This window comes from Vitis vinifera, chromosome 10 (assembly GCF_030704535.1).
Source record: "Vitis vinifera cultivar Pinot Noir 40024 chromosome 10, ASM3070453v1".
NCBI lineage: Eukaryota > Viridiplantae > Streptophyta > Magnoliopsida > Vitales > Vitaceae > Vitis > Vitis vinifera.
The window spans coordinates 17724723-17796619 of record NC_081814.1 but is presented as its reverse complement, the minus strand read 5'-3'; the positions used below and the strand labels follow the sequence as shown (position 1 = coordinate 17796619).

The window sequence follows — 71897 nt, the reverse complement described above, 5'->3', positions numbered from 1 at the left end:
CCAGGTGTGTAAGTAGAGACTGGTGTCGAGAAAAATATGTATAGAATATCGGTTCGGAACAGGTGGAGTCGTTATTATAGGTTTGGAACAAACTAACGGAGAATTTGGCGTTATATTCTAATATAAAGAAAGGTACGCATGCAATAACTGGTTTGAGTCTCCTCACTTAAGGTCCCCTATTTCTTTTTGCTAAAAATTCATAGGCCTTAAGGTATAATTCATTGTCAGGTTTATGCAATCGGTCCATTAGTAAAACGAAATCGTCGCGTGTTACAACATCTCGGATCTTTACTTTGTCAGCAAGGCGTTGTGCCACGTCCAACCAGGTGTACTCATCCCGAAGAACAACGTAACCAGACCAAGCTTGTAAGAGAGCAACTACCTTTAAGCGTATCGTGTCTACCGAATCATTAGGATGTACCTGTGGATAGTCTGCTTCATATATATAATGAGGTATTTTATCCTGTGTCTGGGGCTAACTGTGGTGGCCACACTTAAGAAATCTGGAAACATCTTTAAATAATTTAGAAAAATGGATATTTTTCTTTTTATTTTGTCTAACTGTACGATCCATGGTTGTGATGCCCTCCAGACGGGGGGAGAGACCTCTTCAATTTCTTGCTGACCCCGATCCGGTGCCGAATAAGACGTTTCCGCCTCCGTAGGAAAGACCTCTTCGATCTCTTGTTGTCGCTGACCCTGATCCAGTGCTGAAGAAGATGCTTCCGTGCCGTAAGGCCCAATCATAAGAGCGGGCGCCCAATCTAGATCGAGAGCTCGAAGAAAACACTCGAGGGCCAATGCCGCCCACTTGTTTGAACAACATGAACCAAAAAGAGAGGCCTTCGTTATTAAAAGAGATATGAAGACCTCGCAAAAAAGATCTCTAAAATGGAAAATTCCAAACATCGAAATCAGATAGCACACGAAAAACAAGATTCCCACGACCACATACGGAATCATATTCCTTATGGTTCCGTCAAAGATCCCGAAAGCGGATAGAATCAAAACCAAAAGGAGCCATCCTTCACAGCCTAAGCCCCTACTCAACAGGACTCGACTCCCAAGAGAGCACCCTATTTTAGAAAGAAAGGACTGAAAGAAATCCATTGAGCCGAGTTTCATACAAATAAGATACAAAAGACTGGACATTGTTGCTACAAAGAGTAAAGGCATCGCTTTATTAAAAAGAAGAGTACCACCACGTGTGCCCAATAAGAAGACTTTCTGACTCAATCTTCGGAGTACCCGGTAATACTTGATCATACGAGAATCCGCCATAAATCTCTGCCACTTTTTAGGGGCTACAGTTATTAACGCTTTCAACAAGTGGTGCATGGTTTAGCAATCAATTCCAAGCTTCCAGGTGTACTCTCGGTCTATTGACCATAATGAGCTGCAATAGTAGGCTCAAAGATGGGAACAACCTTGGATGGGGGTATGGATAGACCTACCCACCCAGACGACTCCCGATCATGTGACCTAATTCATTATAATGGCCCCACGCTGGCCTTCCGCGTCAACCAGTGCACCCCAATGCACCAACGTGCATCAAGGTGTCATAACTAGGTAGTCTATAAGGACTCGCCTAAGTTTACCATAGAAAACTCAAAGTTCCGGATGTTATCGTTTCACTTCGAGCTCCGAAGGTTCGCACGTGGGTTCCATAGATGCCAGATTCGTTTCTGATATGCGCTTCCGTTCCATCCGACTACACTGGACTCATCCTAACGCAAGGGGCCACCCACCCTTTCCCCTTACCCCTCTCACTCCCTAAGGAATGAGAGGGCCCCACCTAACTCTGAATCCGCTAAAAGTCCAATGGATCAGAATACGGATGAGATCAGAAAGGACATCATTGGGGCAAACGATGCAATAGCTTCGGTTAGAGCAAAGCCCAAAATGGCATAACCAAATGATTGTTTAGCCAATGATGGATTTCGTGCCATGGAATGGATCAAAGAACTGAACACGTTTCCAATATCGATTGCAGCTCCCGCTGAAGCAATTGTAGCAGCTCCGGCACCCATTGATTTTGCACCTTCTAACATCTCGAGTTGAGAATTCTCGTCACGCTATCTTTTTTCTTCACGATTTTTTGTTATGGATTCGCCCTCTCGGATAAAATGATTTACAATCAGCCTGCTTAAGATCGTAGACCAACCTCGTTCCTTTTATCTTGGGCATCTCACTTGGAATCCAATGCATTCTTTTCGATCTTGTACCCTACAAAAAATAGGCTTGCTTCGCATAGGCTACACAAGCTTCGGTGCGCTACACTGAACACCAACAAAGCCGCAAAGCCATTTGATTCAATTGGCTTTCAGGGTGGTCGTAGATCAGGCTGATCGAAGATCAGAAGTGGTCGTAGATCAGTGCTACTGCTTTTTTCCTAAAATAGAGTATGCAAAGCTGGCTCCACCCATCTATGTACTGACCATACTCAACAATGTAGCTCATATGGTATTAGGCGCACTAGAGCTAGCATGATCGCTTCCATATCTTCCATCTCCTAGACTACTACTACTACTATACTAAAGGGGGCAAGCAAAGCCCTTCTTAGAAAGCTATTAACTCTTAGCAATACTTCACCATCACCCCTAGTAAATGATGTAGCGAGTGCAGAATCAACAAGTTCCAAACCTTACCCTTGATAAAAAGATATTTAAGCTGCTTAGCCCAAACACTTTTATTATACTGTAAAAGTATATAAATGCAGTCCCAGTAATGAATCGGGAGAGTTCTAGCTCCAACAAAGAAAGATATCATCCCAATGGATTTTAGACGATATGGGAAAGGAAGTCTCCACTCCATTTTTCCCTTGGAGCGAACTATATTGCTGTAAGCTCAGCCTAGAAATATCCATCAACATTTTGGGTTAGGAAAGACTAACTCCTAACTAGGGTCGACTTTACAGGAGAAAGAACCCCATCGAAACTAAGAAACTAGATCATCTCCTTCATTCTAACCCTGTTCAGAAAGAGCTCTTTCATTTCATAAAGGCAATATGGATGGACTAGACTCAATATCTACGCGGGTCAAGGTTTTTTTTCCTTAAGAAAAGGCTTCATCCAAAACTCTCAATGCGCGAGCGAAATCAATCCCTTCACTCTCAATACATACCCAAAGGGCACTGTCGGCAAATACTTGAATCCATTGACAGGCAGGAGGAACCTTATGACAAACTAAAGCCTTGCAGAGGAACCTAAACGGCCTTATATATATTGTTATATATATATATATATATAGTAAGCTCCTCTAAAAATTCCTTTTAATAGGGGCAAATGCGATATCAAGCTCACTATATCGAGTTGGGTCCCCCCGTTTAGTCTATGGGCATTCGCTATGCCAACTCTGATGTGGAACCTAGGATATTTCATCATAGCTTCGGATTCTACGACCAGCACAGAACTTACCGAAGATGTTGCAAAAACACAAGTGACGTCAGGTTTTTTCGGGTTGAAAACAAACTATCCGAAGCGGTCTAACAACTTCGTCTGATAAGGTGCCCAAATCTCACTTACGAGCCTTACTAGTAAAGGGGCTCTACCATCACCAAAAATACATCAACATCTTTCAAACAAAGGCTTACTAATAATGGAAATGCCAGATATCCAATCTTTTAGGTTCAAAGAATAGGCTCCTAGTGGTTTTCTTTTTCATATAATAAATGCAAAGGGAAAGATTCCTGATTCCTAGCCTCTCTGTCCTCTCGGATAAAAACCTTCATACTAGCATCAGCCTTATGATCTACGAGCAACCTCTCATTTGTTCGAGTTTGAGGGGGAGTGTAATATCATGTATTATTAACAAGTTTTATTACGTCTCTTTCTTTCCTTTGCTTTCTTCTTGATTTGTATATGCCTGTTAAGTTAGATTTGATTTCATTGCCTTTAGTTTCACTTATAGAGCTTAAGCCCCTCTTTTCCAGTTAATGAAAATGCTTATTCTCCCAAAACCTTTCTCTTCAAGCTATAGCTATCAGAGACGACATAGGATGGAGTGATGATGATGGCGCATGAATCAGATCGGCGTGAATTTGACACTTCATGCATCCCCTGACGAATTTCTTATAATTTGGATCTGTCATATCCTTTTTCGAATGATCTTTTGCGCGAGCATCTGGCTGTTGACATGTCCTCCGCATACGCAGGAGCGCCCTGTAGCTTTCTTCGCTTCCTTTGATCAAAGATATTTTGAGTCTAGGTCGACCGATAAGCCCTTCATTATTATTAGTAAGATGAGGCGGAGAAGTATAGAGGTGCGAAACTTCTACCTGATGGATTCGAAGACTCGAGCTATCCCTCTCCTCTCAAAATCTCCATAACCACTTGCCTAAAAGTGCTTGATTCATGAGCTTTACAGGCCGGAGACCCAAACCTCCCTCCTCTTTTCTCGGATGGGGCCTCCTGTCCCTCCCTCGTCGCAGAAGGAGTGTCTAAAGACAGAAGTTCTATTCGATCCAGCCAGATTTTGCAGAACGTTTTCAAGCCCCACTCCCTCCTATGTTGTAAAAAGGAATAAAGAAGAAATCCCTCCTAAACGCCCTTTACTGATACAGATGATTGTTCGGGCATCTATCTCCTCTCCAATCTCTACTAATTATTAGAAAGGCGTTGAGTCAGAAGGCTTCTATCCCTCGAGGTAGGAACGTGGGATGGAGGCGGTAGAGAGAGAATACTGAACCTACCTCCTTTCCACTAATAAGCTTGATTCTCGATCGCTCCTTCCACTAATAATCCGAGGCAGTCTCTAGTCCAGTCTTCTATCCCCTCTAGGGAGGAGGAGTAAATACGATAAACAACTATAGTCAAAATAAAATGATGGCTTTCAAGCTTTACTAATAGGGGCATAGTTGGAGTCAAAGGTATTTCACTCTTATTCCGGCATTTGAAAAAATCCGCTATTACTTACTGCTTTTAAGGGCTTTTTGCAAGGAATGGTTAGGACAGAGCATAGCCCCTTGGAAGGAGAACTCTCTAGAGGAGTCGAGTTCAAGGCATCAATAGTCGTCCTCTCCCTCACCCAACTCATCGGATACTAAAACAGCTATTAGGGCCGGGACGAGAATAATCAATCCGCCTCGCCTATCGATTATCGGAGAAGGCCTTGACCCCCGAGCCTTCCCAAAGGCTATGTGAAACTCTATAGTTAGGAGGGCAACCAATGTTGTTCCTAAACCCCCTCTTTACTGAGCCAAGTAGGTATATCCACCCCGAGGGCAGAGTTTCCAGATGAGCAGGAAGGGCTGGAGGACGTATTACCGGAGGAGAGGACATATTGAATGGAAAGAACGAAAGCGACGTACATATTGGATTGACCAGCGTGTGCCAACTACTCTACTTCCCTATTTATTGCTTTTTCACCTCTTGGTGCACTCTTTCCCCCAATTCACCGATAGAGAAGAAAGAGATAAGCAATGACCGGACTAGACCAATGAAAGCGGACCAAGGTTTTTATTCGTTAGCCAAGCGCCTCTATTACAGAAGCGAAAGCGATGTGCCCTATTGACCAGCCGAAGAGCATCCTTCAAAAAAAAAGAATGAATGGGAAGCAGGCCCGGTCTATATTGCTAGAGTTATCTTTACTTCACCCCCCACGTACTCCTCTATTCAACTATTTGAATTCCGTCTCTAAGCTTCCCCTTTAGTGCCTGCTGAGACTTATTTCCTCTCGACTATAGTTGAATGGAAGTTTCATTTCCTAAGTCTCAAATAATGTCTTTTATTGAGGCCCCATAGTGCATTCCCCTACATAGTCTGTAGAGTAATTTCTCACTAAGAAGGATTGCAATATAAAAAAGAGAATTCCAGATTGAATCTTTCTTGACCCATATACGATCCAGTTCTACATCTTATCTTAGCGCTGAACTAATGAATAGAGATTGAGCTTCACTTCACGAGTCGGGAATGGCATCATTTATTAATAAGTGCTAGCGTTGACAAGAGATGAGCTAAAGAGGTGGCCGGGCAGTTGACCAGGCCCTACCACATACAGACAGCAAGCAAGAGCTGTGCCGGCTTATCCGGAAAATGAAATTATTGCCACCCCAAATGCTACTACCTCTTTGCTAAGCACAGGAATGCTTGATCGACAAAAGCAATATAATAAGCAGGAGGGTGGTCTACGATCAGGCTGATCTTTGATCAGAAGTGCTCGTAGATCAGGCTGATTGTAAATCAGGGTGCTCTACTACGATCTTAGGCAGGCTGATTGAAGATCAGAAGTGCTCGTAGATCAACTTTGTTGAGGGCTGATCGCAGATCTTAGTGGGTGTAGAGAGGGGAATTGGTTATATCTAAAATAATAACATCCCCTTCATATGATCCCCTATAGATATCTACATACATATAGAAAAATTTACTTTCCATTTCAGACATCCGACGATCCTGATCTATTTGAAAATGGCTATAATTCATTTACACATATATCATGTTTCTGCATATATAAGAGCTCTTTTTATGTTTTGAGGAGTTACATCATCTTGCTTGGCGAAGACTGTGCTGGTCATCAGTCGTAGCTCATTCCGTAGTGAAGTAGCGTAGCGATCTGCTTGCTGTGTGTTGTAGTTCATGCCTTTGCTTGTCGAGTCTTGTTGAAGCGGGATCAACACCTCAGCTTGGCTTGAGTGATTGATGTCACATGCTATCTTCGGTCGCTTCGCGAAGTGCCTCTGAGGCGAGTTAGGCTTCATGATTGAGTGAGGCTAGCTTGTTTCCTAGCTGTAGCGCACGCAGCTACGTAGCGATCTTGCTTGCAGCAGCCATATCTTTGAAAGGGATTGAATAGCTTGTTAATATAGGTTTTATCCAATTGGGATGCTTGCTCGGCGGGTAAGGAGATAATAAGAAATGCCTGCCTGCTCAACCAATAGGGAGAGACGGTGCCGGCTTATATTGGGTGGACTGGACAACCAGCCATGCTAATATAAATGCTTTTTTTTCATTCCAAAATTTGGATTTGCGATCTCATATACCATACTAACGGGATCGGGTCTCTAAAAAAGAGGTCCACTCCCGAGGAGCTGTCAAACCTCGACTGAAAGGGGAGAGAAGCTTTCGGCTTGACCACAGAGAATAATATGGAGAAGGGCCAGGCAGAGGCGACATGCTTTCTTTCTTGTGATGGAGGACCCCTTCCATATCATTATGGATGAAAAGCCCCAAGGCCAATTATCCGGAACTATCCTCTTCCATAGACCCTGCATTCGAATAGAACCGGCGCTATGGCTTAGCCGATCTCTGCTACAGTTGTCTTATGCGCTTAGAAAAGACGGACTGGCAAGAGGAGTTAAATGGTGAATCGGGAAGCTAAGCCTTACACGCAGGAGGCGTTCGCGAGTACTCTCTTTTCTTTTGAGATTAAGTCGGGCCCTTGTATCCCCAAATGGATCTCCACTCCTAGTCTTTCACATCTAGCATGATTAGTTACTGCTTGGCTTACTCTTTCTTACTCTTTTTTTTTATCCTTCTTCTCTATCAGGGCCATTACACTTCGATTCTATATAATGGGTCTGGGAACAGGATATGGTACAGAAGGTCGGTCTCCTTTTCTAATGCCTAGCATGCTGGCCGACCCTACTCTACTCAGAGCAAGACAGCAGACAAAGCCCCCTTTAGAAACTGGGAACCAGGTAGGCTAGGTGGGTGTCTAATCCGCGTAGAAGCTCCTGGTCGAGTGTCTTAGATTAGAACTGCTTCTGCGATTTGTCTTGTTTGTGGCTCGATCTCCTGTCGTCTTTTATTTAGATTTCAAGACTCTCTTTAGGCCCACTCCAAGGCAAAAAAGGGCATACTCCTACATCTGTGTATTCGAAGCCTGATTGAACCGCGGGTAGCTTGTATGATGCCAACCAAAGTGAAGAAGCATCAGGCTTGACTGTTAGCGCTTCTCCCTACTTATAAGTAAGTGAAATCCCCATAAATGAAATGAAAGCACACCATTCCAAAAAGAGGCCTTGTTGTGTCCTAAACAGGCGAAGCGAGGGCTATCCTTTTAAGGATAGGCTTTAAGGCCCGATCAAACTTAGTTAGGCAGAATTCCATGCTTTACGCCCTAGCCCTAATAGAGGTCTGGTCTGCAACGAGCCCTTGCGTTAAGTTGAGTCGAGCTTTACCCTTTTTCGTGCAACTATCAAAGTTAGAGCGCATGCCCCGGGCACCCTAATTTAATCAACTGGTTTCTCTCTTGTCATCAGCTCTGATCTGCTCAAAGGGAAAGAAGACAAAACAAACTATTTTGATATGTCAATGCCTCTGTCTGTCCCTGTTAGGTTGAAAATCATAAACTGCTGCATAGGGCTTTCCATTTCTGTAGAGCTAAGTAGAAAAGCTGAAATCTCTATACTCTCCATATTCTATATTCTCTAAACGACCTTTCCTGTCACATATTTTGGCTTTGCCAAACCCACTTGGTTATAGTAGAATGAATTGCCCTATCAGAGTGAAAGTCGACTCGCCCTATATAACTCATTTTGTGAAACAAAAGAATTACTGAGTCAGAGAACCATCGTTCCGAACTTTATAACAGATAGCCCATTTATTCTTGACTTCGTCCAGTTACAGATCGATAGCTTGTTGACCAGACTAATGACCTTGAACCAGTGTCTTTTCCAGTTTCAGTTTCACCCGTTGACTGACTCCACCAGTTAACTAGTCCCCTATAAGGATTTCGTTCCCATTCCTTCATCTTCTCGCATTCGTTTTAGATCTTTATCGAGATAGATCTCCAGATTCATCCATTGCCCCGCAACGAAGGGAGCAGATCCAACTACAGATCGAGATTGAGTCCTCAGCTTTTGAGCCTCTTGAGTCATAACCAGGAGCATAAAATATATATAATCTAAATCTCAATCAATATAGCTTATTCCCAACAACACTTCCCCTGACGTCGATTTATCCCCAACTCAATGGCTTAAAAGAGAAATCAATGCCAGCTATTATAAGCCCAAGGTGGGGATGGCGATGCGTCTTGATAAATCGCCCTATCAATGGGCGTCTTGAGAAAGAAATTCACTATTATTCCCAGCCCAAACCCGGGGGGCAAGGGCAATGTGCCGATTCTCTTCCTTTCCTTAAATTGTTCACCTCTAAAAGCAAGGTTCATTGCCGGAGACAGGGGACGGGGATAGATAGGGTGAGATTTCTGACCAACACGGAGTTGGATCTCTACTAGGACCTAGGCATACAGATAGCCCTTATACCTCCTATCTTTCAGTGTCTCTTTCTTGCGTATCTTTTCCGCGATCGTTAATCCGTATTATATAAGATGATTTGATATAACGCCCTTGAATTTCTTTCTCAATTAAACATTGATAAGGCCATAACTGAAATATTGATCGAGCAGGAAAATCTTAGATTAGGTGGGATTCTTCCATCAGCGGGATAGCTGGCATCGAACCCCTGGAGAAGGAGGACAAGCAGTAGTCTCCGAATGAGGAGAGGGTGGAACGTATTGAGAAACCATATACCTTTTTTCGGATAGGAGCTGGGATCGATGCAACCACCATCTATATTGCCGGGAGAGGGACTTTAGTGACTCGCCCTTTTGGGCGAGAAAAGTTAGATTTTTTCGCCGGATGGATGATAGGGATTCGGGAATATAGGCGGACTCAACTGCAGCAGGAGGATCTAATGCTGGGGACTCAAACGCTCACCCACGACTTCTCTTTGCCGAGGGCCGGTTCGATCATCTAGTATGGTTCATCAGTTTTCGGTACTGCTTGCTGAGATCGGCATAAAAGATAGGGATCGGATGGAGGGATTTCTCAACCTTTATTTCTTTCACTTGCTTTTCTTCCTTCTCTTCTGGCCAACCCCTCTTATCAGATAGGAGATCCAATCCCACCATATCTAGTGAGGGAAGCCGGTCAAGGGAAGGCTGGCTCTCCATCCCACCCGAAGCCATAGCGGAACATCAACCGAAATCAGACTTTTTATCTATAGTCGACCACAACCGATCAATCGACGTGCTCCTCGAGTCACCAAAACTTATATCGCTCGCTTGACCAAGCCTGCCAGTAGCAAGGTAGGGAAAAGAAGGTAGGGTCAAATGAGCATCAGGTGGGGCAGCAGGTCGAATAGATCTGTATTGAAGAGCATCGCCGAGGGCATCGAATCCCATAAATGACAGTCGATCGAAAGGTAGGGTTGGAAACGGAACACTTCCTCTCGGTCAGGCGGGAGAGAGAAGGAAAGATCGGCCTATCCAACCACAGCAACAGGAGATGGAGAGGAACCTGTCGAGTACGACGATGTTATGAAATCTGCCGAGGGAAGGCGATCGATCTATTCGAATACTGCATCGGTGAGGGATGAAGGGGTTGAACGTTGACCAGGCATTCCAAAAGTAGCAATTGAAGCAGGGGCAGGTGAGGGGATAGACTCATTTCATCATCCGGTCGATATCCATCTACAGAATGGTAAGTTTAGATCGATTCAAAGGTCGATGCTTTTCATTTCTTTCTTTCAATTGACTTGCCACCCGACTGAACCCACCACAATCGGATTCAAGAGCCATTAATATTGAGATTCCCGGCGAGTGATTGATGCGCGGGCAGGTCGAATATCTTTGTATCTCGTGTCGAGGATAGGGGTTACTCGACTGATAATTCTGGCAATCCATCTATTATAGAATTCCTCATGCTGGCCAACTCGACTGAAGCGGGTAGGTGCGACGGCGATGGATGAAGAAGAGATGCCAGCCGAAGGCCTCGTTCAATCTTGCTCCCCGGCTATACAGGATGGGTGGTGGTCGTATCCCTTCTGCAAAGGCAGGTGATATGAGATTGATTGGATCAGAGGATGGATCGTTCGGTTACTCGACTTCTTCAACGAGATGGGTCGGTGGTGGTCCAAGCCCTTATGCCTTCGGGCAGAGAGAAAATCATCCGTTCTTTCCTTTCTTTCGGGTGGAAGGCTCGATGAACCAACCGATAGCTGATCACTCTTTCTGCTATTCGGCCCACTATCTCGCTCTCCCGAATCAGCGGCAGGGTCGGGTTGGCAGTTGAGCGACTAAAGCGAGGGTGGGGTATTGAATCGACTATTGGATCAGATAGGGCCCGGACAAGAGAACGAGGGAAAGAACCAGGCAGAGGTAAAGGAAGTGAGGAAGGCATTCATGACCCGTATTTGCTTCATTCCTTTCAAAGCCGGAGAGGGACATTTCAGCAGTTCCCGTGCTGGGTGGGATAGAGGTTTCGATCCGCTACTATAGAGCTAGGGATAGCTAGTCATCGGTGAACTAGGGCTATTCTGAACGAATGAGAATCTGTCTAATGCTGAAAAGTGGACCACTGACACTTTCAATAATGGATTCCCCGCCCACAACAGAATCACGAGGCTGAGGCAGGTCGGGGGAACGATCTCCTATTTATTCTGCTACTGCTGGGGAACACTCGACTGCTTCTTCACGGCTTCCTTTCCGGCTGATCGATCTTAATGGCAATCGAATGAATCCATCACTATATCCTTTGTCGACGTAAGGCATCAGTCTCCTATCTCTGGATTAAGCACTTCACCAACTACTTCTATTAGTGTTTTCTTCTTCTGGTTGAGGAGTTTGGGTCCAGGGGGGGAGAGGAGGAAGCCTCATGTTGATCTTCATGTTAATGATGTTTACTTAGATGTGGTGGACCAAATTGTTTGGGATCCAAGGGAGCAAAAATGAGCCCTTACTTATAGAGGCGCAACTTAGTGACTTTGTCAGTAAGAAGGGCGTTTAGGTTGCTCGTCCTCAAGCAATCAAAGATAGAGAAACATTATATGCAATATCATGGTGGGATTTATATGGAGTTACAGTTGTTGAACTTTACAGTTTGGCAGTGAAAGTGTTATCACTTTTTGTAAACACCTCATGTGCAGAGAGAGCATGGAGTACCTATGCGTACATTCATAGTGTAAAGAGAAAGAAGATGAATGTAGATCGTGCAGAATCTTTGGTATATGTTAACTATAATCATCGAATGTTGTCGCAATACAGGGAAGATTATGAGGGGCTACATCAGAAATGGGATGCTTTTGCTGATGATGATAATTTTGAGAACGACACAGAAGCCATCGAGAATAGAGAGTCTTGCTTACTTCATGATGACCATGTTTCACACATTACTGCACGGCCTTCATTTGCGACATCAAGCTTGCCTCCCCGAGACCTGAGTCAAGGAATCGTCCACTTCAACTCGAGAACAAAGGCGTCAGGAGGTTGCACGTGGCAAAAGGCCACGTGTGGAGTGATTGGTTTTTTAGAAAGATGTGTTTTATTTACCTTTTTGCTAATTTTGAACAATTGGAATACAAGATGTGTTTAGGAATGTTTCTTTTTTTTTTAGCTTAAACCTTGAAATTGCAATCTTTTATATTTTTGTGAGTTTGTAAGTTTGAGCTATTCAAAATGAAATTGACATACTATGTTTGAGTGATTCTAGCGACTCCTTTTATTGAAAAATCTGCCAATTCCTCTCTTTCCAAATTACCCAACAAAAAGCAAGAAGTTTCCACATAGTGTCCAGAAAGCCATGACCTCCGGCAGGGGTCTGTTCTGTGTTTTTCACACTGGTTTCATAGATCTGTTTCGATGGGTTTACTGATGGCTTAGGATGGCCGTGCTCTGTTTTAGTTAGATGTATCCTGTTCTTCAAATATCTTCTGCTCTGGTGTGTTTATTCTTGTTTAACCATGGCTGTATCTATTGTGATTGAGGCCAAAACCTTCGAGATGGAGCATGTTCGGAAAGGGAGGACTGTATGGCTGTTGCTAATCGAGGTGGGTATATTATTTCAGCAAAAAATGTATCTTCCAATGGAGGCTGGAGCTTGGTTGGCAGAGAGCCTTTTTCTGGCGGTAGAACACAATGTGGAGAATCCATTTTGGAGGAAATCTGTAGTAGCAGGCAGGACTAGAATTATAGATCTCAAGAAGAATGTTAAAGGCTTGTATCTTGTAATGACTGAATATTTATTCTCCGTATAGTCAAAATATGGTTTTAGTAATCCCTAGGGGCTTTAACGGAGCCGGCTGGCTAGCTCTGGCTAGGGCTCTGCACAGTGTCATTGGAAATGGGGAAGTATCTGGTTCGGCCTCTTCCTTGTTGCCTGACCCTTTAAGGGACCCCACCATCCCTTCTAAAGCCCCCACCTCTAAAGACCTGACACACTCCACTTCTGTTTGTAGGGCGGAGACCCTTGGAGTTAATGTTCTTGCTCCGACAGAGCTATTCACCGCTGTGGGAGGTGAAATCGATGAGAAGCTTGGGTCAAACTCCATCAAAACTTTCTACGGTGGCTCCCATATAGGAGCGCTTGGGGTCTGGTCCTCTACGATCTGGTGTAAGTCGGAGGGCAGCTCGGTGCCACTCTGTGGGAATCGGCTAAAGGCTTGCTGGAGAAAGAGGGTGTAAACCAATCTGGTAATTGGATCCCGGTGGGACATAACAGTGGAGTGCTCGTTGGGCTTCATTCTAGAGCTGGTGAAAAACTTTGTTCTCTGGCCTGTGTGTCTTTAGGGGACGTGAAACTGAGTTTCCGGAAGTGGTCGTCGGAGGTAAACGCTCTTCCGGTCGGCTGGCCGAGACCAGGAGAGAACGCCACAAACCGGATGAGGGGCGGGCTCCTCTCCTCCATGCTCATTTTCTCTATGCTTCAAAACGAGATCCCGAATCTGGAAAGACCTAAAAGGGGATGCTCCACCAATCAATCCCCGGAGGTTGGTATACGAAATACAAAGAAAGGCGGTTCTGTTTATTGAATAAAGTCTTTCCTATAAGAAAGAGGGGGCATTCCGTATTAATTAGATAGAATGAGGGAAGCCTACTTTGATCTTGTTCTAAAGTGCGCCCATTAGTACTACTAGAAGAGCCAGGCCAAACAACAGGCTTCTTATATAAATAGAAAGCCCTTTCCCTATCTGCCTTATCCGCACCTATCTACTCTTTTCTTTGGAATGGAAGGTTCGGCTATTCAAATCGTAAGCATTGATTTGGAAATAGATAAGTGGAAGGGTTATTTTGTTTTATAAACCTCGTAGAAGCGGGAGAGCGATCAACCAATTGTTGGGTTCCTGTGCCCTAGTATATTCATGTGGTTGGGTTAGGCGTATCCGAAACGTAGGTATTACTCTCTTTCTTAACCAGGCCTTACCTTTCGGAAATGTAGACGGGTAAAGCGGATGGAAAGTCTCTCATAGCTACATAGAGATCGAGCTTGGAGGCCAGTCTAGCAGGTGATTTGATTGGGCGCCCACGGAGGCTGCGAAGGGGAATCGGTTCTACTTGAAACGGGGACGATCATCCCAATGTTCACTCATATGGTACTATATGTAGGAGATATTCTGAAAGATCTCATAAGGAGAAGGGAACGACCCCCTTCGATCCTGCCTGCTAAATTGGGGAAGATAGATAAAGGGGAGCTGGCTTGACCAATAGGTACTTCTTCGCTCTAATCTAAATGGAGATAGGGACAGAGAGATGGAAACTTCCAAGCAAATTTATGGCAATTTGCAAAGATCGACTCCTACTGTGCCCAACAGCGCTTAAAAACAAGCAAACATTTAACATCTTTTTCAGAGAGGGTTACCGGTTTAATCCCTTCATCGGTAATATATATATGAGTTCTCCGATTAGCGGACTCTGAAGAATGAGAAGGGTGGTCGTAGATCAGCTGCTTCTTTAAATTAAAAAAGTTTTGGATCATCAATATCGTTCTTTATGCTAAAATCTCCCTCTATGGCTGTCGAGGGGCTTTACGGCTTCTTCATTCCTAGCCGAACGTTTAGTATAGTATTTGACCCAGCCTAGTTCTGGAATCGGAATGTTTTATAGATATGGTTTCAAAAAAGCAAGGAGTTCGCAAGACCGGATAAAGGGGCGATTAAAAAGCGGCTCGAGACCTCATGGACATAGAGCCTTCCTCTCCCGTTGCTGTTCGGGCTCGACCGTTAAAGGACGTACCCAAATAGAGCCGTTTAGGCGATGGAATCCTTTCTCATGTGTCATAAACTGCACCGGATAAGCTAGTACAAAAAGAATGTATATAAAGAATGTATATAAATAAGGAAGGGGATAGGCCCAATATATTAGAAAGTCATTGCCCAAAAAAAAGATAAAGACCGTTTCGACATCAAAAAGAAATTACTGTAATAGTGGATTCGGTATTGTAACTTCCCCATTGTTCTATCTCCGATTCATAACTAGAGCATGCAGCCGATAATGGAGACAGAGATATAAAAAGTGTGCAGTGAGGGTGCTCGTAGATCTTAGTGGTCTACGATCAGTAGGTAGCCAGTCTTTACTTAACTCGGCCCAAGCGCCCAAGCAATGCCCAAAGACTCCCATGCCTTTCTTGGTCGGACCAACCCAACCGGCTATTTCCGACAAGTCTCTCTTTTTTTGGGGGGGAGCAGAGCAGTCAAAGAATGAACCAAACCAAATGATTGTTCTAGAATGGCTATTCCTCACAATTGCTCCTTGTGATGCAGCGGAACCATGGCAATTAGGATCTCAAGACGCAGCAACACCTATAATGCAAGGAGTAATGGACTTACATCACGATATCTTTTTCTTCCTCATTCTCATTTTGGTTTTCGTATCACGGATCTTGGTTCGCGCTTTATGGCATTTCCACTATAAAAAAAATCCAATCCCGCAAAGAATTGTTCATGGAACTACTATCGAGATTCTTCGGACCATATTTCCTAGTATCATCCCGATGTTCATTGCTATACCATCATTTGTTCTCTTATACTCAATGGACGAGGTAGTAGTAGATCCTGCCATTACTATCAAAGCTATTGGACATCAATGGTAATGGAGTGCGCCTCTTCACGAGGGTGATTTAAGTGCAACGAAATGCCTTAAAGTGGAATATGGTTCGCGAAGCATCTGGCTTACCGGTAATCTCCCATTCCCGTCATCGAGAGACTTTAATAACTATAGCATGCCAGAAATGGGGAGTTGAGGTGGTTAGACCTATACCCCGAAATGCTCCCAGCATAGGAGCCTATGGTTCCATTCTTGTTGTTGCTGGAGGTACACATCCCTCTTCTCGGTGTGGAGCGATATACGAGAAATAGATGCTCAGCCTGCAATGTCCGATAACGGCGCTGAAGTAGTGAATCTATCGGCACCATAGCAGTGGCATACAACTTTGGACCTAACGGTCGGCCTAGTAACCTTTCGGAATGGGGGATCCCCGTTGGCAACAACCACGGTAGTAGTTGCGGAACTACTGGGCCGGGAGAGGACAACCTATTGTTCCTGCTCCTCTTTCTTCGCTTCGGGGACGGAGGTCCTACGGTAGGTAACAACAGTTAAGTAACTTGACCGAAGGGGACCAGCGCTTCTACTCCTCCACCGAGGAGCCGTTCGCAGCGAGAAGCAAGGGATGTCGTGAACGGTGGGAGGTCACAGAGAATCGACCTATTCATAAAGTGATCCTATGATCGATACAGGATATAGACTATATCTTTCTTTATTCTATTCTTTTTCTGAAAAAAGAAAGATGAGCCGGTTGCTTAACGCCCTTATTATTAGAGAAAGGGGAAAGGGCTTTTTCAGTTTGCTCCTTTCAGGAATGGAATGAATAGGGCTGACTAACTATGTCGTATGTCTCCTTTCCAGTCAGGGGCGAGGGAGTAGTATGAGAAGCGATCGGAATGCCCTAATGCGAGTGACCGAAAGGCTTTCGAGTGGAAGCTCGCACCTCCCCGCCCCGCTCAATCCATCGCGGTATCACCTGGCTCCGGGCTCCGACGATCTGGACCATACTAAAACAAAACCGAAAGCACTTCTGATAGACTTGTACTATAAATTAGCGGTGAACAACGGAGCGCTTCGCCCCGTCCCTCCGACCCGAACCTTGCCTCCTAAAGAAAGGGGAATGGAAACTGGGATCAAGTGGAGATAGAACCAGAATCACCCACCGGCCGGTTAGTTGATTTTCACATGCATTCTGGTGATAAAAAATAAAAGTACGTGAAACTGGGAAAGCGTCCCATCCGCTGGAATGAGCAGTAGTAGGATCTTATTGTTGGAAGCTCAGTTCACGCCCGAACATGTCTGGAGCGCCTCGTAACTTACTTGCTGTAACGAAAAAAAAAAAAAGAAGGGTGACTCAACTTCTCAGCTAGAGTTGGGGGTGGGACCTGTTGGCATAATGCACGCTGGAACGTGGGAATTCGAGGTCTCATGAACTACTACTAAAAACCTACTTTGTTTTTTTTTTGTTTTGTTCATGGACAAACGATATCCGGTCAGGCCTATGGATGGATCCTTTTAGATCTACGGGCCGGCCGGCCCCGACCGTTCACATGAGCATAGGGAATCTATACTCGAGCGTTCAACTGGGCCCCTGACAGGATAGGTGAGGAATCACTCTGAATCTGATCTATTGGGGCCTACAACTTCGCCGAGCCGGCTAGCATCCCTTTCCACTGCGCATTTATCGAACAAAGAAGATAACTATAGGATAGGATCTAATTTGCTTTCCGTGGTGAACTGGTCGCCCCATACCTTCTGCGTGTCTCATGTGTGTGGAACCAGGTCTTTTTCGGTTCCAGCCTCCCCCTCGAATACATAGGGTAGGGTAGGTAGGGCTGGGTGAAAAAGGGTCCCCTGTAGCCAATAAACTTTCCCCGGCCTTCGATTCCCCTTACTCATAAAGGGTCTTACGGTCGGGAGAACTACCCTAACTAAAGAAAAAAGAGTGCTCTTTCTAAGAGTAGGCGTAGAGAGCTTTTTGCGGGGAAACTTGCAAGTACAGTTTGGGGGGAGGCGGGCGTCGACCCAACCTTATGAGTATTCGGACTATAACAGTTCCGATGAAGAGTCACTCACTTTTGACAGTTATACGATTCCAGAAGATGATCCAGAATTGGGTCAATCACGTTTATTAGAAGTGGACAATAGAGTGGTTGTACCAGCCAAAACTAATCTACGTATTATTGTAACACCTGCTGATGTACCTCATAGTTGGGCTGTACCTTCCTCAGGTGTCAAATGTGATGTTGTACCTGGTCGTTCAAATCAGACCTCTATTTCGGTACAACGAGAAGGAGTTTACTATGGTCAGTGCAGTGAGATTCATGGAACTAATCATGCCTCTACGCGTGCGCCCGGAAACATAGGCCGACTGCTGAGCCCACTCTGGCTCAGCCGCACCACCCGGGGTGCAAGCCACCCGAGAAGCAAGCTATTACAGCGAGCGGCTGGAGCTGTAGGGAGCCGAGGAGCAAGGCAGTAGATAAGATAGAAGAAGGGGCCAGGCTCCCGGTGGAGCAGAGGAGACGGTTAGGATAACGAACTTGAAACGCGGAGCCCGAGCGGTCGGCGAGCGAGTGGTTAGTGGCCAATAGCGCCCTAGTTGATGACATTCCTCTCTGCGGCTGGCACTCGAGGAACCACAGGGCACTCCATAAAGAGCAAGCAAGTCTTAGGGATGAGACGCCCGCGCAAGGACCTCAATTCTCATTAGGAGGTCGAACCAAGGACCTATGGAAGTCGGGGCTACCCCGTCCCCATGGGCAACGCAACAGTGTCCTGAGGGAGGAGTTTAGAGGCCTTATAGTAGCACGGACTTCTTTTTCTTTCTAGGTCATGCGAAGAGGGCCAGTCCAAGATCGTACTGTTTCTCTACAAAGACAACAGACGCTCTCAACGGCTAGGCGCCACTCTCTTTCTGAGTTATTCCAGCTTCTTCATTCTTTTGTGCCGCGGTGAACAAACAAAACAAAAAAGAAAAAGGGTCGTCTCAGCGGAAGGAGAAGGACCTGCAACGGCAAAGACTACTGACCCTCTTTTTGTTCCTAGCCGTCTGTTACGAGTCCGGGAAGCCTGGAATCCTCAATATGAGGGATCCCTCAAAATAGAGAAGGGCGGGCAGGGTGTTCGTAGATCAGGGAAAGGCTCAGGAAAGGAGCAGAGAAGGGGTTGTGCGCCCTCCGCCCCATCTTACTAATAATAATGAAGGGCTTTGATGCCAGCAAGCAAGCACCCTTGTAGTTGTTGGGGAGTAGGGCGTTAAGCACCTTGTTTTTTAGTATAAAAATTAGAATAATAAAAAGAAGAAGCTCCCCTTTGAATAATAATAAGGTAAGCTTTCAAGCCAAGCCTTCCGCTGGTTTTGGCTTGCCCCTTGTATAGGTTGGAGCTATGCTTAACGCCCTTATTATTAGAGAAAGGGGAAAGGGTGGTCGTAGATCAGGCTGATCGAAGATCAGAAGTGCTCGTAGATCAGGCTGATTGTAAATCAGGGTGCTCTACTACGATCTTAGGCAGGCTGATTGAAGATCAGAAGTGCTCGTAGATTAGGGTGGTCGTAGATCAGGCTGATCTTTGATCAGAAGTGGTCGGAACGATCAGGGTGCTCCCCTACAATCTTAGGCAGGCTGATTGTAAATCAGGTTGCTCATAGATCTTCAGAGGGCTGCTCGCTTTCTCGCTTCCGAAAGGCGAAGGGAGCCTGACTTACGGTTTCCAAGCCTGGCGCGAAGTGAAGGGATTGGATTTCACCTATGATCAGATCAGTGGGCAACCATAGTTTACTTTTTTCGTGGTGTTGTTGACGTTGTTGAAAGCTAATTTTAAAGTAGGCCTCGCTTTTCGGAGCTGCTCCCAGCTCACACTATGGTGGAGGAGGTGCCGTGAAGATCTAGGAGTGTGAGCAGTACGAGCTGAAAGGCTCCCATACTATTTGGAGGGCAGGGGGCATAGATGCCAAACAAACCTGACCCCTATCTATCGTCGTAGAAGCTGTTCCTAGGAAAGATTATGGTTCTCGGGTATCCAATCAATTAATCCCCCAAACCAACCAAACCGGGGAAGCTTAAGCGGAAATGAAAGAGTAGGGTGAGGGAAAAGGGGGGAAGCCACTAAATTGAAGGCTTCGCTCGCTCGCTCTAACGCTTGTTTAGTAGACAGCGAGTGGAGTGCATAAGCCCCTTTAGAGAGAGGGGCGAGTACTACACGAGCTCGTAAGTCAAGTACGGAACGAGCCTTGTCTACGAAGCAGAGCGACCTCGTCTTGCTTGCTTATGGCGAAGCTTCTAGCACTAGATAATAGGCATTCTGGTATGGTAGGAATACTAGTCTTTAGGCCGACCACAATACAAGTCATGAGCGATAGCGAAGCCAAGCCGTATAAAGGCGAGCAACCCTTATAGCAATAGCAAACGGCCTACTTATAGCCCCATTTTTCCCCTTTTTTCGGGGACTTCAACGGGCCTGTAAAGCTCATAAAATGCTGAATACAGATCTTTCTTTCTTTCTCCCCTACATGGATAGAAGTAGATAAAGGGGAATTCATTCTAACTCTCGCAGGATGAAAAAAAGTAAAAGATCTTGAGAAGAAAAAAATCCTATTTGACCACTATACATTGCTAACATCAGAAAATGTAATAATGGGAATCCCGAGTAACTGGCCGAGCCGCTAAAGTAGCTAAAGTGGTGATCAATCCTGTCAGTAAAATAGGTCCTAGAGAGAGTCCATCTATTCCCAATTATGAATTTGATTTGCGGGTAAGTTGCCAATGCTTCTCCAGTGAGTGAGAATGGAAAGAACCTAAATTTGAAGTAGTCATTTCAAGCCAGAGAATGAATGACTTTCTCGGAAAAGCTTTCCCACACTCAGTTTCTCCACCTAATAACTAACCACATGAAAACCATGCAATGCAGCTCTAAGGGAGAATCTTTCTTATATAAGAAAAGATCAAACCACCTTGTATCTGAAAAGGTGGAATTTCAACATGTGTTGTGCGCGCATTCCAGAATGGATTGGCTTCAAGATAGGTAGCCCCAAGGTTCTAACACCATCAGATTGGAGCATGAGCAAGAGAAAGATTGAGCTAAAATAGTAAAGACTCTTGCCATTTTCTTTAGGGCTAGGGAAGATTCTTTGAGGTGGAGGAAAAACTTTAAGTTCGATTATTTCCATTCCGGCTGTGATTCTTGTTTCAGTCGTAGAGCTCTTTCCTTTTTCTCTTTGTTAGAGAATGGTATGACTAGCCCTTGCCTCTTTGTCAGCTGGCTTTCGTGATTGAATACGGGATAGGAGGAATGGTAAAAAGAGCATTCAAATCTTAGCTCCGGCTAGCGGGAAAGAGACTCATTCATAAAAGAATAACCCAAGATAGCTTACTTCCCGGAAACAGAGTTAGATATAAAAGGGTTACTACAAGATGGCATCTTTCTCGGCCTAGTGGTCCTAGCTGGTGTAATTCATTTGATTTTTCCTAGGTTTCACTCGAACGAAGGGGGGACCACTCAAGTCAAACTATCGATCCTTTCGCTCGGGACAACGGACTTCATCCACAAGCTTTCTTCGGCACCTTTGGTATCAGGCAGCAGAAGGGGTTTGATCCGATCCATCGATAGGGGTCTCATGTCTGTCAATCACAGTAGCGCTGTGGTTCAAGGTGAAGGGAGAGTGCTGAACCGCGTAATGCAAAAAAAGAAAGATGAGATTGACACTTACCCCCTACCCACGCCTACTTCTTGACTAAACCCGCTTCCCCTTTCCTTAGCCTAGGATTCAGAGTCAACTACGGAGGTCGGTCTCTCTCTGTAAGCGCTTCGCTTTTTCCTGATTTATTGAACAGGTGCCCTGTGGAACATGTTTTATGGAATGAAACTCTTTATTCCATATTTTTTTTCTTACTGATTGAATTCAGGTAGAGAGAGGAATATTCGATCAAAACCCTTAGTCCGATAGGGAGATAGTATACATTCCATCCGGATAAGACACAGAGATGAAAGACGAATCAAGCAAGAAAGACAGAAAAAGGGGCCGGTTTCTCGAGTGATAGTGATTTCTTTTTTTGGGTTAGTCTGACTGTCCTCATTCTAGTTGGTAGGCGTGCGAGTAAGAGGGTAGTAGGCGAAGTTATATGAATTGAATGGGACTTCAGCTTCGACAATCGTATCCTCCCTCCAGCAAATAAGGTGGAGTGGGCAAGGCAGAGAAGACAGGAAAACACAAGCTAAAACTTCAGCATTTCCATTACCAGCTCCAATAAAGGAAGCATTTCCAGTGAATAAGAACTTGAATTGGAATTGGGTCGGGCTAATCAATGGGGGCAAGTCTCCGAGGAAGGGTCTATGTCCCCTGTTTACAAAAAAAAGCATGTCTCTCTTTCTATACGCAATTCAATCAAACTTTCTACATCTCTGTGAAGAAAGAAAAGTAGGCGCTTTTAAGGCCAGTGTGGAGTAGCTAGAACGGATGGGAGGTAATTCGTCCTACATTGGGTGGCTTGCTAAAGCCTTGTGTTCGTTTCAGTGACCTGGAGTCTTCGTTTGGGAAGTCTCCCTCTATGAACGTGAACTACGGAGGAGGAAGGATTTGATGTAGGAGCAGAGTTGAATCTGGAGCAGGGTATCAGGTTCAGACGACCTCAAACTGGATAGAGCAGGATTGGTGGAACCTGTGGTCGTCTCAAAATAGAAAGAGGTGCAGACGTCCCAACATGAGGTGTTCCAAAAGGAACATAAGAGGAAAGAATAGGACTGGAAAAAGGTCCGCTCTTATAGAAGAGCTACAGAGGCGGATGCGGATTCAGTCCGAGCTAAGTTCATAGGTATTGCCTCAAAAAAGATATTTTCTAGAAAAATAGAGCACTGACCTAAACTAGACCTCTTCTAGGGCAGAAAGAAGGTCAACCTCACCTCAGGTAATCACACCTTTATTCCTCGACGATCAAAGAGTCAAAACTCGCTTTCGAGCTAACCAACCATGGAGCTACCAGCCAACAAGCAAAACGAGTTCTCATTCACGGATAACTAAGCTTTGACAAGGGAGAAGGGGACCCTTCTCATACCCGCCCTTATAGGAGCCTAACGGAGAAAAGGCTATGCCCAATAGGGGAAGGCTGCGGTAAAAGGATGTCCGTCTGTTGATGGCTAGCTCGTACAAGCAAATATTGGACCTAGGTTTGTTGATGGATCAGGTCTTGTCGAACAGGTCCGGATTCGAGGTTAGAACACGAAAGCCCACCAGCCGAGCTGAACTGGTTAGTGATGGAAGCAATTCCCACGAACTGAGAACAAAAGGATGTACTTGCCCCCTTCCCCAGCCATTACCGCTCATCCACCTTTTATTAAGAAATCCTGTCTTTGTCTTTCCAGGCTGTCTTTTGCGTGCTATTCCTTACGCCCTGAGAAAGAACCTCCACTTGGATTCATTTCAAGTCTCGAGTTCTTGTTTAGAATTCTCGTAGATGAAGTTCGAACGAGAGCTTTGATGCAATTAAAATTGACAAGCAGTAGTGACAGCATAATAAATGTCCTCCGGACAGAACAAAATCTTTAATTCCCGGGTTTCCTTTGCCAATAGACCAATCAATGGTGCTGTATCGGAAACAAGATTCAGTCGCTACAAGCGAAGGATAATAAGAAACCGACCGTAAAACGGGTAGATTAACTAAAAGAAAATACACTTGGCCCACTAAGCACTAGGAGAGTTGCTTAGATAATATGCCTCGACCGGAAGACTCAGGGATTCTTCAGGTCTAGACGTAGCCTTCTTTAAATGTCATGCCAGTTAAGGTAAGCTCTCAGTGGCTGCCATTACTTGACTCAATCTATCCGGGTGATCGAAGGCGTATCGCGATCGACGCTTATTATACGTTGCTTCGACTGCTGTGTACATCCCCAGCCAATAAGAGGAGTGGGTACCATACTCGCTAAGAGGAGATAACAGTGGCTCCGCGTCCCCTAACTACTGAAGACCTTAAAGAGGTGGTTGACGTTCGTAAGGCATAGATCGCGGATTCTCTTAATTTAATTCTTTGAAACTACGCGCTAGACTAGACTAAGAATCCCTCTATTTTAATATATAGATTTTTTCTCTTTTATTGGCTATTGGCACTTCTATAGAATAGAAAGAAGGAGTTGTCACCCCTCGTCAAAGTACGCCCAAAGACTTATCTGAAATTCCTTTAAGCAGAGACCCTTTTTCTGTGAGGGGTCGTAGGCCAGTCTTTCAGTAATTTCCGAGGAGTGTAAGCAATTCTAAAAGTTCTTTATAGGTTCACGAACACGACCCGGCAATCGTAGACCCTTCCTCTAGTTAGTGACTTGGCTCCCTTCCTTCTAGTCACTGCTAGTAGGATAACATCTATTAATCCCTTCTCTTCCTTCTCCTTTTGCTTTCTTTCTGTCCTCTGGTTTAAGGTTCATAAGGGGAGTGCTCGCTACTATAAGACAGCTCTGCATTCCTTCGAGGCAATCGTAGCCAAGCTCTGAGACTATTCAAGCTAGCGTGGTAACGATACTGAGGAGGATACCTAGCTAGTCTTGAACCAGAGCAGGGAAGTGAAGCCCTCGATTAGCAAATAGCTCCCCGTTCTATCCAATAGACTCTTTGCTAAAGTTCAAAGGCCAGTTTGAAGAAGGTCCAATGTCCGTGAGAAGTAAGTGAAACTGCCGTTCCAAAGCTTTTTAAGGTATGACGCGGGCTGGGCAATCAACCGGAGAACCAAGGAATAGAACTGAACTGAAAGCATAGGCTTCAGCCGAAGCTGCAACCAAAGATGAGTGGTTGTTGCCCGGACACCGAACTATTGGCTTTAGCGACCCAATGTCTGTAGATGAAAGACGAGTTCGGAAGTACTGGATAGGTGCCTCCCCCACGAAATGTAGCTTATGCGGAACCTATTACTCCTCAACCACCAACTAGCAGTTCTTGATAGAGAAGCTCTGTAAGGGTAATTTTAGGGCAGGCCCCACTCAATGCGGTTTTTGTCTTTTCTTGATGAAATCCAATCCTCTCTTATTGAATTTCTTCTTTGTGCTGATAGGGAAGCCCTTTCTTTGGACGACATAAACCAAAAAACATCCTCTTACTAGGCAGGTAGTAGCGTTAGCGTACTAAGAGCCCTCTGGTTGCATTGAAAAAAGATGAGCTTTTTCCCCCTAACTACGGTGGTTCAGAAGATGCCACATTTGCCTCAAGACCCACAGCTTATTCAACAGCTTACGCCCCGCGATTTGTTGCTTCCAAGGTTTTCGATTGGTCTTATTTCTACCCGGGTTTCAAGCCATCGTCTCAGTCGGTGGCCTAAGATAAGCCAACTTACAAGATCGGATTAGCAAATCATGAAACCTGCCAAAGAAGAGCTTCCAATCGCATATTGCGCCCATACTAGTACCTTTTGTTGTACCTACTTAGGCCACATCTCCTTCCTTTTCCTTCCCAGCATGTTTGTCGTCTTCTTTCAAAGAGGCCATTCTTGGTCTTTCAACTAACCCGAAAAGGGCTACTTACCAATCAAAAGATAAAAAAGAACGAATGAGATAGCTGAAGCCAAAGCCACATTTGAGGAGATTGAATCCGCCATGAACAAGATCCCCTTCTAGTCGGAGGAAAAAGCCGATGTTAGCAAGATGCTAGTGCTCATGCCAAGAGAGGCTACCAATAGCCACTATCCCAGATTCCATGCAAGTGCTAGAATCTGATCTGACTCCTCACGCTGGCAAGGAAAGAAATGACATAAAGGGAGGTCCTAACTGAATGAATTGAGGTTGAGTAAAAGCCATTCGCTTGAGAACAATTCTGCGATTGGAACTCGATCTGGGATTGGGATCTTAGGGCACTGAGAACCTATTGTATAGTACATTCAAGAGTACTCCTCATAAAAAATGTACAGAAAAAAAAGGCACACCCTATTCAAGGCCCTGATGGTCACTCTCCCCGCGCTCTACTATAGGAAAGCTAGCCTGGTTGATCCACTACACGCTAAGAAGCAAGTCCCGACTAACTAAGTAAATCCGGGTTAGACTGAAAGTGACCAGAAATTGCAATCTTCTTTCACAGACTACAGACTAGCGATAGTTAAAAAGAGCGAAGCGTAGCCGTGTTTAAGCCGAAGGCGATAGTGATTCCCGTGTTTACTGAGCTATATCTCTATCTATTAGTTAGCCGGCTTAAAGAGTTTAGACTCACGATACCGAGAAAGCAAGCCGATCATAGACGGAGGTTTAAGCTTGAAGTGAAGTGTCCGCCCTAAGGTGAATCAGATGTTCGAACGAGACTGTTCAGGAACATGGATTGTGGGTATACCTGCACAATAGCTTTCTCTACGAGCCTACAAGCTTAGCTTTGGTTTAGCTTCCAACTAAGGCTAAGGGCTTGGCATGTTCCCAAGCTAACTCTTGATAACCTCTGTTCACGCTCACGATGTTACTTGCACGGCTCCGCTTCTTTCCCTGCTAGGTGAACTAAGCACAGGAGAAGCCTACAGGAAAGGAGATCTCGCTGTTTCCTTTCACCGGTCGGGAAGTGCATCCTATCCTATAATAAGCAACTGGATGTTTCCAGCTTGGGAATTAGAGTAAGCGGGAAGCGTACTTGTTAAGAGTAGGGGCGCTATTGCTGAGTGAAGGAACGTGCCAAGGTCGGGTCACTCTCAGAGCGTGGGCGTACTTTTGTGTTAACCCAACCCATCTATCCAGAACTAAGCTACAGCGGAAAGAAAGTCAAGAATATCCTCAATAAGCAGTGCGGCAGTTGCTAAATAAAAAAGAGCAGTGTTGCTCTAACCCGCCTTCCCCCACGAGAACAGAAAAACCAAGAGACCACGAACACCAGCACGCATGAAAATAGCCCTTTTGAAAGCATACCCAAAGAGCGGGCATCCATCCAATCTTCACTTATAGACATCGAATGGCCTTATTTCCATTCGTTAACTACTTCTAACGAGCAAGTTAGTAGCCTACCTCGGCTGCCTCGTTCCTCTATCGACTTCTGCTCACGATGCCAGATCACCACTTGAATGATTGGCACAGGAAGTCCTCCATTGAATTATTATTCTATCGTCGCAATGAAAGCAATACAGGTTGCCATCCTCCCATTTACCATTTACTAGGGTCGGCGTAAAGACTGGCAGCATTCTTTGTGTCCTAGATCGTTGGTGGAATACCTTCGACGATGCTATCATCGCAAGAGTACAGCCATCTCTGGCAAATGGAGCCGTCTCTTTTGTTGCTTATCCTAATTTCGCTGTGTCCATCACTGATCCTTACATCTTCGGTTGCATAAAAAGCGACCACTACTTCCTACTGGTTTGATTGAATTGCTTGCATGGCAGGGTAAGGCAAGCCCTTTGGAGACAAGAAGGAAGATTCCATAAGATTGGGTCGGGCAGGGAACCACTGAATGGGGGCGGTGTAGCGGGAAGGTATGAGATGAACCAATCCTATTCAAGTGGCAGCGCTGATGTTTGATTGAATCGCGGGTGTGCTTTCCCATTCCTATCTAGGCGTGAGAGAAGACTTTCATCAACCTTGGCATTATGGAGAACATTACTCCACAAGGGAATCTAGTAATCTTTGGTCAAGCCTAGGTCCGGTCAGTAAGGCTGGTTTATGGGTTGTCTTTTCTTTGGTTTGAAAAGACGCATCATTGCAGAACCGAATATCTTTCTTTCTCTTGGACGGGCTTAAGGCTCTTAGCCCTTTGTTTACGACCTCCTAACAACATAGCACCGATACGATCTCCCACTGGTTCACAAAGTCCAATCCTTCTACTTGTTCTTAATTTGATTCTCCCATTGCTTTCATCGCTGGTTCTGAGACCCATGATTAGACAACCCCCGTAGCCCTTTCCCACAAACTCCTTTTATTAGGTTAGGTGTAACACCGAAAATCGAAGTCCATTGTGCCCTGATCTCTGTCAAGGCCTCTTGCTTTGAAGCTATAGAATGATGTTAGAGTAGCGTCCGCTGTCGCTGACCTTTCTCATCTACTTGAGATGTTCCTTTTGCCTCATCGGATGATAGTCCAGTCCGGTGTCACGTATGATTCTCTCCTTCATTTACCAGTTGGTGCCACAGGAGGCCCAGAACCGGGCAGTTCTCACTCAGTGAGTCCGGGAACTCAATTCCTAAGAGTCGAGAGAGATTTTAAATTATAACCACTTGACTTAATTTAGATCCGGGTCAATGAAGGAAAAGAAAGTCTCTCTCTTATCTACTAGCTCAAAGCCCGTCGGTACTGTCTTGTTCCATCACTTTGAGTTAGTTGAAAGTCCTTCTCAATCAGGCCGTGTCCTCATCTGGGAATCACTCATCCACTGCTCTTTCTCTCACATCAGGCTGGATGTCATTTTGCTCGATCAAAACCGCATCTGTCGATGAAGCAGACAAAAGCCTCTCCAGGGCTTGAGCCAAAGAGTCGGCTTGCCCTTTTGTTTCCACTAAGCAGGCTCCCGTCTTATACTGTAACTGGATCCCAATATATAGGTAAACTACACTGGAACTACACTGGACGTGCTTACCGTATCCCCCAGAAGGGTTAGCAGGGAAAGCAGCCTTGTTGATTAAAGTAAAGGACCAGGGGTCTAGCGCTTTTGTAAATGGAAATGGGAAAGAAGTTCCTTCCCTTGAGAAGTTGGTTGGGCTACACTCTTACAGAATTAGCGGATTTGTCTCAAAGAGGCTTTCGACGGCCTTGGCCTTCTTCTCTAAGACCGGATTTTTTTAAGGAGCAGGGAAATGGATTGACCATTCATTCTGTAACGCTGCTATAATAGCAGGAAAGAAGAGTTCAGCCTTTAAGTCCTACACTATCTTACTCCTATTCTATCTCCCTGCTTTTCCTATTGTGATATCTTTTATAGTTAATGGATTTCCTATGCCGGTAGGAATACAGGTAGTAAGAGTGGCTTAGTCTGCTATTTCACCCTTTTTTCTTATCTCTTGCCTGCCGGCTTATCTTTCGTCTAGTACGAGTCCAGTTTCTGTTAATGAGGAAGGAGCCTGTCCATAGTCGTTAGAGTAGTACTAATTTTGTTCTAACTGAGCGCTTGGCTACTTTACCTTGACTATGATATCCCCAGATTATAAAGTTCCCTGCGACCTGGTTCAATCGTTGCCAGAAGCCTTTTTACTTCAAGCAGATAGAAAAGATCAGGATTTTCTTTTAAAAAAATCTCCTCAACTTGTGACATTCTTCTCCCCTTCTCGAAAGAGTCAAAAGAAATTGATCTTACCGCTACGCCCCTTAGGCTATTCTGGAATACCAGACTGAATCGAAAATTAGGCTATTAAGGATCGCCTTTTGCCGGGTGTTCTGACAGAATCCTAGATGCGGAGCTTGCCGGGTATTTCCGATATGGCTAATTCATATTAAAATATGCCAACATAAGCATAAGAAAGAAAAGAAGATACGATATCCCCGAATCGGATTCATGCACCAGTAGCAGGCACGTATGGATATGGATGGCAGGTATCAGTATCAGTACAGGAAGCATCGAATGCAAAAGACGATATGCGGCATCAAAAGGATCCATTTTTTCTATAAGCCTTCTCTTTTGTCTCTTCAAAGCATCTCCTAAAGGAAGTGGAAGTGACATATCTTATGTCGGCGTAAGCGGTCTTGTCTTGTTCTTACAGAATCCCTTGCTTGGATCTTTGATGGAATAGAAATAGTCTAAGAGGATGCCATAGAAGGAGCAGCTAATGCCATTTCAAGAAGAAGGGGTGCAAGTGAATCAGAGCTTGAGAATCTAGCTATTGCTAAAACTGTCTCTACATAGGGGAATGCCAACAGCTTCAAGTCTTCCCACAGAAAAGCCTGAAAGAGAGACTCTTAATGGAAGACTACTCTTCGGAGTGCAGGGAATCGCTACTTCTTCAGTAGTTTAAATTGGACAAGGAACTTCTGCCCATGAATGAGATTAGTGCCCTTTCTCTTCGTAGTCCATCCATCTCATCTCGTTTGCAAGACTAGGCTCTTAGGATATCCGAAAATTACATTTTTGACAAAAAGACAGTCTTTTCATTGTTTGCGACGGATAGGTTCTTTCTTTTCAGGCCAAATAGCGTATAGTAAAAAAGGCTGCTTCTAGTGGACAACTAGGCTATGAGGGAGGAAATTGACTGTTGCACATTCATCTGATTCTAGATCTAGAAATTCCTTTTTCATTTCCATTCCCAGTGCAAATGATGGGAAATTGACTGTTTGCACTCGTAGGCTGTTGGAAGCTCAATCCTCTCATCTATTGATGCGGATTCTCGAACAAGAGCAGGGGATGAATCTCTACCTTTCTTAACTGTGAAACCTGTTCTTGCACTTGCGCTGAATCTTCTACTCTTTATGGGCATGAATCCGAGTAAGCAGCTTCTTCTATCAAAGATCCAAAGAGGACATTCGACGCCTAGTCTTCAATCGACGGTACGAAAGATAGCTATTCAAAGCATCTAGGAATCGACGGTGGTCAATCTTCCTTAGATGTCACCTGGCCTGGCGATGTCCCAATAAAGGCTCTTGAAGGCATAATGGTTAAAAACACTTACTTTCTCTCTCCTGGTCCGAATGAAGAGATATCGGCTGGCCCAGACAATCCACCCACCGGGGGAATGAAAACAAATGTCTTAGATTGTAAGAGCACCCAGAGAGATAGAATGTCGAACCAGAGGATCCTTCAGTTATGGTCGATCCTGAGGTCTCTGCCCACATAAGAAAGCTTTCGTTCCCGACCCCGGGGAGTATGGGTTATATGGGACATCTATCTACACAATTCATTTTGCCTTAGAGCTCTTGACTTGAGTATGGACTTAATTTCTTGTACCGCAAGGATGGACTACGTTCAACTCTCCCGATAGTCCGAGGGGAGTTACATACCTTATCTTTTTAGGCGGATCCACTTTCGAAAGAAAGTTTCTCTCCTATCGAATGATTAGTGAAAGACTGGATAAAAGGCCTTTTTGTCCAGAGCCTGAGTCCATGCCTTTGTCTAAGCCTTTGCCTTTGTAGTCCAACGGTTAGGAGAATTTCCTTCCAGACCTTAGTTCAGCTCTAATGAGAACTCTATCGTTTAAGAGTTGCTTACTTTATCACTTATCAGCTTCACTTCCTCTCAACCTCTCTTTACTCGCTCCAAGTCTTGAGCTCCTTCCTTCCTATAGCTTTCGCTTCGTAAACGTAGCTCTTACGCTCCGGTCGAGTTGATCTACGAGCAACCTCCTCCCCTCTAGCTCTCTACTTCTCTAGCTATCGTTCCAGGGATGAAGTAGCTGGTCCGATAGGACCAGGGATGAAAGTCACTGGAAAGTAAGGGACGAAGTAACTCGATTTCAAGTAGAGGGATGAAATGGTCTGGTCCTTTAGGGAGCTCGCTCCATCCGCTCTAACCCTCTCTCTACCTCTACAAGTCTTTCGCTCGTTCCCTGTGGGTCTCCTCTAAAAGCGCAAGGAGCCCCTTTCCCACTCTCCCTACGCTCACCCCACTAGACCAATAGTAGGGGCGGGCCTCACCATTGAAGGCTACTTCTGATTTCTTCTCAGAATAGGAGTCAAACTCGACTTGAACTAGGACCTAGGAAATACTCAAGCTCTACTTGAACTGAAGACGAAAGCCGACCATCTAACGTAAGAAAATTAGCTCACTCTAGAAGATAAGAAGAAGGGTTTGATGGCTATGAAAGTGGACCTCGAGAAGGCCTATGATAGACTTCGATGGGATTTTTTTCATTTTGGTGGATGTTGGATTACCTATAGGTATGATTGATGTTATTATGAAATATATATATATATGCTCCGCATCCATGCAGGTATTATGGAATGGGGAAGCTACAGAGGAGTTCAAGCCATCTAGAGGGGTCCGACAGGGTGATCCACTATCACCTTACATTTTTGTTTTGTGTCTTGAAAGATTGGCGCATTTAATTAATGTTAAAGTTGGAAATGGTAAATGGAAGCCGATCCGAATTGGTCGAAATGGCCCTGCATTATCGCATCTTCTATTTGCGGATGATCTTGTACTCTTTGCGGAAGCGTCAGTAAATCAAATCAGAGTGATCTTGGATTGTCTAAATAATGTCTGTGCCTCTTTGGGTCAGAAGATTAGTTCGGTCAAAACTCGTATTTTCTGTTCGAAGAATGTTTCTCAAGCCGCAACCCAGGATATCAGCAAGGAGAGTGGTTTTTTTTCACTTACCCATAATTTGGGCAATTAGCTTGGGGTTCCTCTGCTGCATACACGGGTTACAAAGAAGACTTATTATCATATTGTCGAGAAGATCAAGGGGGGACTAGCAGGATGGAAGGTTTATCAACTCTCTCTTGCTGGAAGAATTACTCTATGTCAATCGGTGATTTCTGCGTTGCCAACATATTCTATGCAATCGGCTAAACTTCCGACAGGGACTTGTGAAAGCATAGAGAGTCTTTGCAAGAGTTTTATATGGGGGGGACTCGGATGATCAGCGAAAAGTCCATTTGGTCGGTTGGCATCCGCTTTGTTAGCCAAAAATCCATGGTGGACTTGGTTTAAGGCGAATGGCAGCGATGAATGACGCTTTCCTCATGAAACTTGGTTGGGGTTTGATGAATGATCCGGATAGTTTTTTGACTTCGGTGCTGCGAAGCAAATATCTGAAATTCCAATGAACTTCTTTCTAAGATGAAAGCTACGAGGGATTCGTCGGCACTATCGAAAGGAATTTGTGGCGTTTGGCCTAACCTACTCAGAGGATTAACATGGGTTATTGGTAATGGCAAATCAGTTCGATTTTGGTTAGATAGCTGGGTCGAAAATGAGAGACCTTTAATCAAGAAAGCTACAGCCGCAGTCTCTGATGTTCATTTTCTTCGAAAGGTAGCCGAGTATGTGGATGAATATGGGCAATGGTTGTGGCAAGATTTTGTGCACGTCTTGCCAGCGAATACATGCCTCAAAATTGCAGCGATCAATCCTCCCAACAGAGCAGCCCAGCGTGATGTTGTTGTGTGGGGTCGTTCTCCGAATGGATGTTTCACGACCAAGTCGGCTTACGAACTGATTGAAGAGAGCTGTTGGACAGAACTGAATAAGAATTGGATGGCCCTGTGGAAATGAAGGGGTCCCCAAAGGATTAGATCCTTTTTGTGGCTGGCTTTGCACAACAAGTTGCTGACAAATGAAAATCACTTCAAAAGACATATAGCAGCTTCGCCGAATTGTGTTCGATGCCTGAATAAAGTCGAATAATGCCTTCATGTGTTGCGTGACTGCAGGTTAGCAAAAAAAGTCTGGGAAGCTTTGTTGTGTCCGAATGTGAAGAGAGATTTTTTAAACTGGAGTAGTTCCGAATGGCTCATGCATAATTTTACATAATTTGAAGAAGCAACTGGGAGTAAGGAGAGTATGAATGGCCGTTAGTGTTTGGAGTTGCGGTATGGAAGCTCTGGTTTTGGCGAAATAAATTGGTGTTTGATAATGACTTCGTATCGCCGAAGGACCCAGTTTCAGCAATTTTGGGTTATGTGAAGGAGGTTTCGGATGCCATGAAGTTGGAGGACAACATGGTGAAAAAACCAACGAAAGTACAACAGCTGGTGGGTTGGTCGTTTCCCCCGCAAGGCTGGGTTAAGCTTAATACAGACGGAGCGAGCAAAACAGTAATCCTGATTTTGCTGGCGCCGGTGGACTCTTTAGAGATGAGGCAGGCCTTTGTCATGGTGAGTCTCATCTTTTGTTTTGTGACTTCCGTGATAAGGAGAGGGGGCCCTCCTCACCACTCCCCCTTCCCTTGAGCTAATTCCCGCTTTCTTTCCAGCTCCGTCTCAAGCAAGTGACATGACTGTCTTCACTTAGTCCCAAGAGAGTTCGAAATCCTTTTCTGATCTCAGATGGATGGACATGCAAAAGGGAATTTCTACTGGACTTACCCATGTGCAATGCAAGAAGTTCCTTGACTTCGGAACGACTGCCGGCAAAGTCTTCTTCCATCGCTGCTTACTCTTTCTCTCGATCCTTTTCTTTCCTATTTTTCTTCCTTTCGATCCTCGGCTTTGTCTCCCCAACCCCAGACGAGGAGGAATGTGTCGTATTTCACACCATCCTTTCAAGGTGGGTCACACTCTTATCAAAAGAAGTGGGATACTTCGGAACAAAAAAGAAATCTCTACTTGATACATATATCAATGAGCGCTTTTTTTAGCAACTAGCTGAATGGAGAACTGCCAGAGAGAAAGAAGCACTTTAATTGACTACGGGCTGGAGTGAGACGATAAAGACCGGTCTCCCTTATATACGCAAAATAGAAAGAGTCTTTCTGGCGTAAACGATTGAAGAGATTCCGCCTCTACAACAAAGGACTTTGGGAAAACAGTAGCCGCATTTCGTGGGGGAGGGAAACTGAGAAGCGAAAGCTCTCACATCATAGCTGTTGGTAAGGAACCTCTTGCTTCGCTTACTAGAAGAGGGAGTTTGAACTGTTAGCATTACGTTTCCCGAATAACCAAGAAAAATCAGTCCAACCAGCCGATTCGCCGACCGGAGAATAGGAAGCAAGATAGGACAATGGAAATAGTAAGAATAGATGCAAAGAGGCATGAAGGAGGGCAGTGGGTAATCAACGTCATGGAAAAAGAAATAGTTAAAGTAAAGCGCTAGGCATCAAACCCGCACTGTATAACGGTTACATGCGAGCGAGGATTTCAATCAACCATTATAGCTGGCGTCCACCCGTGAAGAGGGAAATATTTGAAGAAAGCAAACCTGAGGCACATGCCCTTCTTTTTTAAGTTAGATGACTTGTGATGTGCCAGGTCTATTGCGCTCTATGGTTATAAAGCAAAGGAGCCCCCTTAGTTTCTCTTTGGAGTGAAATCCTGTCCCGGGAAGGATTCATTCTCATAACGAGGGGGCAGCGATCCATCTATAGCTAACTTTGTTCCTCAGGTCTCAAAGTGCAGGTGGAAATATGGCAAGCAATAAAAAAAGGGCTATATCCTAAAGAGCTATTAAGATAGATAGGTTAGAAATACATGGAAAGCAACTCGCCTGAAGAACCCTATTTGCTCGCTCGGCTGTAAATGGACGAAGCTACTGGCCTGCCATTGAAGTAAGCTCGCCTGGACCTGAAACTATATCCCTTCCTCACTTCACCCCTCTATTACAAAAATACGGGAGGACTGGAAGACACCCTTATTCGTAGAACTGCTATCTCCGTTAGACACAGTAGTAATGGTCTTTTTAGAACTTCAAACTTAGCCCTGTCTACAGCCAGTAGCTTACTACTCACTTTCTGAAGATCCTAAAGAAAAACTTCCTGGAGTAGAACTCACGAGCTTCCAATCTACATTTTCATTTAGCCATAAGGAGAAGCAAGCCTATTATAGAGAGTAGTTCTCAAAAGCCATTATTCCTCCTTTTTAGGGAATCTATCTCTTACTGGGATAGGCCTTATTATCATTGCTAGAAATGGGATACCTTTTCTCCTCGTTATACCTACTAGTAGGTCAATCACTTTTTGGCCTTTCAGGTTCGACTGTCCTTTATTTTACCACGAACTTTTCTTTCCCCCTTTCTTGGCTTGTCCAACTATTGGGATAGAAGAAGAGGTGTTTGCAAGAAAAGGTTTGACATTCTCATCCCCTGTTCACGAATCAGGAAAGCGTGCCTGGAACTGAGTACGGTTAACCGCTTCTTGTTAAGAAAGTTGTCCAATTCAATGAATGTGTTTGCGTCCTCTCTTCTTAGTCTACGATTATCCCTGCTCTTCCTCAGATGTGGATATCTTTACCTGGTCGAAAGTAGAAATGTGTGATTGGCTTCGTCCCGGTAATTCCTTCAATAAATAGCAGTAGATTCTCAAAGACCGTATTCAATAGTTGCCAAAGAGGCCTTTTCTTCCTCACAGCGCATTCTCTGCCATTGATTCTAGCACACCGGATGAATGTGCGGCTTCTTCTATACCACTTGATTTAATAGCCGGAGTGAAATAGCAAAGGTTACGGATTCAATTGCTAGTCCAGCAAGAGCGTCTGATCCTGTTAAAAGCCTATTGAAAAGTCAAGCCTTCCTTTTCATTTGAAGTGAAGGAAGTAATTCAAGCTCTGAACCAAAGCTCATTCTTTTCTCTATTGTACCCTCATCGGCATCTCCTTACGCTGATTCAATAGCAGCTGGGTTGTAAGAGCTGAAAGACGTTCAAGCTCAAAGCTACAGGTTCTGTCATACTACATTCTATTTCTTTTGACTCTCGAGTTACTGGCTTTCCTTTCAAGCAAACTAAGAAGAAGAAGGTAAGGTAGCAGCTACGACTTCTTCCTTCTGGGCTTACTTGCCAAGTCCAATAGCAACGGATTCTGTACCAGCAAACCGGGTGTTCCCTCTCCGTTCTAGCTTTCTAAATAAGTCAGATCGGTGCCTTGAGCTGGGAAAAACTCCTAAATAAGTAAATCCGGAAGTTCCTGCCTTGCCCACCTGAGTCCAATCCCTTCTTTGATGGTCGGAGGTTAGCCCCATGGGATAGGGTATTTGCCTTCATTGGTCCTTTCTTTCCTTCATCTCTTCGTTCCAATCCATTCAGACATATATGGCAACCCGTACTAATATAATTGCCCTTGCACTGATATCACCTTGGCTTGTAAAATGGATCAAGAACCTTTCACAAAGCATTATGTTTTGTCGGGTTCACTTGCCCTTTGCAATTTCACAAATTTCGTGTAGTAATTCGGGTTGTTGATCTACCGCACTCGAAATGGCTTTCTCATATCGGGGTGTTCCGGTGGCGTTCGATCGTGGTACCCTGCTGCATAAAGTACTTTTATTGGTTTTTCAATGGCAAGTGCCGGTCGTCGAGTGGCTGAACCAACCCCTACGGCGGATCCACCTACTGATGAATGCCAGCCATCCTTTATCGGGTAGCCTTGACTATTCGCTACGCCCTTGCTGATTCGATAGCCTGAAAAAGATTGACCACAATTTTTCTTTCTGACTGCCTATGCCTTTAGCGATGCTTCGGGCGAACTGTAACTAGGCGCCCTACTCTTACCCCCCTCTGCTCTCACCTTCGTCTCTACTGCCTCCGCTCCAGCTTGCTCTACCACCTATGCAATCACAGCTCAGTCATTGACTGTCGAACTAAAATGGATAGCTGCTGGGAGAATTGCGACTGATGAATCGCGATCAGCCGCTGATTCCCTTGCCGTTAGATTCGTGCCTCAAAGACTCTGCTACTGGGACTCGGTCGGAAGGAATCTACACAGAATATATCCCATCCTGTGGGGCCTATACGGTCTTAGTTAGTTTGTTCTAAGGATTAGTGGGCTAAAGGAGGTCAAAATAAAGATATAGTAGTTAAAAAAAAAAAAAGGCTCCCAATAACGTGGATTCGCACTTGCCGTGTAAGGAGAAGCGTACTCCCTGGTACACCTATAGCAGGGTCTCCAGGTTGAAGACTCATTCTCTTACCTAATAGGCCAACCCCCCAATATATAAAGGCGGATATTCATTATACCTTCGTGCTTCCCTTCAATTTCAATCATTTCTGCGAGTGCTAAGTCTTTCTTTATATATTGGGGGGTTGGGTTTTCTAGTTGAACCAATTTTTCATATTAGGTAATAATTTCCTTAGAAGAGAATAGGTTACAGACCAGCGATTTAAATTCTTGTGCTATTCAAATTGAGTAGCGAATAGTGTTAAAAAGTGAAAAAAGATAAGTAAGTTAAGAGTGAGTTCTTTTTCTTTTCCCTGATAGTTATTAAGGTAAGGGGTAAGCCATTCCAATGAATGGGCAAACTGCTTTCTATCTTCCAGTGTATCTTAGATTATAGTAAAGCAAATCCTGATATCAGCCTAAAAACTTGGTCACATAATCATTATAATCATTCTCATTGCAGGAATCCAGGGATCAATCGGAGTGTACCAGTATACTAACTAGTCTTAATCTTCATACCACTACCTGTAGTTCCCCCTAGTGCCAGGAGTTGAAAGGTAAGAAGTATATTTTTATCCCTTTCCTCTATACCGAGTGCTAATTCCTTCTAAGCAGTCTTAAGTGCTTTTTTAGGCGTCTAAGGGTGTGGGTGTAAGCGAGTATGAAGTCAAAGCCTTGAACCGGAAGTACTCTCCTTCTTAATGAGTATCCGATAAGGTAAAAAAAAAAGTGGTTTGATTGGGATAAGATTCTTTTTAAAGGAGAATAATCGCTCTGGTATTTCACTTATATATGGAATACTACTATACTAAAAGGTTGCTTTCTCCAGCATTATATACATCTTCATTCTTATTTTGATTCTATCAATATTCTTAAGCAATGAAAGACGAGATTCTTTTATATGCTTATGGCACTAAATAATTCCTCTTGTGATAATGGGACCTCACTATGGAATTTCGTCCCCTCTTTCTCATGTTGTGAGCTCATGTTTTGAAGCGTTACAAAAGCTATCTACCACGCCTTCTTCCTGTAATGCTTTTTCATATGCATTTCGAGAAAGGCCTACTAGTTGGAATGGAAGGAGAGTGGCATCCTAAGGGCATATAGTTTTTTTTCTGCCCAAGTGGCAGTTTCCTTTCCTTATATATAATTGTTCCTTATATATAATTGTTAAGTCCATTTTGACTCTCCCCACCATACTCAATTTCATCCCTTGTGTAAGGCATAAGCTGGTTTGGTTCTGGGACCAAGGAATTTTACAGTTACAGTTACACCTTCTGCCTCCTCTGGAGTTTGAATTACCGTTGCCTTCGATGGTGCTTTGAGTTTTATTATAGGCCAGGCGAGCGAATAAAAGAGGTCCCATAGGCGGGCCTTTCTTACTTGGAAGTAATTGCTCTATAAACCTATACCTTCTATTTGAGTTGGAGCTTCATTCTAGTCAGAGCCAGTAGGTTTTCTCTTTTTTTTAAGGTAAAAAAATCGAATCTCTTGTCGAAAGGTCAGTCCCCTTTGATGTTCCTTAACTTAAGGCAAGGTTACAGGATAATGGGCTAGAGCTGGGGAGTTTGAAAGCTTGGGTGTGAAGGTTAAGCCCATCCATAACAAAAGAAGGAGTCCTATGGGTATGCCGTATAAGCCCTTTTTTAAGTTGGAGTCTTTCCTCCAATAGAAAAGAAAGTTTTGACTTCTTTATTTAAAAGATGATGAAAGAGTTACCTCTCCCTATCCAACGCCTCTATCTATAGAAGAAGATGCGCTTTGTCTCCTGGACCAGGGAGTCTCTTTCAATTCAATCAATCAGGGTAAAACAAGAGCTAGGGCTAGGTTGTGAAAGCTCTCCGGTAACTCTTCCTCCTATTTACAATAGAGTTGACTTCGTTCCTTTTCCAGCCAGCATTAGAGTAACAGCTAGTCAAGCTAGTATCAAACCAAAAGTCTCAGTAATTCTTTCTGAGGAACCTATCGAGCAAAATGAGAAAAATGAGCTAACAGTCAATCCTCAGGAGTTCCAGTTAGTGCTCTTCCCTCTATTTTGAGTTTTCCTTTCAGTTAGAGTCTCTTTTGGTAAGCAAGTAAAAAGCCAGAACCAGCTATTTTGTTTAGTGCCTTCTATTCTAAAGCTGTGCGGGTATCTTCCACGTATTTGAGAAAAGGAAAGGCGGACCGGAAAAATCAGGATTCTTTCAACAATCAATCCCTTTTCTGGAAAATGTTAATAAATTCCAAAATCCATTTCGTCGTCCAGTAGCGACAACCGTTTTTTTGATTGGTACCGTAGTGGCCCTTTGGTTGGGTATTGGAGCAACATTACCTATTGATAAATCCCTAACTTTAGGTCTTTTTAAAATGGAAATTGATTCAATTGTGAAATAAAATATCCCGCATGTGTATCTAGGGAATAGTCGCTTCAAAGTGAATTCTCCCTAGATACATCTATTCAATTAAATTCTGAATCTATTCCGAATATATGGATTTGGTTAAAGATTCAAAACCCAGTTTTTTTTTCTAAAAAAAAAATAAATATGAAAAAAATTCAATCTATTTATTATTCTTCGGTTAATCAATTGTGAAATGTTTTTCTAGAATGCCCAATAACTGTTTTACATCTTCTATGCGAAAATCTTCAATTTGAATAAGATCCTTTTGACTCTTATTCAAAAGGTCTAATAATGTATGTATATTGGACCTTTTGAGGCAATTATAGATCCTGGGAGGCAATTCTAATTGGTCAATAAAAATATATTTCAATTCTATTTCTTTTTTGTTTTTCCTTAGTTTAGCCAATCTATCATGAAAAGTAAGAGGGGGTAAAGTGCCCTTGTGTTGATTGTACTCTAAATGTAAAGTTTCTTCTTCCGCATGTAGAAAAGGAATAAATAAATCAATCAAATTACGGGAGGCTTCATGAAGTGCTTCTTTAGGAGTTAAACTCCCATTTGTCCATATTTCGAGAAAAAGTATCTCTTGTCTTTCACTCCCATTCCCATAAGAATGAATACTATGATTCGCATTTCGAACAGGCATGAATACAGCATCTATAGGATAACTTCCGTCTTGAAAGTTATTTGGCCTTTTTTTTTATACTATATCCGCGATTCCTCTCGATTTGTAATCCAATACACAAATCAATCGGTTCCATCAGTCTAGCTATATGTTGTGTATTATCAACGATTTCCACAGAAGGCGGTGAAATGATGTCTTGAGCAGTTACATATCCAGGACCCCTGGCACAAATAAACGCGCCGCGAGTTCCATACAGATTACTTCTCAATACAATTTCTTTCAAATTCATTAAAATTTCATGTACTGATTCTTGAATACCTACTATGGTAGAATATTCATGGGGTATTTTCTCAGATTTTGCACGTGTGATACATGTTCCTTCTATTTCTCCAAGCAAAGCTCTTCGCATCGCAATGCCTATTGTGTCGGCTTGACCTTTAATAAGTGGAGACAGAATAAAGCGTCCATAACAAAGACGCTTATTGTCTACTCTTGATTCAACACACTTCCACTGCAGTGTCCGAGTAGATACTGTTACTTTCTCTCGAACCATAGTAATATTACTTGATCAGATCATTGAATCATTTATTTCTCTTGAAATCTCTTCAATGTTTATTTCTACACAGTTTATTCCTATACACGTCTTTTTTTAGGAGGTCTACAGCCGTTATGTGGCATAGGAGTTACATCCCGTACGAAACTTAATAGTATACCACTTCTAAGAATAGCTCGTAATGCTGCATCTCTTCCGAGACCAGGACCCTTTATCATGACTTCTGCTCGTTGCATACCTTGATCCACTACTGTACGAATAGCATTTCCTGCTGCGGTTTGAGCAGCAAATGGCGTCCCTCTTCTTGTACCCCTGAATCCACAAGTACCGGCCGAGGACCAAGAAACCACCCGACCTCGTACATCTGTAACAGTCACAATGGTATTGTTAAAACTTGCTTGAACATGAATAACTCCCTTTGGTACTCTACGCGCACTCTTATGTGAACCAATACGTCCATTCCTACGTGAACCAATTCTTGGTATAGGTTTTGCCATATTTTATCATCTCATAAATATGAGTAAGAGATATATGGATATATCCATTTCATGTCAAAACATGATTTTTTTTTTTATTTGTACATCGGGTTCTTTAGAGAATCTCTTTTAGAAAAATTATCCTTGTCTTTGTTTATGTCTCGGGTTGGGACAAATTACTATAATTCGTCCCCATCTACGGATCAGTCGACATTTTTCGCAAATTTTACGAACATAAGCCCTTATTTTCATATTTTTTATTCCTTACCTTAACTTAATTAAGAATCTACTTCTTGGAAGAAAATAAGTTTCTTCAAATTTTGAACTTCGAATTGTATCTCCATGAAAAAAGGAATGTTGAAGTTGAAAAAACTCCCTAATTATTCGAATCCTTGTTTCAGATTCTATAAATTATACGCCCTTTGGTTGAATCATAACGACTTACTTCAATTTTGACTCTATCTCCTGGTAGTATCCGTATAAAACTACGTCGGATCCTTCCTGAAACATAACCTAGAATCATATTTTCATTATCTAAACGCACCCGGAACATACCGTTGGGAAGTGATTCAGTAATTAAACCTTCATGAATCCATTTTTGTTCTTTCATTCCAGGTAAAACCCCCTTAAAGTATTAATTAATGGAGGAGTAGTGATATTAGACAACCCGCCCTTTCTTTTTTTTTTTTTCACAAATAGGAAGTTCCGGATCCAATTCGAATATCAGAAGGATTACCATATATAACACAAAATTTCTCCACCAATTCTTTCTAGGCGAGCCTCTCGGTCTGTCATTATACCTCTAGAAGTAGAAAGAATTACAATCCCCATACCACCTAAAATTCTAGGAATTCGTTGATAGTTAGAATAGATTCGTAGACCAGGTCGACTGATCCGTTTTAAATTTTAAATAGTTCTATATGTTCCTTTCCTATTCCTTCTATGTCGTAGGGTTAAAACCCAAAAATATTTGTTGCTTTCCTGATGTTTCCTCACGTTTTCGATAAAACCTTCCCGTAAAAGTATTTTAACAATGTTTTCGGTGATATTAGTAGATGCTATTCGAACCGTTACTTTTCTATCCATGTCGACATTTCATATAGAGGTTATTATGTCAGCAATAGTGTCCCTGCCCATGATGAACTCAAATTATTGGTGCCTGCTAATTTTGATATAATCAACATGCTCTTTTTTATTTTTTTATTTATGAATTCTATTTACTATTAAATTAAAGGTATATGCGTGAAACACAATCTACTAATAAATCTATTTCATTCGCTTACTATAACTATATCATGGCCTCGTCTTATGATTACTACCAAAAAGTGCTATTTTGTAGACCTAATAATAATGGTTTTAAGCACCTTTGAGTAGTAATCATATTCATTTAACCCAATTAATTCATTAAGGTCCTTAGTAATTGGTTTTAACCATTTTTGTGGCAAGTTTACATGTTTTTATCAGCTTATGAACCAATTCAAGCATGCCAATTGATGGAGGAGCTATTTGGGTGAGTTAATCAAGGATTTTGGATGATTACAGGCTTGAATTTCAAGTGGAAACACGAGCACAAGCAATGGAGAAGAGGAAAACAGAGTGAAGAAAATAGCTGCAGTCTTCTTTCACACTTTTGGAGCACTTCCCGAAGTTCATTTTCTACATGCTATATACCATTTGAAAGCTTAGGAAGTCAAGAATCCAACGCTTCAAACCGTGTATGATTTGGAGCTGAAATGAGGAAGATATGGCCTTCGGAAGGCAACTGCATCATGCCAAATGACCAATTTCGCAAGGTGAATTTCACATTGCGAAAATTTCGCAAGGAGATTTTCTTCATGGTGCGAAATTTTGCCATTTCGCAATGTGAATTTCACATTGTGAAAATTTCGCAAGGTGAATTAAATCATGATGCGAAAATATGGCACTTCGCATCATGAGTAATTCACCTTGCGAAAATTTCGCAATGTGCCTTTTACATTGCGAAATTCCTTTGAATCCTCTGTTTCTCCACGCACGCACCACCGACTTCCCAAATATTTTTAGCTTGATATTTTCTCATGTAAATTCCTTTTGTAACCTTGTATTCAGCCGACATAAAGCTTTATCTTAGGAATATATAAAGCTTTGTTTTTCTCTCTTCTCTTGTTCTTCCCCATTTCTATTTTCTTAGTAGCCAAACAGCCTCTAAGGGCTTTTCCTCAGAGGATGATTGGCTAAAACTTTTAGTTTCTCAAAGTATGGATGTTATGTGATGGCTTGGATACAATCCCATGGAAATTTCTCGCACTTGGAAGGTAAGGTAGTCGTTTTTCATTAACGGTTCATTAATGCAAAGTTTGGTTTTTATTTCCTTTGGACAACTTCCAACGGCCAATACTTGATAAGCTTTTGGATTTCTATCCATTAGTTATCTCCTACGAGCTATTGGAAGGTGAGGTTTTCAATTCCAAGTTTTGCATTAATCCGTTAGAACCAATTTCAATGGCCATTGAAAGGTGAGTTTATCACCTGGAATGACTTTGAGTTGCCAATATTTGGTAAGCTTTTGGCTTTAGACCATTAGTTATCTCTTACGAGCCATTCAAAGGAAGTCTAAGGTGAATAACCATTGATGAAATTCACTACCATCTGTTTTGCCATTTTAAAGGATTAAAACTTGATTTGCTAAATCCATACCGGTTCGGGAAGCAAGCATCACCATAGTTGCAACCCCAACGCGAGGAGCCTATCCTGAGATTTCCAATTTGCATAAGAGTCAGAGCATAGCTATCCTATCTTTGAGAAACTTGTTTTTACACCCTTTTATTTTAGTCTTTAATGTTAGCTTATATTAGTTTAAATCTTTCTAAAACATTTACATCTTCTTTTAAAGCTAACATCCATAAGAAAATCACCTATTTTCCTAATTTGAATATCACTTGTGTTTGCGAAAACCCTTCCCAGTGAACGATCCTAGAACCACTATGCTATAGTAGCTTGGCTACTTTAGTAATAGTATTTAAGGTATAAATTTTGTTGATACGCCTTTAAAGCTAAGCTACCAAGAGTAGCATCAAATGGCGCCGTTGTCGGGGAAGGTGCTACTTCACTGTGAATACATCAGCCGGAGGTAACTTGTGAGACTTCTCATGAGTGAGGTGAATTCTATCTCATTTTCCTTTTACTAACTTTTTATTTTATTTTATTTTTCTTTGTTCATGTGTTAGTATATCTTTTATTTAGTTTTTAGTTAATCTTAATAATTTTTTTTCCTTAGAATTTTATTTTCTTTTGTTTTCTCTGTTTTTAATTCACAAATTGCTAGTTGTGCATGCCATATTGAATATGAGATAGTAGAGGAAGCCATGAACTTCAGTTATGTGGCTGAATTTTCAAGAGAATGGGGTGAACCAAATGCTAGAAATATGGGAAGAATGACATCTCAACCTAAAGCTAAGGTGAGATATATATTTTGAGTGACGACATGGACATGAAGGCAAAGATTGCAGCTATGGAAAGGAGATTGGAAGAGCTAGAAATGAACCAGATGCAAGAAGTGCAAGCCATCTCTCAGACACCATTGCAAGCTATGCTTTGTGCCATTTGTCAGTCTTTTGAGCACTTGGTGGAGGAGTGTCCTATCATTCCAGTGGCGAGAGACATGTTTGGTGATTGCAACACCTATAATTCAAGCTGGAGAAACCATCCAAATTTTTCTTGGAAACCAAGGCCACCTCCATACCAACCCCAAGCCCAAACCCAAGCACCTCAACAAACCTCTTCAGTGGAGCAAGCCATTGTGAACCTAAGTAAAGTCATGGGTGACTTTGTGGGTGAACAAAAGGAAATCAACTCCCAATTGCACCAAAAGATTGAGAATGTTGAGAGTTCTCAAATTAAGAGGATGGATGAAGTGCAAAATGATCTATCTCAAAAGATAGATAATCTCCAAGATTCAATCTCGAGGTTTGCCAACCTCAACACAATGCAAGAGAAAGAAAACTCTCCTTCTCAACCTCATCAAAATCAAAAGGGTATCCATGAAATGGAGGCTAAGAAGGGAGATAAAGAGGTTGATCTGCCCACATGCAAGCTAGAGCACAAGGAAGAAAGTGAAACAGAGAAAGAAAAGAGGGAGGAAATCAAAGGAAAGAAAAATGGGAAAAGTACAGAGGAAGATGGCTATGATGTTAATGTACAAGGAGCACCACAAAGGACAGTCATCAAGAAAGAAATGATGAAGAATCACATCCCTCCACCTTTCCCCCAAGCTTTGTATGGCAAGATCATACAAAGCAAGTCTCAAGTGAGGGATGCCAATTTTGTTTGGGATCCAGGGGGGATTCAGCATGAAGTGGGTGTGTGAGTGAGGATGAGCTAAATAGTTCAGCACTTGGAAGGTAAGGTAGTCGTTTTTCATTAACGGTTCATTAATGCAAAGTTTGGTTTTTATTTCCTTTGGACAACTTCCAACGGTCAATACTTGATAAGCTTTTGGATTTCTATCCATTAGTTATCTCCTACGAGCTATTGGAAGGTGAGGTTTTCAATTCCAAGTTTTGCATTAATCCGTTAGAACCAATTTCAATGGCCATTGAAAGGTGAGTTTATCACCTGGAATGACTTTGAGTTGCCAATATTTGGTAAGCTTTTGGCTTTAGACCATTAGTTATCTCTTACGAGCCATTCAAAGGAAGTCTAAGGTGAATAACCATTGATGAAATTCACTACCATCTGTTTTGCCATTTTAAAGGATTAAAACTTGATTTGCTAAATCCATACCGGTTCGGGAAGCAAGCATCACCATAGTTGCAACCCCAACGCGAGGAGCCTATCCTGAGATTTCCAATTTGCATAAGAGTCAGAGCATAGCTATCCTATCTTTGAGAAACTTGTTTTTACACCCTTTTATTTTAGTCTTTAATGTTAGCTTATATTAGTTTAAATCTTTCTAAAACATTTACATCTTCTTTTAAAGCTAACATCCATAAGAAAATCACCTATTTTCCTAATTTGAATATCACTTGTGTTTGCGAAAACCCTTCCCAGTGAACGATCCTAGAACCACTATGCTATAGTAGCTTGGCTACTTTAGTAATAGTATTTAAGGTATAAATTTTGTTGATACGCCTTTAAAGCTAAGCTACCAAGAGTCGCATCATCTTATAATACCTCAGGGGCTAAGGAAACTATTTTAGTAAAATGAAACTGTCTCAATTCCCGGACGATCGCACCAAAAATTCGAGTTCCTTTTGGGTTTCCTTCTTGATCAATAATAACTGCAGCATTGTCATCATATCGTATTATCATACCGTTGTCACGTTTGAGTTCTTTACAGGTACGTACAATTACAGCTTTGATTACTTCTGATCTTTCTAGAGGCATATTTGGTACTACTTCTTTGATCACAGCAACAATAACGTCACCAATATGAGCGTATCGGCGATTACTAGTTCCTATGATTCGAATACACATCAATTCTCGGGCCCCGCTGTTGTCCGCTACATTCAAATGGGTCTGGGGTTGAATCATATCATTTTTTTATTCGATTTTTCAATGCAAAGAACGAAGGAAAAAAAAAAGAAATATTGTTTGTCCAAAATCAAAAAAAGAAACCTGCAATTTTTTTTCATCCCAAAGACCTCTTTTTCTTTTATTCCTATCCCGAAATAATGAATTGAGTTCGTATAGGCATTTTGGATGCCGCTATTGAAATAGCTTTTCTAGCTATATTTTCTGCTACTCCGCCCATTTCATAAAGTATTCTACCTGGTTTAACGACAGCTACCTAATATTCGGGGGATCCTTTCCCCGAACCCATACGTGTTTCTGTAGGTCTTACTGTAACTGGTTTGTCTGGAAATATACGTACCCATATTTTTCCACCACGGCGTACGTTTCGTGTCATTGCTCGTCGCCCCGCTTCTATTTGTCTAGATGTGATCCAAGCAGGTTCAAGTGCTTGAAGAGCGTATCTACCGAAACAAATACGATTACCTCGATAAGATATTCCCTTCATTCTTCCTCTATGTTGTTTACGGAATCTAGTTCTTTTGGGGTTATAGTGGATGGGTCTTTTTAAAATTCCATCTCTACTCCAGAACCGGACATGAGAGTTTCTTCTCATCCATCTCCTCGCGAATGAAATGATTCAAAAAAATTGAGTTAAGATAAAATTCCATTTTTTTGAATAATACACTGAATCGTGGGATTCTTTGATATTTCATCTAATTTTCATCTAATCTATTTCTATTAGAAATTTTTATATCTTGTTTATATATAGCTTTTGGATATATAGCTAAACATATATTTACAGATAATGTAATTTTTTATTTATAATTTATTTATAATATTTATAATTTATTTAAAATATAATAATATATAAGGCTATAACGAATCTTTATTTTGTTTTGTCTTTATCATATCGGATCGCTCAAAAAATAGAGCAATTCGGTAAAATAAAGCTTTCGCGGGCGAACATTTACTCTTTCAATATCTATTTCAATTGTAAGGTTAGCCCACGATCTTTCAGAACAAATGAATTGATACCTGGTTTGTTCCGCCATCCCACTCAATGAATCATTAGGATTCGTTTTTAATAGAATCTTCTGTATTCACAGGTTTCCGTCGTTCCCATCGCTTCTCAATTAATGGTTAGGTCTGAATTATACAATGGAGCTCCTGTTCTTGAGTCAATCTTCTCAGTCTTTATTGGCTCTAGGCTCTTGATTTTTTTTCTATGAACATATTCATTTAATTCGGGAGGAATTAGTTTGATGCTTTATTACACTGCTTTTTATGAAATGATTCATAGACCTTACATATTATATTGGAATCATATATCATTGGCGTTCTTTTTATCTCTTTCTCTCACCCTTCTTCCATTTATCCACATCATTCTAGATTTCACTTCCCAAACTCATAATCAGATTGGTTTGGTTTTTTTTTTTTTTATGCAAAAAAGATTTCAGTTGCTACAATGATATGACCAATATATCATATCTTGATTGGTTGTTTAGATCTAGATAATGTGAAGCGATGAGTTGGTTATTAATTCTGTAATTTTGAGTTCATACTATGTATGGGCCGGTCCATTTTTTGTTTTGAACCCTAATCCTACAAAAAACCAACGAGTCACACACTAAGCATAGCAATTATATCAAATGGTCAATCGAATCTTTATTCAACCCTATAGAATTAATTTCTAATTGTTCATTTTTGTTTTGATTGAAGAGAAAAAGAATGAAAGAATTTGTCATTTTTTGTTTCATTACATTACTGGATAGAACGAAAGAAAAGACAAGGAAGGGCTTATTATTTTATTCCTCGTCTACAAATATCCAAATTTTGATGCCTAATACCCCATATATAGTTCGAACTCTATATGAACAATAATCAATTTTAGCTCGAATGGTTTGTAGGGGAACCCTTCCTTCTCTAATCCATTCGACACGTGCAATTTATTTTCCGTCGATACGCCCTGCAATTTGTACTTGAATTCCTTTTGTATCTGCCTGTTCAGTTAATTCAATAGCTTTTTTTATTGCCTTGCGAAATGAAACTCTATTCCTTAATTGTCCGGCTATAAATTCTGCAAGAATATTAGGATGTCCCTAAGGTTTTGTAATTCTTGTAATAGCAATGTTGAGTTTTCGGTTCACGTAATTAAATTCTTTTTGTACATTCATCTATAATTCTTCAATTCTTCGTGGTTTACCTTCTACTAATAACTTTGGGAATCCCATATAGATTATGACCTGAATCAGATCGATTCTTTTTTGAATCTCTATACGTGCAATTCCCTCGACACCAGAGGATATTCTTATATTTTTTTGTACATAATTCTTGATACAATCCCGTATTTTTTTATCTTCTTGTAGACCCCCGTAAAAAAATAATTTTTTGGTTGTGCAAACCAAAGCGAATGATGACCTTGGGTTGTACCAAGTCTGAAACCATATAGTAGTGGGGGATTTCTTTTTTGTCCCATACTCCCCCACTACTATACATATTATGACACGTAATATCTGTGGACTTCTTTTTATATATCCATCCGGTTTTTTTTAAACACCTGAGTATAGTAGTGGGGTTTTCTACGACATATTTTTCATATAAGGCTGTATCTTTCAATACAATAGTTATATGACAAGTGGGTCTTTTTATCGGATAACTACGTCCTCGAGCTCGAGGTTTCAATTTTATCACGGTAGTACCCTCGTTGACTGTGGCTTTAATAATGACTAAATATTCTTCGTTCAAACCCATATTATGCTTAGCATTTGCTGCTGCAGAATAAATTAATTTAAAAATGGGATAACACGCTCGATAAGGCATGAGTTCAAGTATCGTAAGTGTTTCCCGATAGGAACGTCCAAGAATTTGATCAAGTACTCTTCGCGCTTTGTGAGCAGACATAGAGATAGATTGACTTAAAGCGTATACTTCTGTTTTTCATTTTATATCTTCTTTTTCTCTTGTAAATATAAATGGGTCTTTATTTATGTTCCTTAACATATTTGTCATAAGGTTCACCTCCCACTAATGAATAATTAAGGATAAGTATCGTTATTTTAACGACGAGATCTATTATCGTTTTTTGCGTGTCCCCGGAAATTTAGAGTAGATGAAAATTCTCCCAATTTGTGGCCTACCATACGATCTGTTATATAAATAGGAAAATGCTCCTTTCCATTATGTACAGCAATAGTATGGCCGATCATTGTGGGTATAATGGTAGATGTCCGGGACCAAGTTACTATTATTTCTTTTTCCCACGTTGTGTTAAGCATAGCAATTTTTCTTAATAAATGCTTTGCTATAAAAGGATTTTTTTTTTAGTGAACGTGTCACAGTTAATTACTCCTATTTTTTTTTTTTTTATCCATAGTTTGACCGAGGTTATCAATCGAAACGAAAACGAAGAATAGGGCTTTTATCTTAGCCCTCTGAAACTCTTGTTTTAATGCAAAAATAGACAGAGAAAGATCTCCCCCTTCTCTGATTCAAAGAGTTAACCGGTAATGCCCCCTAGAATAGCCTATTCGTTGTAGGCCCTTAGAGAGGTATAATCCCTAAGAAGGCTTAACACATGCAACCTCTTGTTAGATTCGGACAGGGGCTGCCAAAGCAGGGACTTAGAGCATCAGATTCTGGGCATATTCCTGCTACTATGATATCCCTTACTCGTACAAAAACTAAGGCAGTTCCTTTCTTAGCTAGTGACAATACTTTTATGGGGCCCAAGGGCCCCAGCTTTCAACTCAAACTCAATAGCTGGTTCGACAACATTCACTTAAAACTGGCTGATGCCCTTATATTTGTTTAGGTATTGATTCCAAAAAAGTCTTATCTAATGAAGTCTTTTCGGCAACAAAAAACTATAGAGGGGCTCGATTCCCTGACTGACTGGAAAATCAAATTCTAAAGATTCGGCCTAGATTTCCTTTCCGACGTGAAGCTGAAGCTCCAGCAACTTGAAATTAAAAAGATTCTTAACATTTGTATTTATAAATTTACCTTTTGAGGCTGATTGGAAAATATACTCTTGAAGAAAGCGATCCCCCGCAGTTGCTGTATCAACTTATATTGATTACAATTAAATCCTCGCAGCCGGTATAGTAACTTATGTGGATTTATCCTCTTTCCCCCTATCAAGAATATAAGGGCTAAAATGATACTATACGTTTTACATTAAACGAATTTAGTGTCTGGGTCTGTGCCCTAATAGTCATTAGCTTCTTCTTTCTTTTTATGGCGCTTTGAACCAAGACAAGAAGAGGACCCTCGGCATTTTCTGTTAGTGATCTTCTTAGAATCCTTTTATATAACATTTTTACTTGATGATGAAAACCTGGAACCAAAGATAGATGATCGCTTTGCCAACGACAGGCTTCTTTTTGGAAGCAGCCGGTTCCAACCCAACAATCCAATTAGTACTTGGTTTCGACCAAATCCCTTTTGTTTCTATAAGCATTTGAGACCAATTCGCAACTTCTACTGTTGAACTATGGATCTGTCTCTTGGGCTTGGATATGAAAGATCGCTATGAAAAAGCACCTCCCCATCTGCCCTAGCCCAGTCACCTGTCATTTATTGTGACAATAGAGCTTGCGTTCTAAGAAGAAAAGGGTATCGGGTTTTTAATTCTCTTTTTTCTGAAAAAGCTGAATAGCGCTCTTTGATGAGCGAACTTCCACCGCTATAGGTATCATAGCCAAAAGTGGCACTGAAGGAAGCGGATTCTTGGTATTTGCATCTATATACCAATAAGGGAGTGAGTGCACCAATCCATCAATAGCGAGTGCCATTCCCATTTCCTTGGAATGTATCTCAGGGGATCAGTACTGCTTGACTAAATTCCGAGTTAGTCCAATGCTATTGTATTGAATCAGCCTCTTTTTAAGGTAAATAACTGTCCTTTTGTCAAAAAAGACGGGTAATATAAAATGAATCAGTCCCAGAGCGTATTCTTATATTGCCCAATGGGCGGAATCAACAACTAGGAAAGAAAGAGTCTTTCTAAATATAAAGTAAGGCCTGCTTCGATCTATACACAGGATATTCAATCCCTCTCTTGGGCTATGCTCTATTGGGCGGTGCTTCCTCGAAAAAGCATATTACTTTTCATAAAGAGGGTGAACCAGAGCTAATGATTTGATATATTCTCTCGCTACGTGGGTAGAATTCACACCATACTCGATGAAAGTAGATACATCACCAAGGCTTTTTTCCCTGCTCACTCTTCTTCTTCTCGGAGTCGGAGATTGTTTGTCTACTCCGGGTATTGGATTGACTTATTAAGCAGCCGTGATCAACTATACGATAGCACCAAGAGTAAGATAGGTGAATCTAAGATAGCTAAGTGAAGCGTTGGGTCTATGTAGCTAATAGAGGCACATCAAGGCAATGCAATTTTCTATCCCAATCCCAATAGTGTGCATCTATTGCACAAAAAAAAAAAAAAAAAAAAAAAACCTGTATTGTAGCTTTATAGGATTAGGGGGGGCAGTCTGCTTTTATAGAGTGCAGCAAGGGGCGCTAGTCCTTAGCATGAATCTTTTTATAAACTATGCCCAAAGCATTCGAGGAGTAAGGCGTGGGATGGGACTACTTGTTCACCGGTACTGGACTTCGAATTACTGTCCAATTGCTGAAGGGTCCGGCTTGAGAGTAGTAGTGATTTGATTTTCAGGCAATTTGAGTTCCCTTTTTTGCCAGGGGAGATCCTGTGACAGTCCTTTATGCAAATAGGTATTTTCCTTCATTGCGATTTGAGATCTTTAAGTCATAAGGTAAGCTCATCTTGTGGGAGAAAGCTTTCAGGCATTTGCAGTTCCTTTTGATGCCAAACCAGTTTCAGGTTAAACAAATAGAACTGGAACAAAGCAAATAATGATTATCAAGTCCAAGTCTGTTTTTAAGATCGATATACATCTAGGCAGCCTGTTGAGCTTGATGCTCCAGAGAATCCGTCTCAGCATCATCCAGTCGGGAATATTCTAAAAAGTTCACTAATTTTTCCCAGCCTGAATATCTAGCGATTGGAAAGAAGGAGGATGTCTTTTCTTTTAAAGTATATGATCTTCATGCAGAGAGACATAAGCCCCTTAGCTTTCCTCTTTGTGAGAAGGGTATTCTCGTCAATAAACCAAAAGGACGAGTATTCCCATATGCTTCTGGTCAGCTTGTGAATATAGATAATAGCTTTCACTGCTAATAAAGCAAGTTGGAGAAAGCTGTACAACCTTCCCCTCAGTGTCCTCTTTTTAAATGGCGTAAGAAGACTTCTCAATTCTTTTAATGACATAAAGTAGCCGGGTCATTCACCGAATACAAAAAGATGTTAGCTGGAAAGAAATCTGCGGATAACGTGATATAAATTTCAGTCTCAGGTTCCGGGATAGCGTACTCTCCAACAATGCGAAAGACGGTTCTTCAAGCCGGAGTTCACGACAGATCTCTTTTCTGGTCAGGGGAGGAGGGTGGTTGCTTGAATGGCCTAAACCCTTATTTAGGAGGTAGCCGGTGCTCAACAAGTTCGCGGCTCAAACCTGGCATTTCAGTATAGTCCCAAGCAAAACAATCTTCCAATTTTTTAAGTAACTGGATAATTTTAACCAGTAAGAAAAGCACTAATATAAGCAGGCCGTGGATATTCAGCCGTACCTAAGTGAATATCCTGTAGCGGATCCTGAACATTTGCCTTCACATCATCTAACTTTTCTGGGGACACCTCCAAGTCTTCCATTTTTCTTTCTTCGGCCGAAGATTCATCCACCAACCACACACAACCTGCCTCAAAACACTCTGGTAGGGAGTTGGACTTCATTACTTCAGCCAAGTACTGGTTTTTTCTGTCAAAGGTGGCCTGAACCGCTGCATTTTTCGGAATCGGCTTTATGTAATGTAATTATCTATAAGGTGATTTCTTTACTGATGCAAAGCTGACTTCGGCCTAGACGGTACTATGTCCATCGTCCGAGCAGCTTTAGTGACCAGCTTTTCCGAGATCCCTATTGGACGACATTTTTTTCTTTTGCCTATAAACTTCACTAAAAGGATATGAATAGAGAAATGCTTCGATTGCATGTGAGTACAAGAAAAAGCCCACACCCACACGATTTTAACTCTGTCTTCATGCCAAAAGATAAGGGTGCCATTGCCATGACCTTATTTCGGCCAACTGTCAGCTCCACAGGCAAGCATCCCCCTTTTTTTTTCAGTCACTCCTCTCCTCTTGTGAAACCAGACATCTGTTGGTATACCATCTTCCTCATTATTACCCAATACTTTAGCAGGGTGATGGGCATCACATTAAGGGCAGCACCTTTATCCACAAGCACTCTTGAAATTGGGCAACCGTCCATGTGCACAGTGATGGAGAGGTGCTTGATCATTTTCTCACTTGGCTTCTCTCAAAAAAAATCTTGTCAGACTTAACGGGATCTGGGTCCTTATCTGGTTGTTGTTCCACATCTTCACAGTCCTTGCCTTAAAGATAAAAGGCAAGACCAGATCGGGAACATAATATTCAAAATAACCAAAAAAGAGACCCTCCATAGTCCGGATCTTCATCATTGCAATCATCGATCACGGTCCTGTCCAAGTTGGAATATAGCTTGAAGCTCATCCTCATATAAAAAGTCATCAAAAGCTTCGTCCCCCAACGGGTCCCTGTAAGACTTCCTTAGTAACATCGGCAGGAAATAAAACTCTGTCTTATGTGCAGCTTCTTCTGGCTATTATGAGATGGCATTAGATGTCGCCTTAATGGCAGCAGTTCAAAAAAGGGTCGTAAAAGAAAAGGCCTATCTTTATCCCTGCCCTGCTATTAACATTTTGTTTTCTTTTCAGTTCCTTGTCCTATTCGATGCCTTCTCTGATGCGGCTTTACGACTGCATGTCTACTATTCTATTCATTCTGTTGGCCTAAGCTTCTTTTAAACTAAATTAAACTGACTTTCAAGGCTTAGATGAAAGACAAGATCCAGTGGTCGAAAGCTAGTTCAAGCTATCCATCCATTCGAGCAAAGGAAAATTCCTGTGATAAAGCCAGTTACAGGTGGGGTCACTCCATTTGAAAGAGCTATTGAGTTCTCGTGTGAATCCGCAGTAGTAGTGCCCTTTATTGCCCTTTAGGGGTTGGGTTGAGAGCCCTGGGGAGACAGGCTCGGTGAATACAAGGAGTACTCCTAGGTGAATCCATATATTAAAAAAAGATAGTTAGCCAATCTTATCCCCACCATCGTGGAAATATATAGCATTCCATACATCTGAAAAGGGGACTTAGCTTAGACTGCAAGGGATTACCACTGCAGCTTCACTCGCCGAGAAGACAGAAGCACTAGCTTCAACACGTTGCGTTGAATGGATTATGACCAAGGGTAGGGGTGGTCCTACAAAGGAGCTAAAAAATAAGCTGCCTTTTTTGGGCTTCAAACTGAAACTCGAAATCTCTCTTCACTAGCTGTAACAGCAGACTTTTGGATTCAATTACGAGTTAGATCATATGGACAAGACGAGAATGACTCTACTAACAAAGAAGTGGAGGGCTTGCCTTTGTCTGCTGAATTGATGGATCATTATAGCTTGGATAAAATAACTTTCTTGGCTTGACTGGCGCCTCTGGGTAAAGAGCTTGAAAGGGATCCTATTCGTTCGGTTGGGCTGCTGTAAATGGCTAAAAATGGCTTCCGATACTGCGCGGATTCCTACCATCGAAGTAAACTAGCCTGGCCCACCATGCAAACTTTCTCCATTCAATGGGCTTACCGGATTAAAGAGAGAGAACTGGAACAGATGCTAGTAATACTCAAACTTCAACTAGCTTAAAAGACTCAGGCTTTCCTCTTTACAAAAGGGCTTACCAAAATAGGTAAGGTCTATATCCTACTTAATATATTGCTTTCAAAAGCACTGCTTTAAGGTTAAGGTATAGCGTTTAGCGTTAGAGCGAATGGAAGCACTTAAGAGTAAAGATACTGGTTTACGAAATGTAACAAAACTACCAGCGAGAAAAGATTACCTTTTTTATGCATTTGGCAAGGCTGGCACGATAAAGTAAGGGAATGGCGCATCCTACGATAATTGTTCTTATAAGGCATTAGTATTATTGACTCGCTTCCAGTATTACGCTCTATACGCGCTACGCTACGCTTCACTCGCTCGTTTCGTTCACTTCTTCAAATTCATCTAAGATCTTCTCTTAGGAGATAATCGACTTACATCAAAAGATGTACTTTAGCTCATCAATGCTTTATCGCTTATCCCCTTACTGCTACCCCTTCCATTCCTCGGACGAAGTCGCTTTCCTCTCATCTCATATGCTCTCTTGTTAGATCGTTCATCGAGCATTGTACGTTATCCTGTAAGGATGCTGGGGCAGAAGCCCCCAAAAAAAAAGTGGTTGGGACACTTGCACTTTTTCAGGCTCTTCAAACCTCTGCGTCCATAGCATACATATTAGAACCAAGGGCAGAACCATTGGATGTGCCCTTTGACTTTCAGGCTAGTAGTTCCGTTCCGGTCCAAAGACAAAATCCCTATTTGTTGCGCTAAAGACATATGAGAGTTAGACAGGTTCAGACCTCGCACCACGTCTTGTGGGAATTCCAACATATCTTCTTTAAGGAGAAAGTGCCACAGGAGAAGTGCTATCAGAAGAAGGGGCAAACAAGTCTGAACATGGAGTCGGACCCTTTACTTACCTCTGAGGCGCCAAAGGGATAGTCAAACTTTTCTCTAGGGGATTTACTAGGAAAAAGAGTAGAAAGGGGGTCCTATGGTCTAGCTTCACTCATGTACTAAGAAAGGTTTGAGCTTTACACGTCCGAAGTACGAATAGTTGAAGGGAAGGGTTACACATGATCTCTAAGGCTTACTGGCACTGGTCCTGGTAAGAGTTCTGGTGCGTCAACCGCTGAGCTCAAGTCACTAATTTTATAACTCGGGGCTGACTCTTTTCCTGGAATCCTTGAAGTTCCGGTGCTTCCAATTCACTAAGAAGAAGAAGCTAGTCAAACTCTTTTCAACAAGAAAGCCTTCCAAGCAAGCCTGACAGATTTTTGCCTCGGAGTCTGGAACCCTTTGAGCTATCCAAAAAAGCATCAACTCTTGAACTCGGTCTTGTTGCGGCTTCTTACCCCAAGGCAGATCTGTTCGGGGCTATTGACCGAGGAGTAGACATATTATAAGCTTAGGGGACATATTTATACCTTTTCCTGCAAGGTTCACTTTTTTTTTTATAGCTGGGAGTTCATGCCCAGAAAGCATCTACTTCGCTTCGGCTAAGGCATATGAGAGTAGTGAGGCTAAGTCACTAATATCTAAACTAGGAGGATAAAATATAGAAGGAGCCTTGAGTGCTCTGACTACCTTCTCAAACACTGGCATGCCATGAGTTGATGCAAGCGCTGCGCTGGTTTAATCCTTAACATATTTAATCTCTCCACCTCGGCTTACAAGATTAGCACTCTTTCTTGGAACCGGTGATGGAACTAGAAAATTAGAAGAAGCGGGTGCGCCAAAGTCTGGTGGTCTTGACTACCTTGGGGGCTAATACCTTATAGTTCCGTCTGGCAAGGGGATAGAGTCCAACCTGTGAGGTGACTTCCTGTACAGGTAGTTGGAGGCTGATCCAGGAGCTTCTCAAGAGTACCTTTCTAAAATAGCTTTCTCACAATTCTTCCACGGTAACTTTAGTTAAAAGTCTTTCTCTCGCAAACCTTCTGAGGGGCGCAAGGGTACGGAACGTAGTAGCTTCCCCGATAGGGGGCCCTTGACCCTAGGTTTGGTCGAGCTCGACTTGTATGGAGACTACACTTTATATCTTTCGAGTTTTATGAATGTAGGGATCTTCATGTCAATCTAGGGGTTCCCGAAGATGTGGTAAAGGAAGAAAGGAATTTATCTAGTCAATCAAGGCCAGTCTGACTTGGACGTACTTTGGCCCGTGGAAGAAGGATTTGAAGATCTAAGCTTCGGTCTTTCATTTGTTCCTCAACCTCAAGTGATAAAGAAAATAAAGAAATGGAAAAGATCGCCTAGTCCTCAGCGCTAAGGAGCTTGATCTATGCCTTGCTTTCTATAAAATCGGCTATTGCACATGGAGTTGGTGTGGTACGGAGGTATCTTACATATCTTGGTAAAGAAGGGAATAGAAGGGAAGGCACCCAAGCTTTTTGAAGAGGTTGCAAAAGAAGAAAAAGAAGAAGGAGTGGAAGACTCCATTATAGAATGAGAGAGGGGGTAGACCTAAAGTGGAGCTCCTCTTACTTAATTGAGTCAAAGCCATTGGGCCAGATGAATCATTCGAAGATAAGATGGTTCTGGTGATTGCGTTTAGTAATCCTTTAGTTAGTGGGACTCACATTTCCTATTCTGGAGTCTTCACTCGATGTATGCGCTTTCCATTCACAAGAATTTCGTATCTCAATATTCATCGGCGTCTCGTAGAGAAAGAAAAAATCAGAGTTTGATCTAAGTAAGAGTGGATGTGGACTATACACGACACGAGAAAGAGCCAGGATGGCTCAGAAGGAGAAGGAAAGGAAGGCTAGCGAGATGCTTAAAACATGCAAGCTTTAAGCTGATATACGCTTGAAGCATATCAAAGTAAGCGAGTCGAATTCTTGGGTGCTTTAGATCGAAAGTAGATCAACGGTCTTTGTCTATCTCTTACGATGAGCTTTTGAGAAAGGTGTACGTTGTCACATAATCAATTTCTTTGTTAAACTCGTCCTTTTCCAGTAACCAAATCGAGCCATTGAAGTGAAGAGGTATACCTCGAGCGACCTTCCCTTATTTCTATTTTTTTATATTGATCTTTATCTCGTACGAATGAAGGGGTTGAAACCAGGAAGAAGCATTATCTATCAAATAAGCTAGGCACCGCTATAGATTACTGAATCGAACGTCCTGCAAAAGAAGATCAAAATCCTTTACTTATCTCGCTCGACTGCCCCAGAGCCTGGTCCTCGAACGAAGGCTCCCTTTCAAGTTCCATGAATTTTGGTTAAGGCACCCGGATCGGATGGCTTCAACGCTCACTTCTATAAACCACTGCTGGAATATCATACAATCTGATGTCCCTCAAAACCTGAACACTACAGGCCAATCTCCCTATGCAACCAACTATATAAATTCATTACGAAGATTATGGCTAACAGGCTCCAGCATTTTTAAGTCCGAATGGCATGACAACATAGCAGTAGGTTCCCCAGGGTGTAGTGAATGATGTCTTCTCTTGGTCTTCTTTAGCGAGCTTAATCTGGTTATACCCGGAGAAAGCGTTCATGAATGATAACATCTCGTAGCCAGCGTTGTTATCCACGAAGATTTCAATGTGTGGCAGTGAAAAGTCATCTTTTGGGCAAGCCTTGTTAAGGTCTCGGAAATCAATGCAAACACAAACTTGTCCATTCTTCCTTCTTCACCGGTGACTAATTAATTGGTTCTTCCACTGGGTAGCTGCTACTGGTGGCTTTCGAAATTGACTCGGAAAGCGGCTGCATGTGATAGGTGGAACTGAAACTACCTCTGTTGCCCTTACTTGCCTCTACCACCTCTTGCAAAACAACGTCGCCACCCCCACCTCCGCTTCACGCGCTACTTAAATCGAACCCCGCCCTCTATCACGTAAGGCGCGTATACTCTTCTTCTAGCAAAAGGATATGACTCCTGCTAATAGGAGGGAGATTGACCCACTCACTGCGCGGACGGACTAAGCTATGAAGCCCTTCGGTTATTAGCAATCAACCTTTTGAAAGACTACCTCTCTGCTATGATCGAGGCCCCGACCTGCTGCCGTAGCATTCACCTAAATAGGTACTCTTCCTGAATCTCGTTGTGCTTGGATACCGCAGGAGCATATAAGCATTCATGTTGTTACTCTACTAAAGAAAGGCCCTATGAGGTGTCCGAAACTCTCGTTTTGATAGACAGAAGGTATAGCGAAAAACACAGTTTTGAATTGACCGGAGCAAGGCCAAGGCCCTCTACTCTAGCTATGCCAGGCTGGCTTCTTTTCTTCGAATACTTTGGGATATTAAAAATAAATCTGCTAGCAAACACCTATATTATATCCAACCCACCCGTAGTACCCTAGACCATAGGGGGTAAGGGATTCTTTTTTAAACTAAAAAGGATGAGTGCAGTCGCTGGGCCTTCTTTCTTTGAGGCAATCTCCCGATGCAATGCTGCTCTTTCGCCTCATCCGCTACCTTACATTAAGTGATTTCACTGTCGATGTTCATGCAGTAGATGGAGGGAGGGAAGGATTCATAGATGGCATCCATCGAATTAGTACTAATCCATTTTGAAAGGCTAGAAGGGCTAATAGGGCATTAAGGGCTAGAGCTTCAAGCAAAAAGGGCTTGTGCAAAAGAGGGGAATATCCGGCTTAAATAAACTGACACTAGGAATGGGCAGCTAGCCTTCTGACTGTCCTCTTGATGGGGTTAATCCAATAGTATAAGAAGAGAGTTGACATGAATGCACAGACTAAGCTGTTGGAGGAATAACCGCAGTTAGCCAAGAAGGGCTTGTTAAGGCATTAAAGCCCCTTTTCCCCGCAAATAGCCTATATAATATAAGATAATTTTATATAAGATAATAATATATCTAATTGCAAGTGCTCAAGGAGTCTGTCTTTCGGGATTCGAGTAAGTGATGCTCCAATGTTCGTAAGAGAAGGGCTTCTTTGCGCCTTAGAGGTTTGGATTGGACAAATAGGTCTTTGGCTGTTAGCACGAAGGAAAGGATGCCAGTTGCTAAGGCCCTCGCTCAGGCGGGATAGATTAGAGCCAATAGAACTAGTTGAACTCTCCCTTAATCGGATGCTTGCTATCGAAAAGGAAGATGGCATTGATGCCAAGAATAAGCATATCTACTTAAATGGTGACACATCCCTGCCAACGTCACTGAGCCATGCCAAGATCGAAAGGTATCCCAATAGGAAAGAAAAGGATCGAGAGAAAGAGTAAGCAGCGACGGAAGAAGACATTGCAAGCGGTCGTTCCGAGGTCAAGATTTGTAGACTGAAAGGAGAGGTACGGAGTTGAGAATAGAAAGGCCTATTGAAAAATAGACAAGACATCGAAATTCTAGGAGAAATGGTTTGAGGGAAATTTTTTTTATTAACTTCAGACGGAAGCATTCGGTTAGGTTCTTTACGCAAAGAAGTCAGTGCTTCTTCCAGGTAGAAGCCCATTCCTTGTCAAGAAGAATAAATTGTTTCGAAAATTTGTTGAATTTTTAGTTGAGATAAGGGAGAGTAGGAAAGGGAGAGGCTCTCAAATCGCTTGTAGCTCAAAGAGAGCCTTATAAGCTAGTCAAGGTCTTGCTTATCGACAATCCCACGAGGGCACCTACCAGTTTTTAAAAAGAAAGAGTTCAGCCGGATAAAAGAACGATTTGAAAACAAAAGAGTGCACATAATCATCAAGTTCCCGGAGTTGAGTATAGGCTGCCTGAGATTTCTTTTGAGGCTCGAGTGTATTGCCTTCGACGATCTGTCTTCTTTTCTTTTAGAAAGGCTGTAATAGACTGGCTAAGTCAGAGATTGATTGAAATTAGAGTTGCTTTCGCTCCTTCCCCTTAGCTTTCTTTAGATTCGGTCGAGCTCAAACCTCGTACCTGAGGTCTGGCTTAGGGGGGAAACTAGACGGAGATTAAGAGCTAAATTACAATTAGGTCGCAGCCTTCCCTGCTTAAATAGCTTGATTCTGGAATGCAGCCAGCTCATAGGCGAGAGAAGTGTGGACCTACGGGATGATCTTTTTCTTCTTTAAGGTCTTCTATCTTAACTCCGATTGAAAGGACAAGAAAAAGAAGATAAGAAGATCATTGATTCCATTCCATGCCTTAATATAAAGGATTCTGCAATTCAAAAGAAGAAGGACCCCTCCTCTCCTGCTTATTGATTAGGGCGAGCTTCTTCTTACTTTCCTAAGTGAAATCTAAACGGTCCCACTTATGATTCATGTGCATAGGCTTAGAGCCAGTAGTTGCCCTTGGATTCCTCAAATGTCATTGCATATGATCTTCTCTTCTCGGGCAGTGAAGAAAGATCCCCCAAAGCAAGGGTCCGAAGGATAGAAAGTACTGCTTATTCTAATTCCTATAAAAAGTATTTCAGTTCCTATGAAAGTGAACGGGGCATCTTTGCTTTCCTCCTGGCTACACGAATACGTTTAGATACTGTACCTTTAGGTGCGTGTAGGAGCAAGGAAGAAAGGAGAACAAGTTGCAGGAGAAGCGTTGAAGAAGCAGTAGTTTAAGCCATTGATCCTGCAGCTTATCAAAAGAAGCACCGGCGTACAGAGGTAGATACAGAGCCATAGGCAGACCTAGGAGCATACTTCGGTGTAGCATATATAGCGCCATACCCCTTTGACCTAGGTGGAAAAGAGATATATGTATATGTTAGCATGGGCCTTTTTAGGACCGAGTTCTAAAATTTGTCTTAGGCTTTGAAATTCCATCATTAGCTTTCCAATTGGATCACCGTCGACCAGCTTCTCGGTTGAGGTTGAAAGAGAGATTAGATTACATAGAAAAGAAACAGAGGATCAGGCCCTGTCGAATTCACCTCCAGTGCTTGGTTCATCACAACTAGTTCTATTCAAAGGCTAAATGGTGCATCCATCTGCGCCAGTGCTTTCTCACTTCGGATTGCGAGAAGTCTCTACTTTCCAGCTAATGCTAAAGGAGTAGCTGATCCCTTTCGCATGATACCGGGGAGGCCTTTTACGATAGATATGAGTCAGTCGGGGTAGTCACTCTCATTAAGGTCAAGAGTGGATCCTTTCTATGCGCCATACCTATGCAGGAGAGAAGGTCGAGCGGTAACCTTGATACTGAAGTAGAGCGGCGTCAGTACTGGATAAGGAGATGAAAGGACAGAATGACATTTCCTATTCATACACAGAGAGTCAGAGGCGACTAGCGCTGTTAGCAAGTGAGTAAGAACAGTAGCAAGAATCAAAGGCAATGCTATCCGCTTGACTGATGAGTCCTCGACAGGTCATTAGCCATAAAGTGACAAAGGAAGAACAAGAAAGACTCGGCTATATCCTGTGCCCTATCAGAAGAGCTTATAAAAGGAGTTGGTCTTAAACACCATTATAACTGAATGTTGACTGACTTCTTGGCTTCCTGAAGTGAATCTATCATTTCGATCCGGCTCTACCCAAACTTTTCTGGTTCACCCCAGCATTCCCTACTTGTCCGACTGCCTCCTTTCTCCCCTTTATCTTAAAGCTACGGCATCCCACCGATCCGATCCTCAAATCGGCTCTGCAAGTTGATCACTCAACAACTTTCCAAGCTGGGATTGTCTACTTTAAAAATGGCTATAGCTATAAAAGGATTAGGGCAAAATCAGAATGTTGTACACTCATTTCCCTAAGGAAAGCTCCAACCCCGATAGATTGAAAAAAAGTCTCTTTCTCCTGCTGATCTACGATCACCCTCTATCAAAGTAGCTTATCCCTGGAGCTTACCGATTTAACTCGGAGTCGGGAACTCTGTGTTGACAAACACCGAATCCATTTAGGACAGTAGCGCTTTTGCACCGAATCCTTCACGTACTGAAACCATGTGCACTACCTTAAAGTAGTCAATTCGAGACATCATCCCTGTCATCTCAAATAGAGGCTCGGGACTAGGACAAGTACTGCAATGATAGGACTGCCTGGACAGCTAAAGGATGTTTGATAATAAAGAGCTAAATAGGTTAACGGCATTTTGCAAAAGACTTATATGATAGACCATCGGGCACGAATGATCTTCTTAATTTCAGTCAATGGACTGGGACGAGATCAGAACTTTGACTTCTAGGTCAACCTGTAAGTGAAGATTTCCGTGGAGTTGAGCCTGCACCCGAACCAGAGAAGGAATGGAAAGATAGGACCAGGCTTGGGAGATTTGATTTCATAACTTAGGAGTAGGTCCATCGAGGGCTACTTGACTTTGACTCCACGGAAAGCTAGTCTGGCAAGAGCGGATTTCCTCACTTTTGGTTCAGAACGATAATCTCGTCTAATGATCACAGAAACTGAATACCGATTCACCACATGAAAGCGGGGCTAAGGTAAGCCAGGAAAGACTGGCACCGAAGGAAAGGATATGTTTTGACTGCAGGCAAAAGTCTTGAAGGAAGGATAGCCAATAAAACCTATCTTCAACTAGAGCGATAGTCTAGAAAAGTTTATCAGGTGGAAATGCACTTATCTGTTTTCATGAAATGATCGACAGGCATATAAGATCTTCTGTACTTTATGTACTGTGAAGGAATTACAACAAGAAAACACCTAAGAGAATTGATTGGTATATTTGTATCAGTACAGGAATTAAAGAAATAAATGTGATCAAACCTGCGGGTATAATAAAAGTTCTCGTTTACAGTCCTGTCAGTCGTGCCCTATACATTATTTGATTGCGTACATCCCCTTTCTTTTCTGTCTCGAAACGGGACGGATTAAGCGACAGTTCCAGTTCTAGTTAAAGCCAGCCAGTCTTAAAGTGGGTCTAATCCGAATGGCAAGGAAGAGTAGTGCAATTGACTTGCAAGCATCGGTGAAATTTTCCTAGCCTTAAATAGCTCAAATGGGGTTACTTTAAGGGTATTCAAATGGGAATGGAGTTAACCATTTCCTTCAAGTGATAAAGTGAGTCTTCTTTCAAGCTAGCCCTAATAGAGTCTTAGAGTGGGCAGAGACGATCGGCAGCTCCCGAAGATCAGGGCATTCTCCGCCTATTCTCTTTATTGTCCTATTCATTCGTATCTTCAATCGTATCTTCAATATTTCACTTCCGGATAGCTAGATTCGATAGCCGCGCTTGCTTGAATGGAATCCGTCTTAGATCTTCTATAAGGCAGAGACTAATGTGATCTCTTTCTTTCTTACTCGGCAGGCCCTAAGTCTGAACAATCAAAACTTTACCGAAAGAAAAGGTGCATTCTGACAATACGCATCTCCATCAGCACCCGAATCCACGTCTGCTTTTCTTGACAAGAGAACTGATCTACGACCAACCTTTAGTGTTCTACGCTTTATAAATAGTGTAAGCAGTCTAAGTAGTCATATCAGGTTAGCCTTTTAACCTGCTTACCAAGCCAGGACTGCTTTTTCTTTGTCTGCCAGATGTGCTAGCTCTGAATCTTCCTTCGGGAATGTGTAATAGCCCTGCAGGGAATTAACCCCCGGAATCATCTCCGTACGCCCTCCGTATTCCGTCTGTCGTTCGAAGCCTTCTAATGTCATTGCTCGTGTGTATTTTCCTTGAATAGAGCTTTCCTTTCTGACTAAACTCGGCCGGCCCATGTATCTTAACTGGTGGGGAACTTACATGTTCAGGCCCCTCCAGTGTCACTTCGAAAAGGATTTTTATATTGAACGCGAGAGTTCCTTCTTCAGCGAGCTTGGTATTTTCGGTTCCTCCATGAAAGGACTGAAATGACTTTAATTGTCTTATCGACTTACTTAAAGGTATAAGACAGAAGATCTTTTATGACTGCAGCTCCTCCGTCCCACACAGCATAGACTGCAACTCCCTTACGGCATTCTTGTGATCCCATTCCTGTCCTGGAAGAAAGCAACAATTGCATTTTACGGTTGTGCTTTAATGATAGAGCTTAAGACTGGATATCTATTCTTCGGCAAGCATTAGGTTCGTGTTCGTATATTCATTCATCGCAGCAAACCTGGAATTTCAGTCTAAAGGTTACTGCTCGACTTTCACTTAAGGACAGGAATCTAAGACATTTGAAGACAGAACTTTACCGGGGTACTGCTATTATTTAAGACAGCACAACCTTTAAACTGTTTTCATCTTCCCTCGCTATAACCGGCCTTCTTGCTTTCCTTGTTTTCTTTCTCAGGAAAGAGAAAGAAAATGATGAATTTGACTTCTTTAACTGACTTGACAAGGAACTGGCTTTATCACTTCGATTGGAGGAGAAGACCTTAGCTCGCTCTAGAACCTGCTTTTGATTGACCTAGAACCAAAAATCTGCTATCCTAATTATGTCTATCTCGCCGTTTGCTGGCCCCTTAGGACTTTTTGTAAAGGGATCCCTTTTATGCTACTTATTAAAACACTTTCACTATAAAAAACCCCCACTCTTCCTAGAAGGCCTTAGAACTTACACTTTCCTGGAACTGGCCCCATCGAAAGAAACTTCAACTGTAGCTGCAAGAGATAGCTTAACAGGGCGAAGAACTAGGATTGGCGGGGAGACGAGATTCTTTTAGGGTTGGCTTTTTCACTGGATAGATTTCATTTGCCCTATGACCTCTTTTTGTTTGACCTATAATCTTAGAGCCTTTTTGGAGAGAATCCCTCTCTTACTTGCCCATTTTCTTTCATTAAAGACTCCTTGCCTGACTCCTTTGGACTGACTAGCTTGACTAAAATGAAAATCCCTACCACAGGATTGTGCTTGTTTTTATTGAATCACTTTATATTTAGGGAATTGGCCTGCAAACTCTTACCTCGTATCGCCCTCTTGCATTCAAAAATGACTTGCCTTATCCTTTATCCTATAAAAAAGGTTAAAGTCCTATTACTGCTATACCCGTATACCCGGGATTACTGTGAGCCCTCCCACTATTGGAAGAAGTCACACCTTAGACCTTTTTATAGGATATAGTAAGAGGATATAGTAAGATTAGAACTTCAAGGCCCTTAGACCATTACACAATGGAGCACTTGCTTACACCACTAGAAAGTCTAACTGTATCACTGGGAAGGGGATCTATCTTGAAGAAAGAAAACAGTAACTACTCTATATGGTAAAATATAGTAAAAAAGCACTTTATTAAACAAAGGATTAACAAAAAAAGGGGAAAAAACTAGCATAACCTATAGGAGGGCTGATACGATAATAGCCCTTCAGCTCTTATGCTCGCTATCCCAGGCAATATGATATGCTTAGCGCTATAAAGACGAAATGCAATTGGAGGAGCTCACCTAGCCCCTATTGTCTGTATGGACCGCTACTATGGACTTCTTACTTACTAAGTGGTAGAACCCAGCGTCTTTTCTCCTCCGCATTCGCTCTGGCCTGTTAGGGAGGAAGCAAAAAGGTTTGAAGTTAGAATTGTACAATGTTATTACTTCATCCGCTGTGAATGAATAGGCTGAAGGAATCGGATCTTGTCTCTTTAAATCTGCTTTTAAGGCAGGAAGCAAGAACTCTAAACTATCTCTTTAGGTAGCGAAGCCCCATTCGTTCCCTGGGTGAAGGAGCAGTAGAATCAGTCCTTGCTTTCTTCCCATAGCAGCTGGGAGCGCAGAGAGTAGCCAACCTACTAAAACAGCCATTCCAGTAGCACGGTCTCGGTCCTGCAAGCCAACGGTTGCTAACTTTCTTTCAAATAAGATCTGTCCCAGCGGTCAGTCTCATCGGCTGGCATTATTCTTTCTTTAAACCACCTTCTCTTGATGTAGAAAATCATTTTTGAGGGAAATACAGAATTAGCTCATCTTATCTTTTTTGTGGGAAACTTTCGAGTTCATCCTTTAGCTGTCCAGGCAGTCCTATCAGTGCAGTACTTGTGAGTGCTTCCTCCCGAGCCAGTAGGCCGATTGGTGTATAGAAAAGAACCTTCCCAGCCGGACAAGGAGCCAGAGCCACCGAGCCTGTGTTACTAATTGGCTTGATAGTTCAAGTAGTAATGGCGGTCTCCTGTCTGTGGTAGTCAAGCATGTCTGTGGCTAGAGGAGAAAAACAGTCAATCTTAGTGCCCTGTAAGCGGTAGTTGAAGTCAGGCTTTCTAACTCCTAGTCGGCTAGTAGAAGGAGGGGATAGGATAGAGACTAAAGAAAGAGCTCTTAGTCTACCCGAAGCGAAGGAAAGTCAAGAGAAGAGGTGGTAGCTGTCCATGCAAGGAAGTGACACAAGCTATTCTAGCAAGTCTTCTGTGAAGGAAGGAAGCCAGGGAGTAGCACTAGGGCAAGTAACTTATTTCACTAGTCTCATATGTAAGTCTCGATGCACAGATTCCTCAAGACATTGTTTTTGTACGAGCAGTAATAGTATAAAAACTGCTATTGAATGCGCATTTGAGGGAAGAGAGTAGGCAGTTCAGAGAAAGATTCCCCTTTTCGTACGCTCGGCAGGCCCTAAGTCTGAACAATTCGGTACTAGCGGATCAGAAAGATAGGCCAGGTCAGCTGTGGCTTCCAGTACCGAGACAAAATGGGTTTTGAGATCAGAGAGAGGAAGTAGGCTTTAGAGAAAAAGTCCCTCTTGTGCCGGTAGTAGGGAAAGCTGCTGAGATAGAGAGAGCAGTTCTCCCTTAAAGTCCTTTATGGATTTCGAGTCGGGAATAGAGCAGTGGCTTATTCGGCGTTATATCACAATTCATTCATTCTCGGGCATAGCTGTTCATGAAACGTGGCATGGGTGGTCGTAGATCAAGCAGCGGGAGTCTTACATCCGAGCGAGAGGTCAGACCAATCCCATTCATCCTGGTTCGATCCGAACGGATCTTGTTGAATGAATTGATCCATTGTTGTATGCCCTACTTCTTAGTGAATTTTTTCCTACTCGGACCCGCCGTACTTCCTTTGACTACTCCTGAGATATAGTTGAAACATTTTGTTATGGTGGAGAGTGGGGAGGGAAAACACCAATGCAGCAGAGAACGACCGCATGAATCGGAATCCACAACTATTAAGACAGACGACCGAGAAAGAAAGGCTCCGCGTTCTCCAAGTGGTTGATCTTAGCGTGCTAGCCGCTGCTTCATTTCGTATAGTGATAACGCTTTCTCTTTCTTAGCGCTCTGCCCCCCCTTATATAGTAAGGGGAACTCTGGTTGCGCGGATTTCTCTTATAGGGGTCTCTTTTTTCTAACTTGACTCAGCTTTACCTACTTGACTCAGCGGTTAGAGTATCGCTTTCATATGGCGAGAGTCATTGGTTCAAATCCAATAGTAGGTAAAACCGGCCGAAACCCCTGCTTTTGCCAGCATGACAGCAAGCACGGACTGGCAGCAAGGAGTCAACTGAATGACCAAAGCATCGGTTGCTTCCACTTGTGGCCTTCTTCGACCGCTTTGACACCTTAATATCAAGGAACCCCCCCTCTCTTCTTCTCTTCATGTATGTGGGCTGCCTGCCCCGTCCCGAATAGACGAACAGGAACAAGCAGAAGAAAGGCGCGAGAGAGAGTTGATACTCATCTCACTCCCCCATCTCTATCACCTACCAGTTCTCCAATGCAGCCGCGTTGCTCCTTGCTCGTCTGAGCCTTTCTCTTGTGAGGTCTCGTCGCCCTCTTCTGCTTCTGTTGATGCGCCACTCCTGATCTTCGACCAGCCTGCTGTTACTGCGACTAAGGTTGCTCCCTCTGGCTCTGATGGTCCTCCATTGGCCTTTGATCAAGGTTCTAGGTGTACTTGACATGACTACACCCCCACCATCATCTTCTGCCACCGTGTCACGTCATCATATGATTACTCGGTCGAGGGATGGGAAACCGAAGGTCTTCTCCGCCACTCCCCGCTTTCTTGCTCTTCAATCCGATGCTTCTTTGACCTGCTTCTCTCAGGCTTCGAAGGTACCAGAATGGCGCGCATCCATGCAGGATGAGTTCAATGCTCTACTTCGGGCATTATTGTTCTTCTCCTTTATGTCGATGACATACTCATTATTGGAAGCGATGTAGCTGGTATCCGCTCGCTTATTAATTCTCTGTCGCGATGCTTTGAGATGAAGGTCACCGATGGCTAAGATCCCTTCCTCACTCTAACTTTAGGAAGCGCACTTCTACCTTTTCTTGTGCGTTCGGAGAGAAATATAAAGTGGAAATGTAAATGTATACTCTAGTTGTAATGTTCACGAGGTTGTATATAATCCAATGTTCAGTGAGATGACTTTCCTACTGACTGAATCGCTTGAATTAGTTGAAGGAAAGGAGGCTTCTGGCCCTAGCCACTGGAGAGGAGAGTTTTGACTTCGAGGGAGGCATCGAAGAGTCGGGTAGTTGCTGCCGGAGAAAGGAGGTTACCTGGGACTGGAAGTGAAGCAATTGGCCAGGTATTTACGGGCGGGTACAGGTTGAAGTTGAAGGAAAGCTGATGGTTATTCACGTACATTCGTGGGTTCAGGCTGCCTATTAGATACGTCATAACAAGTGGGTCTCCCAGCTATCAAAGAATTGCTTTGAAAGGAAGAGAATGGGAATGGTGATGCCGGAAGATATGGACTTAGAGAAGTAGGCTCTTAAGCATAGGAAAGCTTATCTGGTTAAGTCGATCCCGATTAGTTGAGAGCTTGGTGGAGGTTCCTTTGCTGTTGATAGCTCTTCGTTGGATCCATTAAGTGGGCCTTTAGATACGTTATTTCATTCGATTGAGAACCCACTGGTGCATCATCTTCCTTCTTTGGTAGCTATTTCCGAGAGATAGAGAGAAAGATGGTTCCGTTCGAGGTTGCTTAGCAGCGCTGGCTGGATATTGGGAAAAGGAGAGAGGTTGGTGGATGGGAGAGCTATAGAGGAATTGGATTCATGGTTTCCACTACTAGAGTAGAGCCCGCCCGGGTCTTTGTCCCGCTTAATGGTTTGAAGAATCTAGTCGCCTTCGACTGCTTCTTTTGCCTCATTAGATCCACTCGATGCTAGATCACTTAGATCCGAGTACAGGAGCGAGGTTCTTCCGCCAGCATTGGAACTTGAAAGAGCAGAAGAGGCTGGAGGTTCATGGGCAGCAGGAGAGGAAGAAAAGAAGTTAAGGTACCACCATAAGCCAGAGAGAAAGCAGCAAAGCCAGATTCGGATTCTATAGCAGCTCCTATTGACTTCCGGGTCAAAGAACTGCCTTTCTAGAATCCAGTTAAAGCAGAACTCGCGCTTAAGGAAAAGGCGTAGAAGGAGGCTTCTTCCCATCTCTGAAGGCTTGTTTGAAGGGCAAATTCCCATTCTCGTGGGTACGATAGAAAGTAGTCCCTTCCCATCTCTCAAGAGAAGAGTCGCCACCTTCAACCTAGGTAGCTCTAAATTACCCAAACACTTTCTGTTGGGGTCATTTTCCTGCCTCACTCGCTGTAACAGACTCAGAGATAACATTTGCCCTTGGAAACAGAACTCGAATTGACTGGAACGCAACTTACAATATTATCCACTGTTACGGGTACAGGGAATGCCACTACTTCAACTGGATCTCAAACCGGGGAAGGAGATTTCCTCCCAAGGAACTGACTTCAAATAAAAGAGCATTTGATCAAGAATCCTTTATCCTTATCTTCTTGTCTGGGCTAGGTCTTGTTAGAGAGAGAAAGAGCCAAAGCCTATTATAGTATTCATACAAATAGAAGGAATATAGGGGAAGGAATAAACTAGTATATATTGGAATCAATACTAGACTCCAGACCCGGAATGCCAATACAAAACATAACGGACACGAGGGCTGTAGCTCACTCACTTCAAAAAGAAAGAGTTACTAGCAAGGAACAACCTTGTTTTATGGAAACTCGATGGAAGCCAACTGGCCCAGATACTGGCTTAGATGCTGCTACCTCTGCCGCCGCCCGCTCTTGTCTTCGTGGCCGAGTGCACACGCTGTATACTTATAAAACGGTATGCTTATCGTGCACTTCCAAGATTAACCTTCAAGTATTCCAAGAACTGCGATATCTACGATTTGTCCAAGGCTACCTTGCTTCTCGATTGCTTGCCCAACTCTAAGGCTGTATTCCCGAGCTTTCCCTTCTTCCTTTCCTATATGACCAAGACCAGAGGCAGAGACAAAGAATCCACACCTCATAAGACCTTCAGCCATGCATAACATTTTAGGTACATGGTCGAGACCTAGGCAGAGCACAGAGCTCATAAGACCTTCAACCGCGCATAACAAACCATCTGGTATATGGCCAGGACCTTAGGCAGAGAATCCTCTCATAAGACCTTCAGCAGCGCATAACAAATCTTAGGGGACATGACCATGACCAGAGGCAGAGAACATCTCGTAAGACCTTCAGCCGCGCATAACATCTTAAGGGACAAATAACGTTTTTGGCTTTCTCCGTCTCTTCCTTCCTTTCCTATGTCTTTATCTTGCCCTTAGGCTTATCTAAAGTCTTAAGAAAGAGAGAAGAGAGTATACAACATTAAGGGACAGATAACATTTTGCCTCTCTCCTATCGATGGTACAATGTCGAGAATAGAACCTCTCCCACGGTCCATTTCTAGATTCCGATTGATGCTTTCGATGGGTTAGGTTGGAAGGATAGAAAAGTG

The 71897-nt window shown here is 42.8% G+C and overlaps 2 protein-coding genes across 2 annotated transcripts; one reads left to right on the top strand and one right to left on the bottom strand.

The window, feature by feature from the left end:
• The first annotated feature begins 15001 nt into the window (after positions 1-15001).
• Positions 15002-21650, top strand: LOC132254509 (uncharacterized LOC116803646). Its single transcript, XM_059740348.1, has 2 exons — positions 15002-15801; positions 17779-21650. The coding sequence occupies exons 1-2, from the start codon at positions 15329-15331 to the stop codon at positions 18233-18235; spliced, it is 930 nt and encodes a 309-aa protein (XP_059596331.1). The 5' UTR covers positions 15002-15328; the 3' UTR covers positions 18236-21650.
• Positions 21651-36441: 14791 nt separating this feature from the next.
• Positions 36442-41190, bottom strand: LOC132254565 (small ribosomal subunit protein uS11c-like). Its single transcript, XM_059740449.1, has 3 exons — positions 40828-41190; positions 36750-36804; positions 36442-36659 (listed from the first exon to the last, which is right to left on the bottom strand). The coding sequence occupies exons 1-3, from the start codon at positions 41188-41190 to the stop codon at positions 36442-36444; spliced, it is 636 nt and encodes a 211-aa protein (XP_059596432.1).
• Positions 41191-71897: the final 30707 nt, after the last annotated feature.

What these genes read in the sequence shown, in the direction of transcription:
- LOC132254565 (XM_059740449.1), bottom strand. Translation starts at nt 41,190, where the DNA reads ATGGCAAAACCTATACCAAGAATTGGTTCACGTAGGAATGGACGTATT. An exon ending in TATTAAGTTTCGTACGGGAT is followed by an intron (nt 36,805 to 40,827) that starts GTAACTCCTATG and finishes GTGATTGCATAG; the next exon opens with GTGGTAGAGCAAGCTGGAGC. An exon ending in GAAGGTGAGAGCAGAGGGGG is followed by an intron (nt 36,660 to 36,749) that starts GTAAGAGTAGGG and finishes AATCTTTTTCAG; the next exon opens with GCTATCGAATCAGCAAGGGC.
- LOC132254509 (XM_059740348.1), top strand. Translation starts at nt 15,329, where the DNA reads ATGCCTTTCTTGGTCGGACCAACCCAACCGGCTATTTCCGACAAGTCT. An exon ending in GCTATTGGACATCAATGGTA is followed by an intron (nt 15,802 to 17,778) that starts ATGGAGTGCGCC and finishes GCGGGCGTCGAC; the next exon opens with CCAACCTTATGAGTATTCGG.